This window comes from Prionailurus bengalensis, chromosome E3, assembly GCF_016509475.1.
Source record: "Prionailurus bengalensis isolate Pbe53 chromosome E3, Fcat_Pben_1.1_paternal_pri, whole genome shotgun sequence".
In the NCBI taxonomy this organism is placed as follows: domain Eukaryota; kingdom Metazoa; phylum Chordata; class Mammalia; order Carnivora; family Felidae; genus Prionailurus; species Prionailurus bengalensis.
In genome coordinates this window covers 35,013,930-35,086,018 of record NC_057357.1, presented here as the reverse complement: position 1 = coordinate 35,086,018, position 72,089 = coordinate 35,013,930, and positions in this window count along the sequence as shown.

Here is a 72,089-nt window from a genome sequence, read left to right as displayed (position 1 = left end):
CTGCTGGTGGGCAAGGCAGGACTTTAATGTCCTCTGCATCAGGAGGGGGAAACGTGTTGATCTGAAAGAAATGTCATGCCAACAGTCCGTTGTCTCCTGAGCATTTACAGAATATTGCTCTTTAAATAATCCTGGGCAGTCAAGTGACATCTTTAGGGATAAACAAGTAAAAGGGATTGCAAAGCAAACTCAACAAACAAAAGTAGGTCTTAAGAACTCTATGTATGAGATGATTATACCTGTGTTTTCAGTTCAAACTGGGAAAACTTTTACAGAATAGATTCCCAAGTGTAAACGTGAGCTTACCAATACCCACCCAGAATTTTAATACAGCTGGGCAGAAAGAAATACAACCCCCGTATAATCATGGTGGCTGGGGATGTATGTGTGGGATTCCATTTGGATGAGGCAGGCATTGTGTGGAAACTTCAGTTACAGAACTTCAGACAAACCAATGCCTCCCTCTTCTACCATTGGATTGGCCCCCCACTACTGTTTTAAAATGAAGTGCTGACCCAGTTTCAATGAACACATCTATTTATTTATAGCTGAGTGACCTTCTGTTTCCCAGGATTATGGACCTCTGGTACCTGTTAAGAATTCAGATTCTTCTGAATTTCTGGCTCAGAATGAGAAATGCCAGGGATTGGGGCTCTATTCTAATAGGGGGTCCATTTGAACGTACATACTCCTAGCACTCCGGTAGAATTTCCAGAGAAGCAGACTATGCTTCTAAAACACACGTGTCGTAGTAAAATGACTTTTAAAGAAGTAATACCCCAGAACACAACACCCAGTACCTTTCACTGTGAACCTGGCTTCAAAAGACATTGACTAACTGACACAAGATCTACCGGGACAGAAGGAAACCTTTGAAAGTAATGGTTACGTTCATGGCATCTCTTGTGGTGATGGATTCACGGGTGTGTGCTCATGTCCAAACTCATCAAGTTGTATCCATGAAATGTGTACAGCTTTTTATATGTCAATCATACCTCAATCAGATCTTTTTTTCTTATTTTTTAAAGACATTGACCTACTTTGGAACAGTGCTATACAAATAACAGAGGTGTATTATTTAAAATTCAAGTAATAATTCTAAAAATGTTGAACCGACACTTGATTGGAAAATGATGTGGCATGTTGAGAGGATACACCAAAGGAAAGCAGTGACCTTTGATCGCTCGCTTCCAGGACACAATCCATCAGGCAGTTGGGGAGAGAGGTGCAAAGATGGTCCTTCTCTTTTTTTTCCTTCACACCTCTCTCCCTGTCACACCTGCCCTCGGGAGGCTTGATGGAGGAGAAGGAGAACCCACACTCTTGGCTGCAGCTTCCTCTCTATCAATGTTTGAGACCACAGAAGAGAATAAACCCTGAGCACCTCCCACTAGGATGCACTTCCTTCCCCCTCACCATGCAACTCAACAATGTGTTTCCATGAATGAAAGACATAGGGGTAAATTCATCCTTTTATCACAGTACTGCTATTTCTATTAATGGGGACAAAGAGCCTAGTATGTTGAATAGTAGTAATGACAGAAAGGAGCTCAGAGGTCACGTGATTCAGCCTTTCAAGAGAGAATGATTTGTTCTAGGATTCAGAGTACCTAGAGACAAAATTCCCTGTCCATGGCACTCAAGTCGCAAAGAGGTGAAGGTCTTGGGATTCAGTGATCAATCCACTGGTTTACTTATTGGTGGATCTATGCATCTAATGAATACCTGCTATGACTTAGACCCTGTTCTGGTCAATGAGATTCCCCAGAGGAAGAATACATATTCTTCATCCCCAAGAAACTCACTGTATGGAGGAAGAAGAAAAGCACGTGTGCACACACACACATAACTGGCTCCTCCATGAATAAGGATTATAATAGAAATATACCCAAATTATTGCAACTTCATGAGGAGGTAACACTGATAAGATAGCAAAGAAACCTTACAGCATGTTTATAACCATAGTGTCTTCTTCCCAACTGTGTGCAGAGCCCTGATGGAGCCAGACCAAGACTTTGCAAGAGAGAAAATACCAAGTGGTCCAAACAGGGAGCTGAGGATATGGGTGGAGGCAGAATGCACCCAGCTTGGGGGTGGGGATCAGAAGAGGTGCTATTCAATCTGTTTCGGAAAGGGTCTGCAGAACTTCCTAGCAGACACAGACCCTGGGGGGGTGCCAGGCCCGGGAAGATCCCACAGCAAATAAACAGTAACGCATTCGGTTTGATTTTGTCCCTGGCTTCTTGGTGCACATGGCATTATTAAGTTTCTAAACACAAACATATTCCTTTTAAAATCCATCTTCAAAGCAGACCGGAGTTCCAGGCCCACGGAGACTTGACATATCAAAAGAAACTTGCTGACGCAAACCACAGTACAGAGCTTGATCTATCCTAATATACAATTTTAATGTTTCTCATTTTGCAGCCTTGCCAGCTACCATCTATCATCTGCTGTCACATTTAAGTTTCCTAAATTACTGCTTTTTAACTTTTGTCACTTATTCAGCAAAGAGATACATTCCAAAGGCTGGCCTCCCTCCAGCCCACCCCTGCGATTGTGTCTTAATATTAATCGTGAGAGAAGGAGAAATAGAGATCTTTGCTCTATTCCCAATAAGGCAGGCAGGGTTTGTTTTATTTTCTCCAGTTTCAAATTCAAGCACTGATTTGATTGTGTCACCTCTCAATGGTTGAGGGTGAAAAAGGAAGAAACTGGTAAGAATCTGGAGATTAGGGGGTGTTGGGAGTTGTAATTGTGGAAATAAGAGAAAGAGAGAGAGAGGAGAATAGACTCTTTAGAATATTTGTGGCCAAGGCATCAAAGGAAATAGTCCCGCCTTTCAAGATGTGGGTAAGGAGTGTGGACGTTAGGAAAGAAATGAGGGTGTCGTCAGCTGTGCGTAACTGTCTTCTGTCTCTTATTTGACCTCCTGCTGTTCAACCTGATGCTGCCTTGGTGTCAGGGGTGACTTTCTGGGCTCATTTGGCCCTCTTCAATTGAGTGGGAATGCCAGCTGGTGGACAGGTCTCTAAGACAAGCATAAGATGGGGCGAAGTGACAACCACACGCATCATAGGAGGGCATGTGCTCTCCTGTCCCCCAAACTAACTCCAGTTTCACCGTGCCACATGGTCGGCATTCCCCTTTACTCATAGAAGTATCCTGGTCTTGGGCCAGCAGGTTATATGGTCACCCAACTCATAGGTGAAATACCCTTCTCAAATAGAGCCAGCACTACAGGAAGCACTAACTGGCATTGGGCAATGTCCCAGTGTTTGCAGACACAGCCAGTCTGAGGATGAGAAGCAGTTTCTGACCAGGTTGCCTCGTGTGAACAGTTCGGCATCGTTAAACCTCAGAAGGTGCTTGATACAGGCCCAGAGCTTTTCAGAGTAGTCTTCCAGTGGTATTATGGAAAGAAACACATCTGGGGCTGTGACACAGTGCCAGTAAATGAGACTTGTCCAATGAGGAAAGTACACGAAATGATCAACTTCTGTTTTCTGTTCATTTGCTCCATTAGAGGCAGGGGGGCGCCTGGATGGTTCAGTTGGTTGAGCGCCCAGCTCTTGATTTTGGCTCAGGTCATGACTGCAGGGTCTTGGAATCGAGCTTTGCATCAAGCTCTGCACTGAGAGTAGAGTCTGCTTGGGATTCTGTCTCTCTCCCTCCTCTGCCCTCTCCCCATTCTTGTGCGCTTCCTCCTAAAATAGAACAGAACAGAAGGGAAGGGAAGGCGAGGGGAGGGGAGGGGAGGGGAGGGAATAGTGAAGACTTCTAGGTCCAGCTAAAATGAAGTAAGCACACTCCATTCTATCTCCCCTGTTACCTATAACTAAAACACTCCAAAACAGAATCAATATGTAAAAAACTATCTGAAGTCTCTGAAAAGTAAATGATCATAGGAAAATTATTTTTCTTAATTGAAAAAGAAGAGGTTTTTCCACACACCTCTCACACACATATACACAAACACAGTTTTATTTATTTGTTAATATACTTTTAAAAATGGTATCAAAATATATCTTGCTTCAGGGACTTTTTCCCCCCAAATGATGCTCCAAAGTCTAACCCATGATGATTTATTAAGCATTCGTTTTCATGGTGGCATGGCGTTCCACAAATTATTTACATATTTCCTTTTTCTAGAATTTAGGCTGTTTCTAGTTTTATTTGCTTATGTATTTCTTTTTTCAATGGATAATCCTGCCATGGACATTCATGTACTATGTTTCTGGGAGAGGACACATGATAACATTCTCCCTAGAGTGAAAATGTTAGGTGCAAGATTGCCAAATTGTGGACTATATGCAAATGTTACGAGGTAATGCCAACTTATTTTCCAAAGCGCTTGGATGAAATGTTACTCCTGTTGGAAGAGGTGAATAATCCTGCTTATGCATACCCTTTCCTACCCTGGTAACTGTTAGACTTTTTTCCCCCAATCTATTGGGTGTAAATATTATTCTCATGGAGACTTGATTTGAATGTAACTGCTTTCTAACTATTTATATATCATGGAAAAACATTAAAATTAGAATATTTAAGCCTTATTCTATAATTTACATTAAGGCTTCTCTAGTCTGGAAGTGACTGGCCCAAGAGATCCGGAGATTACAACCCCATGTGGAAATACCAAGTGTTAAGGGAATCAATATTTCATCCCCCTAGTAAAGTGTATGAAGAATAAAGTAGAGAGGGCTGTGTGGGAAAAGTGGAGAATGTCTAAAGGGCCAATTAATTACCTTCACTGGAGTGACAGCCTCCATGCACGCACAGATTATTTCAGGCCTGGGTGGAAGTTCAGAGGATCCAAATTCTTTCGAAGGAGGCCATCTTTTTCACTGTTGTCCTGCTAAGTATGGTGGAATGTACAGTTCTAAAAGACATGGGTCCTTATCGTCACTGAGGCTCTGGTTTTCCCATCCCTAGAATTCTTGTTTCATGAGAAAAATAAATATGTATTTCTCAAGGCTATTGTTAGTGGGGTCTTTTGTGGCATATAACCCAATTTATTGCAACTTGATGTAGATCTCAATATTTGTTGGGCATTTACTATTGCTCTGACACTGGATACCTGACTTAATTGGTATCATTGAATGAATGGGAAAAAAATAGTATACCTCTAATCACTCCAAAAATAGTATGCCTCCAAGCAGTGATATGTTTGAAGGAAAGATAATGGTAATTATAATATCCATCACTACTGAGAGCCTCTCAAGTGTCAGATGCTTTATACCTATTATCTTTAATATTCCAAAATCAAGCATGAGGCTACCCTAGAAAGCTCACTTGTTGCTGAGCCTCATGAGTTCTGTCTTACTTAGATCATCCAATAAATTCGTTGTGGAACTGGTGTTTGAGACAGGTAGTTAGGCGTCAAACCCCACCCTTTTCCTCCTAAGACTTTTCCATCCATCTACTCTACCATTCACCTGTCCCCTGCCTCACCTTGCCTAACCTGATGGAAAAAAATTATTCTGAGATGATGAGATGGATTATTTGAGATTATGTCTAGGAGAAATCTAGAATAAAAGAAAGATTCTGATACTAATAGTTTAAGACAAAAGCTACTGGCAAGCAAATGGCGCAGGGGTATAAAGTAACTATCTCCACAGGTGGGTGTCCATGCATTCTGGTTTCTCTGGAACAATCCTCGTTTATACCTGTTTTCCCATCCATTTAGTGGCTCTATTAACTCTCAAAAGTGTCCCAGTTGGGCCATGCAGAGTTTTCCTTAATACAGGAAACGCCAGGATGATATTCTGTCTGAACATCCAAGTACACAAAAGTCATGGTTTGCATTGAGAATGAATCTGTTCTGGGCTAATGTTTCCACTAGTTGTCATCAACACAATTCTTTGGTGTCCATTGTGAAGATAAAATGGCACCATGGATGTTGGCATGTTCCTCTGTTTTTCTGATTTTGTCAAGGAGACAACAGGGTGTTGGGGATTTTTCTTCAGCTGGAAATTACTTGAAGGTGCAAGAAACTCCTCTAAGAATTAATTGAACACTCTAATCACAAACGAAGGATTCCTCCTTTGCAGTCAGCTTCACAGAGTCTTGAAGAATTTAAGGAGTTGGAGATTTTCCAGAACAGCAGCATTTTGAGGTGCATCCAGCATGTTGATGCCTTTGATTCTGAAAGACAGCAAATACATGGGTCATTGAAAAATAGAGAAAAATCCTGGCCCATATTTTAGTCTTACCTGAAGCAGTAGAACATAATACTTAGGTTTTTTTAATTGGATGTGAGATTAGAGATAGAGAGAGAAGAGGCTATATCACCAGTTGGGTTTAAGAGGGTGGTTCCTGGGCACCACAGTGACTCAGTTGGTTAAGCATCTGGCTCTTGGTTTCAACTCAGGTCATGATCTCATGGTTTGTGGGTTCAAGCCCCACATTGGGCTCCGCAGCTGGCAGCAGGGAACTGCTTGGAATTCCCACCCTCCTCGTCATTGTCTGTCCCTCCCCCACTCGCACTGTCTCTGTCTCTCAAAATAAAAAAAGTAAACTTAAAGAAGGGGTGGTCCTGAAGTCAAATTGCTTGGGTTTGTATTTAGAGTCTCCCACTAACTGATAATGTGGTCTCACCCAAGTTATCTATCTCTTCAATGAAATTACTCAATACGAAATAGAAATTATAATAATACACAGAGATTGGAATGAAAATTCTATGATAGAACGCAGGCAAAACACTTGGGACAGGAGCTGATTTACCGTAAACACTCATCTTGCCACTGTTAACTTTAAGACAGAGGTAGCCAGAATAACACAAGTCTGATTCCAAGGATAATCTTCCAATTCTGGGGAAAGCCAGCATACATATCTTCCTCTCTCTATTCATGTACAATTAGCTGGAAATGGACATCCAGGAAACATCAAAATGCTTCTTTCAACCTCACCCACTCTTCCCCGTCACCTGTTGCCAGTCTGGTCTGAGCACCTCTATCCCCATACCTTCCTTCCAGTTCATTATGAACACACTAGCCAAAGTGGCCTTTGGAAAAGTAAATGTGGTCATGATATTTTGCTGTGTGAAGCCGTTCATTAGCTGCCCAGTGCTCTTTCATATGATCGACAAGACCACGAGTGGCCCTGCCCTCAAGCCACATCATGTGCTAACTTGCCCTTTACTATGTATAGTCACTAGATACAATGCTTCCAACTCTTTAGTCGAGCCAAGGCTTCTTCCACCAAAGGACCAAACACACGTTCCCCTTGCTGTCTCTCTGTTCTTCTCCTGTTTACATCTTCCTCATTATCCAAGTCTCAGCTTAGAAGATACTTCTTCCAGGGACTCCCCCCACCTCCCGTTATCATTCAGATTCAGGCACTTCTCCTGCCACATGGCCTCAAAGCTGAATTTCCTACACACCCATTCCTTACTTCACCTAATGCGAACTGTAGTTTCAGAAAGTATGCCACTAATTGAAAAAAATGAAATTTATTTCATCAGTAAAGAAATAAATTTCAATGAAATTTTCTCCATTAATTTTATGGGGAAAAATTATTTTGAGTTTTGCATCAATATATACAATATATACATGTAAGTTTCAGGCCTGGTTTTTAAGAACGTGCATATTCATATGTGTGTGTGTATATGTGTATATCTGTATATGTACATATGGAATAAGCAATAGTTTGCAACTAAATAGCCTGCAGGTGAAATGCAATCTAATGGAATCTAATGGAGTTTTCACTGGTCAAAGGAGAAAAAGTATTTTATAGTGTGTAGTTGTTGGGGGAGTAGTTAGAGAGAAGGGTCATCCTTTGGAAGAAGAATTCTTGTGCCTGTATCATTGTGCTGACGTTTGGGGAAATTCGTAGGTATCTTTCAGTCAAACTGTACTTTTTAAGTTATACCCCCGAAAATACATGTAAAGCAAAATAAAAGCTAAATACAAAATTGCTTTATAATGCACAGAAAGAGCACTCATGTATAGAGATGGATTATGTCAGTTGCTGCCTCTTTATCCCTCTCACCTGGTGTATGCAAAATGTTTGGGGTTTATCTGAACCTGCAGCTCAATTCACATTTGGTACACATGACATTCTGTGACCAGAAAGTCTTGGAGACAGCAACTTGACTGTCATATTTAAATATAATTTTATATAGCATACTTATTTATATGTTTTGTGTGTGAAAACCCATTACATTGGAAAAAGGTGTCATTCATCTAAGGGTAGCCTGAGTTTTCAAAATGATATCATTTCATAAATTTTAAGTATGTGCGTAACTGTATAAATTATAACTTGCCACATTAACCAGTCATTAACAGGGCAGTCCTTCCATAAGGCAATTCCATAATTCCATAAGGCAATTCCACCTAGACATACTTGTCTAAGTGTTTAATACTCTGTTTTCACCACTAGAGAATACACTCCATGAAGGGAGTCTGCTTTTGTATTCCCAGCACCTGGCACAGTGCAATGAACAGTTTCTTAGGGTGGAGTCTCATGGGACAGAGATGAGAGGAAGAAACAAGGTTGAATTGAGAGTAAGGAGTAAGCGATTTGAGGGAGAGATGGAGAAAGGGAACATCCTACACCATTTCTCTAAGAGGAAGGGATATAAAATATGTGCCAGACACATGAATTGCATGCATCGTTGTACATCTAAAGTGGCAGGTGCAGAGTTAATTGCTAGATTCCCTAGATTGAAAACTAGGGAAGATGTCACCAGATCTAGGAATAATGTCTGCCTTTTTTTCCTCTGTCCTTTACCGCCGTAACATTTCATCGTGTTGGTCATCACCAGGAGTAAAATGACTCAACAAATGGCTTGAGTAGAGCTACGTAAACTCTATAACCTGTTGTGTGTGTACATAGCCCAGAGCATGACACCACAGCTGCAAATATGCTGAATAATTTGTGAGTTTCTGAGTATCTTCTCTCCTGGTTCCAACACTTAGGACTTGGGTAGCTCCTTCTGAATGTGCTGGTTTGAATGTGCTGCTTGTCTTCCCAAGCAACAAATTCAATTAGAGTCAACAAAACCCCTCTGTGTGTGCCAAGATCGTTTTAACATGAGACAATGCTAGAGAAAAACCACAGCCTGGTGTCTCTTTGTACTGAAACAAAATGTGCAGAAACTTTTGAAAATGACCTTCTTAATGAGACATTGGAAGCAAAGTTTTATTCAAGCCCCTTTCAGATTCTTAGCTGTTTTCAATTGAGTTAAGTCTCCCCATGCCCCACCCCGACCCCCGCCAAAAGAGAAAGAAACAAGTTTGACCTATCTTGAGCCAAAGTCACACTGTTCTGGCTGTTAAGAATATGATTAGCTTCTGAAAGTGACTGATGCCCTAGGTTTTCAATCATGTTAGAATTCTGGAATAATGGAATTTCTTATGAGGTCTACAAAAAGGTCTGATAGACTTTCAACGGCAACTTCCTCCTCCTTCCTGGGAGCTGAATTCACTTCTGCCAATCAACTTCTGTTTACTGCTACGTGGATATACAGGTTTAGGGTTTGGTCTGTGTCAAACAATCTGAAAATTAGTGGCACATCCAGTACTCTTTTGAGTTCCAGTGTCAGCTGATCTTTCTTTGATAGAGCTTCCTGGGTTCCTCTAGCATTAAGATTTTAGACAAATTCAGTGTTTTTTTTTTTAAGGAAATTGGTATCAGTCTAGAATAGAAGTAAAATAGGATCACCTCATCAATATAGGAACCTAGATTTGAATCCAGGGTCCACCTCTGACAAGCTGGGTGAATTTTGCATTGCTTTACCCCCAAGTACTTTAATTTCCTTACCTGTAAAAAGAGGATTATAGATAGTAATGTCTACTAAGGCAGAGTGCATGGCAATCCAGCAGTGGTAGAAAAGAAGTTATGAACGTTATGCTTGCTATTACTATTAGTATTTTTGAGCCTTTGACACAAAACATAAAACTGAAAAACCATCTTCCAATGAAGAAACTGCCTTGGCTGACTATTCCAGCCTTCCTTGAATGGAGCAGAGTCGCCAAGTTATGAGTTTATTTTCTCTAAAGGTAGAGGCATATAGTTGATAGAGATTGAGAAACACCGCCATTAGGCGTCCAACTTATATGTGCAAGAACATTAAATGCTACACTTCTGTTTTAAACATCCTTTTTGGGATAGGCCCTATGCCTTTATCAAATGAAATTGTAATTTTGGGTTTGCATTTTAGTTGACTCCATCACCCTGTTAGCAGCTCGAAACACAGGGTAATATTAAATCTTCAAGAAGGTTTCAACCTTCAACCAAATTCCCATTTGGTTTCCAGTATGACTTAGCTTCTACCATTCAGACCTTCCCATGAATAATAACTATAGACTCTGGATAAAGTAAAAACACAACTATATTAAAACACTTGGAACATAAGAGCAGGTAGATTCTTGAAAGGGGTCACCTCTCTTGAAATGAGGAAATTACACTCGGTGAGTTTCCCAGCTTCACAGCATCTAGCAGATGGCAATCTTCCTCCTGGGCCATGTTGGGTGACTAAAAGTCCAACAGAATACCAACAAGTGTGTCTTGCCTGAAAAATCAGAGGACAGAGTTTGGGCCAGCTGCAGCCATTGAAAAGTAAGGAGGGGTCCAGAAAAAGAACATGAGAGGCAGAAGATAAGATCCAGGGTATAAACTTTGCTTGAGTATCTGACGGATGACTGAACCAGCCCTGCAGAGGGCGGATGCCACACCAACTAACAACAAGATGAGTGAACAGAAATTCCAGTAGCCTCCAAGAGGTAGAGTTTGCACTGTGATTCCAACCAGGCCAATTTTCTGCTGAAGCAACTGAATCAACATGCTTCGGAGGCATACAATAGAATTTAGAGTCACAATAATACAGTATTTGCAATATCTACACGAAAATGGAGAATGTGACTGGTTCTTAAAAAAAAAAAAAAGGAAAGGAGAGGAAAGAAAAGGAAAAGAAAAAGGCAATCCCTGGAGACCAACCTGAAGTAATATATTGGAAGTAGCAGAACTATTTTGTTAAAAATAAAATGTAAATTATTTTAAAGTACCTATTATACCTATACTCAATAATGTAAAGAAATTATGTTAGTAATGAATGAAAAGGTAAATGCCAGAAAAGACTGTGAAGTCTTAAGAAGAAACAAATTAATGTTTTCTAACTAAAAAATACAACATTTGAAATTTAAATACATGGGATGGACCTAACATTCTATTAGAGATGACCAGGAAAGAGTCTTTAAGCTTAAATATAGGTCAATAATAAAGTATCCAGTCTGAAAAAAAAAAAAAGAAAAAGAAACAAAGATGAAAGATTGAAGACTTGAACAGAGCCTTAGACTGTAGGACAACATTAAAAGATCTAACATATTGTAATTGAAGTGCCAGAAGGAGAGGAGAGAAGGAATAAGGCGTGACTTGTTTTTTGAAGAAATATGTCTACACATTTCCTAAATTTGGAGAAAGATATAAATGTACAGATTAAAGAAGTGTAGTGAAACCCATCTAGAGTAAATACAAAGAATACCACATCTTGACATCAGACACATCATAATCAAACTGTGAACAGAAAAGATAAAGAGGAGTCCTGAAAGCAGCCAGATGAAGCAACACATTACATTCAGGGAAATTACTGCTGATTTTTTATCAGAAACAATGGAGTCCAGAACGAGGGAGAGCAACATTTCCAAGGTGTTGAAAGAAAAAAGAAACTATCAATCCAGAATTCTTTAAAAAATATCCTTTAAAAATTAAGATGAGGGGCACCTGGGTGCTCAGGTGGTTAAGCATCTAACTCCTGATTTTGGCTCAGGTCATGATCTCACGGTATGTGAGTTCTAGCTCCACATCAGACTCTGCACTAAAGACACAGAGTCTGCTTGGGATTCTCTGTCTCTCTTTCTCTCCCTCTCCCCTTCCTCCTCTCTCATTCTCTCTCCCAATCTCTCTCTCTCTCTCTCTCTCCCCCTCCCTCCCAGTCTCTCTCTCTCTCTCTTTCTCTTTCTCTCTCTCTCTCTGTTTCAAAAACAAACAAATAAATAAATATTAAAAAATATTATGGGATTCAATGAAAAAAATGGGGGAAGGTGAAGGGAGACTTGCCTCCAAAGAAAAATGTGCATGATCATAGCTACTTTGGTTCTGATGAAGAGTATATCATTCACACACAGACATGATGATTTTATGATGAGCCAGAGGGTCATTTCAAAGGCAGGTCTTGAATACCTACTAAATACAAGGGACTCTGCAGGTGTTAAATAAATTATTGTATTGAGGAGGGCCCTGGCATAATCAACAGATGGCATATCCCAAAAGGATGATTCAGTATAGTTTATGAATGAACTCCTGATAAGGTGTGAGGAATCAACAAGGGGTTGGAGAAGTACCCCGAAGCTGGCAACAAGGGGAATGCCATTGTCACCCAGAGATCACCCTAGAGGCAAACAAGAAAATAGTTGCCAAGCCTGATGAGAGCTATGGCTGTAGAGTAAGCCTGTCTGGTAGAAGACATGTGCTTGGATGGAGGAATCTGCCATACCACTGAGTGCTAAACCCTACTACACCACAGTCTGGCAGGAAGGAGATTGGGGGAGAATGCTGTGATCTCTCTCTCTTCTCCCCGCATGATCTCATATCCTGCCAGGTCCTCCCATTGGTTTCACCGAACGAGGGGCCAGAAGACAAGGAAGCCCGACTTAGTGCACAGAGCCTCCTAGTGTTTTAGTGCACAGAGCAGGATAGAGTTGGATGGAACACAGTGAAGGAGAACCATTGCAGAGTGGACAAAGTCCTTCTCCTTGAGCTTTTCAATCTAATCTAAATAACAGAGCAGAGGGCCAGGTCTTTATCAGCACCTACTCAAATCGGTCCACATAGAAGAATCTCTCTTGAGCTATTCTATAAAGCCAACACTGATTCCCTAAATATGAGTATTTTCAATGCATAGTCAAACAGGGTTTGACCTTAACATCTACTCCAGCCTAGATATACTTCATCACCAAGGAAACAGGCTGAGAAAAAATGAAAATGATTTGCCTAGGGTTATATAGTTAGTTATTGTGAGAACCAGGACTGGAACCAGCTTTTCTAAATCTCCCCTTGCCAGCATTTCACTCAACACAACTCTAAACGTATAAATGTGGGCATTTTATTCTGATTGCCAGGAGAAAAAAAAAAGTCCCTTGCATCCTGGCCTTAGGTTGATTTGCCATTTCTAGTATGTTTCTTCAAGCACCAATGAAAACTGCAACACATACTTACTTCCCAGGCATGGAACATACACAAATAACTTTAGAGCTGTTTGAGTTGTTTTCTCAAAATCACTAACACAATCCTCAATAGCAACAAAGTCCTGGGTCCTTTTTAAATACCAAAAGGGTATTTTGTGGGAAAACACCTTTAGGAAGGATTCGTTCATTGAATTCTTCCCAAGACCATGTCAGGTGGGCGATATCATTCCCATTTTACAGGTGAGAAAATTGAAATGCCTAGAGATTAAGTAACTTGCCATTTGTCCTGTTAATAAAACAGAGGCTCTGCCCGAAGGTGAGCCTCTGTAATCAAAATCCTGTGCTGTTAACCATTCTATCACCTTGAGGGTAGGTGAACTGAAGCTATGCCTGACCTTGATGGCTGGTGACATATTAGCACGGGGCTGATGGAGTGGGAGCCAATTCATAATTTATCCCAGAAAAAAAAAATGCTCCCTCTATCTTGCTGCTGACAACTAAGCCCTTTAGCAGCATCAAGGGGAATTACGTTGGAAGAAAAATGGCATGTCTGTGAATACTACATTATCTTCGGGTCCACCAAATTGATTTTTATTTTCAGAGATAAAATATTTCCAGGACTTCTGTCTGGATTGGCAGGATGCCAGGGACAGTTGAACTTTTCCACCAACCCTTTTGGGTTACTTAGTTCAAGCCTTCCAGTTTCAGAGCCTCCTCAGGGAAGGCTTGTTGATGTGGAAAGAACATAGAACTTTTAGAACCTAATCATGGATTTGAAGAATGTGACTTCTGCATTGCTGGGGGATGAGGCCCCACAAGGGAGAAATAAAACATAAGGAGGGTTTCCGACTTTCATCAGGAAGAACTAGGGATTCCGATTTCCCCTGGACCCTTCTTGACAGGATGAATCCAGCCTTTTCTCTCCTCTCTGTACCTTGACAGTAAATACTCATAAAACAAATAAGTGTGGCAACAATAGCCATCATTTATTGAATATATTTTATGTGTCAGGTGCTGTTCGAAGTGTGTTACGTGGATTGTCTTGTTTAATCTTGGCAGCAAATGAAGCTGATACCATTATTAGCCACTTTTCCCAGCTAAGGAAACTAGTAATTTAGAAAGGTTTAATCATAATACCAAGCAGCTTGTTGCTAACGTTGAGATTCAAAATAAGATCCGGTTTGACTTCAGAGGTTGTTTTCAACCCTGGTTGCACATGAGTCACCTATAGAAAATTTAAAATACAGCAGTACTTAAAGTCACAAATCTAATATAGTTGATCTAGGATGAGCACTGGGCATCTTTTTTTTTTTTTTTAACTCAAGTAATGCTGATGTGTATCCAGAGAAACCACAACATGAAACCTTATGGACACTTCATATAGGCAAGCAAAACTTACTAAGACAGGTGACCTAATAATGGTGTCTACCTTCGTAATAATTGACGTGGACAGGACTTAAATTCCTCCACCTAGGAAGACTTGTTAGATTGTAACTGAGGTTAATTTTAGTCTTCAACTTATGCAGGAAGTAGTAATATTTTATCTCACTTGCTCCAGAATATTCATAACCATCCAGCCATCCTTCAGACAGCATAAAGATCATCCCAGATCATGGGTCACTGATAAAATACAGCATACCAACCCCACCTTAAGCCTGAGAACATCTTCATCATTAGAACAAGGAGAGACGACCGAAAATCTAACCAGTAGCTCTATAAAGTCACTAATCTGACTTTTTAAAAATTTTTTTTTTGAGAGAGAGAAAGAGAGAATATGGGTGTGCAAGTGGGGGAAAGGCAGAGGGAGAGGGAGAGAGAATCCCAAGCAGCCTCCACAGTGTCAGTGCAGAGACCGACGACAGGCTTGATCCCACAACCCTGAGATCATGACCTAAGCTGAAATCAAGAGTTGGATGCTTAACTGACTGATCCACCCAGGTACTCCTTCGCTAATCCGACTTTTAACAAGACTCATCAGAGGAACAGAATAATTTTCATTTTAAGCATTCTTGTTAGAAAAGGTGTTGGTTTCCACAGGGCAATGGACATGTCTGCAAGATGACTCAATCACCCACCTTTAATCAGTTGAGTGAAAAAGGTCTACTTCATTATGTAAGGACAATCGAGGAAAAGTGACAGTTCTATAGATCCTTACGAATGATAGTTTGTTCAAAGGGACTATTCATTGTCCATTTTTATAACCAGCATGGCTTTCAAGGGATTTCAATTCATGGAGAGCATGTCTTGAGTAAGGCAGATTTAAATCTAAATAAAGGAAATCTAAATGACAAGATAAGTGGTCTGGTTGTCTATTCATTGGGCATCCCATGGCCTCAGAAAGCCAGAATAGAAAAATTGAGTTGGAAAAAAAAAAGAGGTTAGAGTGGGAGAGAGCCAAAGCATAAGAGACTCTTAAAAACTGAGAACAAACTGAGGGTTGATGGGGGGTAGAAGGGAGGGGAGGGTGGGTGATGGGTAGTGAACAGGGCACCTTTTGGGATGAGCACTGGGTGTTGTATGGAAACCAATTTGACAATAAATTTCATATATTGAAAAAAGAAAAAAAAGAAAAATTGAGTTGGTTTCAACTTTTTAATATTTACAAAATGTAATTGGTTGGAAAATGAATACTCTAAGTAAGCAGAATTATCTAACTAGTCCTTCCTTCATTTAAAAGAAAAGTATGTGATACTTCATGAATAAAGTCTATCATGGAACAGTAACACAGTAACATATAAGCAGTAACAAAATGTGTAACAGTGCACCAATCAACACAAAAGGAAGAATGTCACCACTGCTTTTCCAGGCTTCCTTGTGTAACCTACCTTGGATACATCCCCTGCACAGAGCCTAAAGATAACTAACCATCTCCTGAATTTTGTGATTACCCTTCCTCAGGTTTTCTATAAAGTTGTACCAGGTAATGCTTATTCAGTGTGTCACTTCTCAAGTTTGGGAGCCTTACATAAGTGAAATTATGCTGTACCTAATCTTTTAATATTTGTTTCTGTTTTACTTTTTGCTCAAACAAGCTGTGATATGTATAGGTAGTATTTATTTTACCTCTGTGTGATATTTCAGCGTATAAATATGCCACAATTTATTTACCTGTTCACCTATTGTTGGATTTGTTGGATATTTCCAGGGTTTCTTTTTTTTTTTTTCTTAGTTTATTTGTTTTGAGAGAGCGTGTGCATGCACACACATGTGAGTGGGGGAGGGGCAGAGAGCAAGGGAGAGAGAGAATCCTAAGCAGGCTCCGTGCTGTCAGTGCAGAGCCCGACGCAGGGCTCGATCCCACAAACTGCAAGATCATGCTCTGAGCCGAAACCAAGAGTCGGACACTTAACTGACTGAGCCAGCCAGGCATATTTTCAAACTTTTAAGGGGCGCCTGGGTGGCTCAGTCGGTTGAGCTTCCGACTCTGGCTCAGGTCATGATCTCACCGTCCGTGAGTTCGAGCCCCGCGTCGGGCTCTGGGCTGACGGCTCAGAGCCTGGAGCCTGTTTCGGATTCTGTGTCTCCCTCTCTCTCTGACCCTCCCCCGTTCATGCTCTGTTTCTGTCTCAAAAATAAATAAACATTAAAATAATTTATTTAAATTTTAAACATTTTAAGATTGTCAAAGTGACCAATAGAAATATTTCACTGTGGCTTTAGTTTGCATTTAAATTTTTCAATTACCATTGAAGATGAACTTCTTTTCTTATTTTAGTATCCCTGTGTCCTTTCCCTTCTGGGAATGATGATTCGAGGATTTTTTCCATTTTATTTATTGGTTGTTTGGTATTTCTTACTAAGTCTGGGGGAGTTTTTAGTATATGCTGTTACTAACATTTTGCTGGGTTTATGTGTTGCTGAAAACTTCTTCCAACTTGGAATTTGTTTCAGGTCTTACGTGTTGGCTTTGTGTTTTTATGAACAAAATTCTAAATTTGGACATAGTCAAATTTACCGACTTCTCTGTGGCTTTGGTTTTGTGTCTTGATTAAGAAATTCTACTTTACTCAGATGTTATAAAGACGAGCTTTATTTTTCACACACCAGCTTTAAAATGCAGTCTTTCATATTTAAATATTAAGCTCTCTTGAGAAAATGAAAAGGTGAAGAATCCCCCCTCTCTCCCTAGCTTTCTCTCTTTCTCATTCTCCCAGTAGATAATCTGTTGGGCTGACGTGGTTTATTAAAAAGACCCCCTCTTTTTCACTGATGTAAAAGTGAAAATGCCGTTCTCCATCAGACATGAAGTTTTCAAATCCACGTTTGTCTCTAGACAGACGCTTTGTTTTCTTTATTCTGATCCATTGCTCTGTGCATCTCTGTCCTATATGCCCACACCCTCCTAATTATTATATACTTTCATAGTAAATCTAGGCTTGCCAATTATTATTCGCCATTTTATTTTCTTTATGAGTGTCCTGGCTATTTTTGGCCCCCTCATTCTTCCATATACATTTTACGATCAGGTATTTAGTTCCATAAAAGACACAATAGGGACTTTACTGGCTAATGAATTATATCTTTTGACCAATTTGGGGGATAATTGGCATTTTTTGGCATTAGTAAGGTTTTGGAACATGGGGTATGTTTCCATTTACTTAAGCCTTATTTTAAGAGCTTCTTCAAGAGCTTCAAATTTTCCCCCAAAAGGTCTTGTCCATATTGAGTTAGACCTATTCTTTGGAGCTTTGCCTATTCTATATTTTTCCATTCCTTATTTTTTTCTTTTCCTGTCTGTGATGGATCAAGCTTCCCACCCTCCCTGCCTCCATTTTCTTGTTTGTCCTTTACCAGTTTGTAAGTTAGATTCCTTATTTTGAAGGTTTTAGTGGTTACTCCAGAAATTTAAGCAGCCATACTTAATAGAGTCAAAGTTTATCTCTCTCCTTAAGTTCCTGCTGAAGATTATACGCAACTTAGAATGTTTTAACTTGAATCATCCTCCTCACAATACACCGTCTTGTTAGTTTGTCCACTCTTTCGGGTCCTGTGTATAACCCTACAAAAGCAAGTTATTTGCATGATTTTACAGGGACCGATAGTGTTCACAATGTTGACCATTTTCTTTGATCATCTTTCCATCTTTTAGACCTCAGCTCCAAGATCAAGTGAGTTACGAAGACAGAAAACGCTGTCATTTTTGCTTCCTTTATTTGTTCATTTGTTTTACAAACGCATATTCAGAACCTACTGGGATAGGCAACACTTTCTCCCCTAGCCTGTGTTCTAATAGAGGGCAAGACAATAATCCAATCATCACACAAGCACAGCATTATAAACGGGGACAAGCGCTCCGATGGGATGACACGTGGGGTTATGGGCATCATGAGCAGGCCGGGGGGGGGGGGGGGGAGGGGGGTCCCCTGGTCTGCGGTTCATGAGAAGCCTGGTGGAGTTGAAAACCAGGAGGGGTACCCTAAGGGAAGGAGAAGTAGGCTGCAGAAAAATAGGGACAGCAGAGGAGAAGTTGGGTGTCATTTCCAACAGAGCAAATAACCTGAAAAAACCCCGGTGAGGAAAGCACAGCTCAGGGTATCTGGGGGCGTACAGATGGCCCCAGGGTGGCACCACATGGGAACAGGCCAGGGCCACATGGGAAAGGAGGTGGTAATCATAGGCCAAACCGTGGTCTGTAATCTCCACGCTTTCCTTTCTGCTTTCCACGGTCCTCCTGTTACCGAGAGGGCACTTGGCATTCAGAAATGTTAAGGGTCCTGTCCGAGTTCCAGCGGCTAGCACCGTCATGACCCAACTGGGATGGGAACCTGCTTGTCCGATTTGTGAAGCTGATCCCCTTCCTGTTGCCCCTCTCAGGCGAAGCGAATGAGACCGCATCCGGGGGGACTATTTGTTGTCACTGAGCCAAGAAGGAACCTGATAGAAAACCTTTACGTTCTTTTTCTTGTCGGATTTTTGGTTTTGTTTTTAAGCACCATGGACCTGGCAGGGGTGGGCGGACGTCTTGCAGTTTCCTCGGCCCTCCTGCTAGGTGGTTTCTCATGCCCATCCCACCGTGTCCCTCAACTCGTTTACACTCTCCAGTCAGTCAACCCTGGTTACCCGAGATGCATAGTATCACTCTCCTTCCCAATCAGAACTAGTAGGCAAATAGCCCCCGCCCCTCAGCAGTGAGTGTTTCCAGCAGAGAGAGACAAAATTAATATATTAGTGAGGCAGCCAATGAAATCCACAGAACGATGTAGCTCACTACAGCTGCGAGGCATCTGAGAAAGAAGACAAAAATGCCCAGAGGCCTGCCATTTACATTTTCCGGTCACTATTACGAAAGCTATCTCGGAATCAGGTAACCCTTCAGTCGTCACCTCTGTATCTGCATTTTTTAAATTCATCGGCGATGATCTTTCTTATAAAATTAGTGTCATCATCACACATGATACAAAAACATAAAAACTTGAAGAGGAAGGACATGTCTCTTATCGAGCACAAGATCTGTGAACTGCTCACTGAATTTCCTTTCAGTCAGTTGTCTAGGTATGGGGAGTCATCTGTCCCCTGTGTACAACTTTGAACTCTTGTTTTTGTGTCACTCAGCGTCATAGAATCACTACAAGGCACGGAAGTCTGTAATAAACAACAGTTACATGATATTGCGTGATTTTTTTTTTCAGACTTTTGAAATCACCCTCGGGACGTACCCTCAAGCAAGGGCACACGGAACCCTCTTCCTAAGGTTGGGAAGGTAGGTGTTTCCCAGTGGTTTGTTCTGAGTAAGGTTGACATCAGGCACTCTGGCACGTTATTAATTCCATTTTATTTCTTTTATCTTCATAATTCAAAAAGTTTTCACCTGATCAGAGTTAAGAGTTGAGAAATCAAATCCCTGCCGTATCATTTTGTAGCCAGGTGGCAGACCTTTGTGGGGGCATTAAGATCCCCATCTTTGTTTTTTTTTAATGTTTATTTATTTTTGAGAGAGAGGAAGAGACAGAGACAGAGACAGAGCATGAGTAGGGGAGGCACAGAGAGAGAGAGGGAGACACAGATTCGCAAGCAGGCTCCAGGCTCTGAGCTGTCAGCACAGAGCCTGACGTGGGGCTCGAACCCATGAACCGTGAGATCGTGACCTGAGCTGAAGTCAGACATTTCACTGACTGAGCCACCCAGGCGCCCCAAGACCCCCGTCTTTGAAAGGGAGCAAGGCAGCCCACCATCACAGGATTGCTGGGTAAATCATTCCATGCCTGAGGAAGCACTCTTTCTAGGTGAATGTGAATACATATGAAAGGCGTTATAAAGACTTTATCCAAAAGACAGATAATCCTTATGCCTGTGGGGCTGTGCTAAATATTACAGAAGGAATTGGAAGTAAAAAAAAAGTTAATTCTGTCTGAATAGGTGCTATATTAATAATAATAAGTGATAATTCTAGATTGCCAGATTTAGGGTAATTATTTTAATTATATGTTTCACCATCTGGATGACAGTCCTGGGTGTTTAAACAAGTTTTCAATTAGTATTTTGAGGAAATGCCAAGAAAATTTTTCTCCGAGCATTAAATTTCTTTCTCTTCTTTCATAACAATTTCCGCTCACTGTCCCTTTTAATTTTAGGTTTTGAAAAAAAGACCCGGGACCTCTGGCAGCGGGAATCCAGTGACAAAGGCAGTAAAGACAACAGTGTGGGCATGAACCCCGGCTCTGACACCTACAAAGGTAAGAGTTTGACCTCTCGGTGCTTCCGTTTCTTTATGTATCTAACTGGAAAGGATTCGTGCACTGTCCGTCCAGCACACAATGTCACAGAGTACATCCAATTCTGGCATGGTGCCTGGCCCCCAGGAGAAGTTCTGTACAGATCCTTTTCCCGTATGAGCAGTAGCTCGCAGAGCTATTCTGGGCAGCACATCTAATGGCCTGGTAGCCTCATACCCACCCTGCAAACAGCAGACCCGAGGTGTCCTTCTTTTCCAGGGGACCAGAGACCTTAAGAAATGTACCCCCTGTCACTCAGCCTCAAGGGGCTCCAAGCTGGAGCCAGCTGTTGGGGTGAGGAGTCTCACCTTTTTCCTTACTGAACGATGGGGTCTCCCACTTGATAGTAACGATCTTCCTAACCTCGGGTTTGCTGAAAGATGATGCAAAACAGATCACAAAGGACTCACAAGAGTTTACAATCTTGTGTAAGGCGTGGGCGTGGCACTACCCTAGGTGTTATTTCACTGACTCTTCCAAGTATGTACATTTTAGGTTCTATTCTTCTCGCGTGTCACCCACAGAAAGGGTTTCACACCCTGAACCCCCTGACTCCTAGTCAGTACCCTTTGTTACAAGTGCTTAAGGCAAATCAGCAATGAGGGTCGCATAGAAAGGGTGGAGCCCTGAAATCCAAATATGAATGTATCGCCTAACGTCACCTGCCTTCGGGGCATCACAGGAGGTGCCCGCTGGTAGCATCTGGCAAAGAGCAAAGATCAGCTTGTGAGATAGGGGCAATGAAGATATTTTAAGGTGCTTGGGAAAGGGTTTTCTCTACGTATCGACCTAAGTTGGAAATGCAAAGCCTCTCCACACACCAGGGAGGGAAAGATCTTTGCCTCTCTCTGGATAGCGAGTGATTTGCAATCTGAAAGTGAAGTTGGACTGGTAAGGGAGAGGGAGATAACAAGGAAAAAAATATTCAATTTGAAGTTGCCTTCAAGGAAAAATGTCACCCGGAAAATGATTTTATCAGGTTTGAAATGCAAATGCAATAAAATCCCTGACATGTTTGGATTGGGAAAATAATATATTTCAGGATTGGGTGAAGAGCGGATTTCAGTGAGGGGGAAGTTGTGGGTACATTCGACTGGCTACAGTTAGGACTTAAAAATCACCATCGCAGAAACATAAAACTAGAATTCTAACGCCCGGTTGTGACTGGGTAGCCACAAGATATGCGGCCTCGGTCAACCCTTTTTCTCTGACCTTAGGCCCATTTTTCTATCATATAGCCAGGAAGATCTCAGAGCAGTGTCGTCTATATTTTGTTGTATCCCCCTGTGGTGGACATCTCTTGGGGATCTGGTCACCCCACAGTCCCTGTTTGCTAACCTTTCTGCCACCTTCCGGGGAGGCCTTCTGTTGTCACATGTCTACAAAATGACCTTGGTGACCATCCATCACTCCCATAGAGTTGACTGTCTCAGGAGTCAAACCTCACCCAACGGAAGTCAATAAAATTGCCAATCCTTGATATTTCAAACAGGGGGTCCAACAGGGCTGAGGAGCTCTGGAGCTAAATATGGTTTCCAAGACAGCAAAATACAACAGATATGCAGGAACAGAGAAATGTGAGAAAGAGGAGACATCCCAGGGAGCCCTACAGAAATGGAGAGGCAACCCTAGCTAGCAATGTGCTTTTGGTTCCAGGTCGGAGTCCCTTGGGGCCAGGTTATCTCCATGTCCTTAAATATTTCCTGTGGTTTCCTTCTCTGTACCTGTATCAGCTTACGTGAGAAAGGTCTTGACCGACATATTGCCACCCTGTCTTATCCAGAATGGCGCCTCAATGCATTTGGGTGGATAAGTACAGGAACAGCATTTTGACATTTACTGCTAATCTTGAATATATACTTTTCGATCTTCATACTCCTGTATTTCTAATAGATCCAAATAGCTATTCCTGGCTGCCTTTCTTATATTTAATAGTGCAGATGAGTTTTTACATAGAGCCCCCATGTAAATCCTGTGTAGATCCGAGGATGAATACTTTGGTGTCACTACTCCTAAAGAGTAAGTGGTGTCACTCCACATTTGGAAGTCACCAGCCAGTCATTGAGTCTCATGGGCAACCGTTTCATGACCCAAGACCTACAGCTGCCAAGTGCAAGAGTCAGGACTCTGCTCTTTTTTAAATCTGATGTTAACACTTGAGTGATGTGCCATTCTCTGTTAAACATAATGCCCAATGAGCCCTGAGATACATCTGCAGGTACAAGGTAGGTAGCGTAGAGGGATTTTCACAGACACTACGTTTGTGGTGTGGCATACCAAAAGACCATGTGACACAAGCAAGGCAACAAAGGAGAACAAAAAGGCCTTGATGCTATTGCACGTGTAGCTAGAGACGGCACTTTTTAGGAGAAGGAGGCAGAACACTGGACTTGCTCAGGACCAGGGAAGCGGGCTTGGGAGAGCACTGGGAGCTCATCAGGTAAAACAGTCCAGGGGAATGAGAACGTTATTTTTGAGAGGAGAGACTCTGAGGAATAATCTTGCCTTCTTCAACGTCAGAACTTCTGCTTAGTGGGAGAGGAGAGGACAGTGAGTCCCTGGGCCTGCTCCTGCACCTGTGGGGAGGAGCTCAGGGAAGACAGAGCCAGGAGCCACATCAGAGTGACGCTCACATAGTCAGAAGCTGGGGACCACGTTCCCTGTATCTGTGCTAGGTTTGTGTCCATTTTTCTTTACACCGACTCTCTTAGTAAATAGAAATGAGTGCATTTTAAAAAGTTACCTCCTCCCATGGTAAGCAGAAAATAGGTACTGCTCACCATAAATATGAGTAAAGAATAAAAACCATTAGGGGCACCAGGGTGGCTCAGTTGGTTAAGCATCCGACTTCAGCTCAGGTCATGATCTCGCAGCTCATGAGTTCCAGCCCCACATAGGGCTCTATGCTGACAGCTCCGAGCCTGGAGCCTGCTTCGGATTCTGTGTGTGTGTCTCTCTTTCTGCCCTTCCCCCATGCCTTCTCTCACCTAGGCGCCCCAAATAAATAAAACATTTGGGGCACCTAGGTGGCTCAGTTGGTTAAGCATCTGACTTGAGCTCAGGTCATGATCTCTCGGCTGGTGAGTTCAAGCCCCTAATCAGGCTCTGTGCCAACAGCTCAGAGCCTAGAGCCTGCTTTGGATTATTCTGTGTCTCCCTCTCTCTCTCGGCTGCTTACTCTCTGTCTCTCAAAAATAAATAAACGTTAATAAACATAATAACAAACAAAAATAAATCAACATTAAATTTTTTTAATAGATGAAACATTAAAAAAAGAATAAAAACAAATAAGACAAAAAGAACACGGTGTAGAACTCCAGATGGCCTGAAGGCCACTGCCTCTTCATCCAAAAGGAAGATTGGAGGACCACCTGAGTGGCTCCGTCAGTTGAACTTCTGACTCTGCATTTCAGCTCTGGTCATGATCCCAGGATTGTGGGATCACGGGATCTGTGCTAAGCATCGAGCCTGCTTGAGACTGTCTCTCTCTCTCCCTCTGCCCCTCTCCCCCACTCACTCTGTCTAAAATAAAATTTAAAAAAAATTTTTTTAAAGGAAGATGGGAAAGTGTTAGAGAGAGAGGGGTCAAGACAGAGAGGATGGGGATCTCCTGCTGGTGGGTGACGCCATTCAAGAGATCTCGGAAGGCGAGAAGCCTCACTCTCTGCGAGTTAACGTCTCCAGCTACAGTCTCTTCAGAGGTGCCTCCCGCGCCTTGGGAAACGCTGACCAGGATGGTCAGCGACGGGTCATTTAGCAACTAGGGAGCTTCTAGACAAAGTATTCCAAAGGGACCAGGGTCAGCAGGCACGTTGGTGAGAAGTTACCTGGCTACCAGGTAGCTGGAAGGCTTCCCGCTCAGGGAAGTGACTGTTCCACGATGTGCTCACGTGTGCTTGCTGTGGGGAACCCGGACCTTGCCACCAGCGGGTCCCACGACTGAGGTCCCCACACTCCCCTCCACGGGGCTGCTCCTTGACGTCTGTGCGTGCGTCACGCACCACAGTGGAACCCCCTGTTCTCCAAGACAGATGCGCGCAGGGCCGTTTGTGATTTGGCTGGCAGGCGTACGGATCTGGCTGCGAGGCCCTCACGGCAGCTCCTCATTTCTCAGTGTCACCGTGGGTGTTGCACAACGTGCATTGTTTCATTTTCCTAGCGACACGGTAATGATTTCCTACTGATGGAGTGGGAAACGGAGCCAACGCGCGTCTGCTCCAGGGGGAGGGAGGCACCTGCGTGCCGGATCCCAGACGGGCGGGGCAGCAAGGGTGGGGGCTCTCTGGCCTTCTCAGGAATCTTCTGCGCAAAAATCCAGGGTGCACGAGGACTGGGCGCCTGTCTTGGATGGAGATGGGCCACGCCCAACAGAGCGCAAAACAGCGTGGTCTTTGCAGGCAGCAGTAACTGAGCTCTACCCCAGCTGTGATGGAAACTCCGGTGAACACATGATTGAATCTCTTCAAGTCTCAGTTTCTGCATAAATCAAATGAGGTTAATAAAATAACAATTCAGAGACCCTGATGAGGAACAACTGACGTAATCGAAAGTAAGAGCGCATAAAACATCTGTTTTGTTCTTCCTTCTCCTCTGAACCTACTGGGGCTGCGAGACGCGAGGGTGGGCAGGAGTGAGCCCTGAGCTTGCCTTCCTCTGCCCACCCACCTGCCACCATTCCCGAGGAAGATGAAGCTGGTAATTATGAGAAGGCGCTTCGTGTGCACTTGGGGGCAACTGAGGCAGACAAAGAAACCAGCTCTTTTCCCTACATGTGCTGCAGCTCACATCCGTTCGCTCAGCAGATACGTCAATAGAGCAAGTGCTCTGTGCCAGGCCCGGTGGTAGGTCCTGCGGATTTGGGGGTGGAAAAAATCAGCACCGCGCTTGTGCTCACTGAGCTATAATCTACTCACGTTGACTTCGCAGAAACACATCTGATGAGTGTTTAGAAAAGTGACAAATACCATGGGCGTCTGTTACATGGAGAGCCTACAGAAGTCTGCAGCGTCAGGAAATATTTCTGGGAGTGAGTGATTTTTTAATCCAAGCCCCAAATAATGAATTCACTCAGCTCGGTGGTGAGACAGGAGAAACCTCAATCACCGGAGGTACTAGAAGTAAGTCCAGCATATCTAGGGGGCCCTCAAAGAGTAGCCAGATTTTCATTTTGCTAATTAATTACATCTTTTAAAGCAGCTACTGAATATCATCACTTCATGGAAGAAAGAGCGTTTTAACACCAGGAAAATAAGGAGACACCATCAGATCAATGTCAGCCCTCTAAACTGAATAAATTCAGTGTTATAAAAAAATCTCCTTCATTTTGCTTACTTGCGCTTAAAAATTTGTCAGTGACCCTTGGAGCTTTCCAACAGATGTAGAGAAAGAGCAAATTCATTCTTACTAAATGGAGCTTTTGGCCCCGAATTGACAGCTTATTTACTACTAGCAAGGTGTCCCAAAAGCTGGATTAATATCAAAGACTTACATTTGTTCATTCACGGGTTCATTCATTCCTTCGTTCAACAGTCTTCCTTAAAATATCGACCGATCCTTCGATCTTTCTCCATCAGACTGTAGAGTTGGGACTGAGTATAATCTGAGTCGAGCCTGCCTAGATTTCGTCACAGCTGTCATTAGACTCAAATGGTTTCAAGAATAGGATCAGGGCTCTGCTTTCTTTTTTTTTTTTTTTTTTTTTTTTTATTTTTTTTTTTTCTGAAATTTATTGACAAATTGGTTTCCATACAACACCCAGTGCTCATCCCAAAAGGTGCCCTCCTCAATACCCATCACCCACCCTCCCCTCCCTCCCACCCCCCATCAACCCTCAGTTTGTTCTCAGTTTTTAACAGTCTCTTATGCTTTGGCTCTCTCCCATTCTAACCTCTTTTTTTTTTTTTTTCCTTCCCCTCCCCCATGGGTTCCTGTTAAGTTTCTCAGGATCCACATAAGAGTGAGACCATATGGTATCTGTCTTTCTCTGTATGGCTTATTTCACTTAGCATCACACTCTCCAGTTCCATCCACGTTGCTACAAAAGGCCATATTTCATTTTTTCTCATTGCCATGTAATATTCCATTGTGTATATAAACCACAATTTCTTTATCCATTCATCAGTTGATGGACATTTAGGCTCTTTCCATAATTTGGCTATTGTTGAGAGTGCTGCTATGAACATTGGTGTACAAGTGGCCCTATGCATCAGTGCTCCTGTATCCCTTGGATAAATTCCTAGCAGTGCTATTGCTGGGTCATAGGGTAGGTCTATTTTTAATTTTCTGAGGAACCTCCACACTGCTTTCCAGAGCGGCTGCACCAGTTTGCATTCCCACCAACAGTGCAAGAGGGTTCCCGTTTCTCCACATCCTCTCCAGCATCTATAGTCTCCTGATTTGTTCATTTTGGCCACTCTGACTGGCGTGAGGTGATACCTGAGTGTGGTTTTGATTTGTATTTCCCTGATAAGGAGCGACGCTGAACATCTTTTCATGTGCCTGTTGGCCATCCGGATGTCTTCTTTAGAGAAGTGTCTATTCATGTTTTCTGCCCATTTCTTCACTGGGTTATTTGTTTTTCGGGTGTGGAGTTTGGTGAGCTCTTTATAGATTTTGGATACTAGCCCTTTGTCCGATATGTCATTTGCGAATATCTTTTCCCATTCCGTTGGTTGCCTTTTAGTTTTGTTGGTTGTTTCCTTTGCTGTGCAGAAGCTTTTTATCTTCATAAGGTCCCAGTAATTCACTTTTGCTTTTAATTCCCTTGCCTTTGGGGATGTGTCGAGTAAGAGATTGCTACGGCTGAGGTCAGAGAGGTCTTTTCCTGCTTTCTCCTCTAAGGTTTTGATGGTTTCCTGTCTCACATTTAGGTCCTTTATCCATTTTGAGTTTATTTTTGTGAATGGTGTGAGAAAGTGGTCTAGTTTCAACCTTCTGCATGTTGCTGTCCAGTTCTCCCAGCACCATTTGTTAAAGAGGCTGTCTTTTTTCCATTGGATGTTCTTTCCTGCTTTGTCAAAGATGAGTTGGCCATACGTTTGTGGGTCTAGTTCTGGGGTTTCTATTCTATTCCATTGGTCTATGTGTCTGTTTTGGTGCCAATACCATGCCGTCTTGATGATGACAGCTTTGTAGTAGAGGCTAAAGTCTGGGATTGTGATGCCTCCTGCTTTGGTCTTCTTCTTCAAAATTCCTTTGGCTATTCGGGGCCTTTTGTGGTTCCATATGAATTTTAGGATTGCTTGTTCTAGTTTCGAGAAGAATGCTGGTGCAATTTTGATTGGGATTGCATTGAATGTGTAGATAGCTTTGGGTAGTATTGACATTTTGACAATATTTATTTTTCCAATCCATGAGCAGGGAATGTCTTTCCATTTCTTTAAATCTTCTTCAATTTCCTTCAGAAGCTTTCTATAGTTTTCAGCATACAGATCCTTTACATCTTTGGTTAGATTTATTCCTAGGTATTTTATGCTTCTTGGTGCAATTGTGAATGGGATCAGTTTCTTTATTTGTCTTTCTGTTGCTTCATTGTTAGTGTATAAGAATGCAACTGATTTCTGTACATTGATTTTGTATCCTGCAACTTTGCTGAATTCCTGTATCAGTTCTAGCAGACTTTTGGTGGAGTCTATCGGATTTTCCATGTATAATATCATGTCATCTGCAAAAAGCGAAAGCTTGACTTCATCTTTGCCAATTTGGATGCCTTTGATTTCCTTTTGTTGTCTGATTGCTGATGCTAGAACTTCCAGCACTATGTTAAACAGCAGCGGTGAGAGTGGGCATCCTTGTCGTGTTCCTGATCTCAGGGAAAAAGCTTTCAGTTTTTCCCCGTTGAGGATGATGTTAGCTGTGGGCTTTTCATAAATGGCTTTTATGATCTCAACAGGGCTTGGCATCTGAGCACCGGCCAGACTCCAGAGATGTCATTGTCTTATGAGACCAGCCACCAGCTCTGCGGGGCACTGAGGAATTCTCTCTGTTGTGACCCCCACCTGGCTTTCTGTGCCTCAGGCCGTTTCTCCCCACCATGCTGCCCAGCCCCCCACCCCCACCCCATGTGCACTGGGGACTATGTCTCAGCTCTCTGCTCTGCCCCGGCCTTTCACCAGCCACTGCCAAACACCTGGTCTGTGCTTCAGGGTTTCGTCGTCTCTTCCAACCTTTAGTGAGGCTTTGCCAGCTCTCTGAAAAGGATCATCCAGACACCTCAGGCCTCCTTGAGGCCCTTCTACCCCGACCTCAGCCTTCAACACACAGCCTCAGTGCACTGAGTGAAGCCCCCCAAAGTAGAGTCCCAGGTGGGCGCAGACCTGCCCTTTGCCGGAGCTCCAGTGTATTCTAACCCATCCCGCCAGACCACAGTTCTGTTAAAAATTGGGCTGATTGCTCCTTTCCATCAACAATGGACAGTGAGTTATCTCTGTCTCCTCCCTTGCCTGGGAATAAAAGAAGTCACAGGTTTCTTCTCTCCTGTGAATAGCTCAGGTCTTTCTGGATTTTAGTTTATTTAGGGCTCTTTCCAGCTCTAGATCTCTCTCTCCTGTCTTTCCTCCTCCTTTTCTTTCTTCTCTTCCCCATCGCTGTCTCCCTGTCTCTGTCTCTTTCCCTCCGTGTACAGAAAACATAGTTAATAAAGCCAAATTCCACATACTTCTCAAGGACATTTTTCTATCCCTCCCCCTGAGGTAATAATGAATTCTTTTGTATACATGGTCCGTATTTTATATACTTTGTCTAACCATAAAAATATAAAGAGTTGTGGAATGTTATTTAGATAAATTGCATATACCCTGCATATCATTCTGAAATTGACTTTGTTCACTCAAGAGTCTGTTTTTAAGATCTGTCCTTGCTAATACACACAGATATAGTTCTTTGATTTCATCTACTATTTGGTATTCCATCCTATGAATATGCCACTAAATATTTACCTGTTACCCCCCTCGTAGACATATGGGTTGTTCTTTTCTAAGGGTTGAGGATATAAACACAGGGAAAAAAGGGGTGGGGGTGGGGGAATAAAGCTAGGTAATTCGAGCACCTGTTTTGCACTAGACATTATTCCGGGATTGTGGACATAAGGAAAGATACAATACATTTACAGTCTAGTGGGAGAGACAGGGAGGTAAGCAATAATTGAATTTGCATTTTAGGAAGATTAATCTCGCAGTATGTAGGGCATATGGGAAGAAATAGTTGGAGACAAGGGAAAAAAATAGAAATGGTTTGTAATGATGGCAGAGATCCAGATTAAAGCAGTGGTAGTGAATGGCAATAAATAATACGGACATGGATGGGATCAACGTGGCCAAAACAAAGGGAGGGAAGCAGAGGTGGGGTATGTGCCCAAACCTGTCTCCCCCAAAGCTTCTGCTGGCTCACCAATGCAAACCAAACCACACCACATGCTTTCCTGACAGACAAAGAACCACTGTGTAGAGAGAACAGATGTTGGGGATAAAATAGTGCATAGCCCTCAGTGCCTGCTCTTAACAAGCTCAGCGGACTTGAGAAGTCCAGTGAGAGAGGCAAACACTTTATAATACAGGACAAAACCATACTGTCTACTAATGTGTCCAATCCCAGCATTAAATGGGCAGAAAGGATGAGTGACTGAGTCTGACAGTGAAGGTGAAGGGGTATTTCCAAGGGATAATGTCATTCCGGCTGAGACGGAAAAGAAAAACGAAAGACGTAGGTTCAATCACATTCTGAACAATTTGCATCACTTCGTGATTAGGACAGACAACTGTGTCATATTTTCCACCTGCCAGGCACAGCCTTAAGTTTATTCCATCCTCATAACCGCCCCTAAAGGTAGGTGGTACTGTTACTCTTGTCCCCATTTTCTGGAGGAGTGAAGTGAGCCACAGAGAGGATACCATACTTGCCCAAAGTCACACACCTGGTCAGTATCAGAGCAAGGGAGGAAGTCAACCCTAACACTGTGGCTCAGAGACTATGTTCTCAGTCCCTGCTCTAAACCCCCACTCACTGGGATTACCCCTAGTTTTACACAGATGTAGACAGTGGCCCATAGTCCAGTTCTGGATTCACTAGGATTTTCTGCCCAAAAGTTCCAGGTAGGAAGAGCCAGAGTGTGAGGAAACGGGGCTGGGGTTGACCAGGGAGGGTGTAGGGGAGTATCTTAAAGAGGGCAGATAGGGTGGGTATGCCATGGCCTCCCTGAGAAACAGAGGCTAGGTAGGATGGTAAGCAGGGGAGAGACTACCTGGAAACAACATTAAAATGTTGGCACTGGCCAGCCTGCATGTGATGCTCCTGGTCCCTGTTCTCCAATCCCACCTTGATGCAGGTGACTGTCAGCCGTGTTCATTTCTCTTGTGTCTGAGCCTCCATATCCAAATGGTTTCTGAACTTTTTCATCTAGATAATTTCCAGGCAACCCTTTTGTAGAGCAGACACTGTATGAACGTCAAGTGTCTTCATTCCTTCTCTCTTCACACACTGGGTGAGCATCTACCATTTCCAAGACTGTGTGTTTCATTACGCTGCAGCAGGTATGAAGGTGTGCGGTTGGTAGCTACCCACGTGGGTGGCCTGTGAATTCCCTTCTCCTAGAGCTGGCAGTCCCCAGGGGAAAACGACACCGAAAACATTTACCCTGAACCCACTTGGGCATGGGTTTGGGTTTTGCAATGGGAGAGGTCTTGAGAAGTTGCTCTTTGATGTCAAGAGGTTGGTGTTGGGATAGATCTTTTCATGTGATGCTCAAATAGGAAGAAAGCTCAAAAACTAATTTTGTGCTTTGGTTTCCATCTTTGTGTTCAGAACCCTGTAGTCTTCCCAGAGTTTCTGAATAGATAGCTAGTCTCGCCCGACAAAGTAGATCTTTGAACATGTTAAAATATGATTACAATCACCATGATTCATGAAATGTAACTTAAAAATAGCTAAGAGTTAGGGGCGCGTGGGTGGCTCAGTCGGTTGAGTGTCTGACTTCGGCTCAGGTTATGATCTCACAGTCTGTGGGTTCGAGCCCCGCGTCGGGCTCTGTGCTGACAGCTCAGAGCCTGGAGCCTGCTTTGGATTCTGTGTCTCCCTTTCTCTCTGCCCCTCCCCTGCTCATGCCCTGTCTCTTTCTGTCTCAAAAATAAATAAAAACATTAAAAAAATTTTTTTTAATAAAAAATAGCTAAGAGTTACATAGCATTTTGTATTCTCCAGCGATTTTTAAAAAAATTTTGTTTTCTTAGGTAATTTCTACTTCCAATGTGGGGCTCGAACTCACGACCCCAAGATCAAGAGTCACATGCTCCATTGACTGAGCCAGCCAGGCACCTCTCCAGTGATTTTTCTAAGTACTCTCCAAATAGAAACCCATTTTGTTTTTATAACCATCTTTGGAGGGCAGTGCTATTTATTATCCTACTTTATAGATGAGGGAATTGAGACACAGAGAAGTTATGTAGTTGGTGCAAAGCCACATAGCTAGTAAGTGCAGACCTCAGAACTGTGCCCCTACCTACATAGAAGTTACATTTTCTTTATTTTTCAGTAACTATTTTTTTTAATTATCTGAGTGTTTGAGAAAAATGTTTTGGGGGTGCCTGGGTGGCTCAATTGAATAAACATCCAACCTTGGCTTAGGTCATGATATCATGGTTCATGAGTTCGAGCTCAGAGCCTGGAGCCTATTTCAGATTCTGTGTCTCCCTCTCTCTCTGCCCCTCCCCTGCTTGTATGCTGTGTGTGTCTCTCTCTCAAAACTAAACATTAAAAAATATTTTTTTAAAAAAGAAAAAAAAATGTTTCGGTCTTAAACTAAAGCTGTCACATTCAAAAGGATTGGTTTCTACGGGTTTAGATGAGTCTCATTTTATAGACAACTACATTTAGAGAGGAAGTGACTTGCCAAGGGACACACAGTAAGATAGTAACAGAACCTGCATTAGCTCAGAGGCAGTGCAGAAAAATGCTAAGTATAGACTTTGAGACAGAGACAGCTAGATTGAAATTCCAGGTCAGCTACTTGCTAGTTCTGTAGGCTGGAACATGTTCATTTCCCTCTGTCTCAGTTTCCCCACCTATAAAATGGGAAGGACATTATATCAACCTCACAGGGTTGTTATAGGATCAATTAAGGCAACGCATGTAAGTTGCCTAGCACGGCGTCTACACATTGTGTGCCTGGATTGTTACAGGCATTATTGTTGCAGCGATTATATTATTTCAATCCACCCAGATCTCCTCACTGAAGTCCAGTGGTCTCTCCAATGTATTGCTTAATACTTCAGGTCAAACACCCTGCTGGTGTGAAAGTGTGCCCCTCCGCCATTGTCATTGGTAGAAGCACTGACTGCAGGCCAATAAAATTGGCTCAACGACTCAGTACTGTATTTGAAATCATCAAGCTCTGTGAAAGAGAACACAGTGTTCTTGTTCTGTCAATAATCAAGGACTCGTGTTTTCAGCTGTCAAATCCTTCAGAAGATTCTGGCTTTCCTGCAGATTTGTTGTGTTTTGTTCTTATTCATTTATTTTCCTGATAGTCAGCAAAAGTCATCTAGAATAAAATGCCAATGCACTGGTTCTAGGATGGGAATTTAGATATCACCTAAAGATCTTCTTCACTGTCACATGTCCAGATGTAGAGTGGAAGGAAGGAAGTTAGGAAGGAAGTTAGGAAGGAAGGAAGTTAAGAATGGAAGGAAGTTAGGAAGGAAGGAAGGGAGGAAGGAAGTTAGGAACAAAGGAAGGAAATTAGGAAGTTAAGAAAGGAAGGAAGGAAGTTAGGAAGGAAGGAAGTTAAGAAAGGAAGTTAGGAAGGAAGGAAGTTAGGATGGAAGGAAGGAAGGAACAAATGAACAAAGGAAGGAAGTTAGGAGGCAAAGGAAGGAAGTTAGGAAGTTAAGAAAGGAAGGAAGTTAGGAAGTTAGGAAAAAAGGAAAGGAGTTAGGAAGTTAAGAAAGGAAGGAAGTTAGGAAGTTAAGAAAGGAAGGAAGTTAGGAAGTTAGGATGTTAAAGAAGGAAGGAAGTTGGGAACAAAGGAAGGAAATTAGGAAAAAAGGAGGGAAGTTAGCAAGAAAGGAAGGAAGTTAGGAAATTAGGAAGGAAGGAAGTTAGGATGTTAGGAAGGAAGGAAGTTAGGAAGTTGAAGGAAGTTGGGAAGTTAGGATGTTAAGGAAGGAAGGAAGGAAGTTGGGAACAAAGGAAGGAAGTTAGGAAAAAAGGAAGAAAGTTAACAAGAAAGGAAGGAAGTTAGGAAATTAGGAAGGAAGGAAGTTAGGAAGGAAGTTAGGATGTTAGGAAGGAAGGAAGCTAGGAAGTTAGGAAAAAAGGAAGGCAGTTAGGAAGTTAGGAAGAAAAGAAGTCAGGATGTTAGAAAAGAAGGACGGACGGACGGAAGGAAGGAAGGAAGGAAGGAAGGAAGGAAGGAAGGGGGTGAAAAGAAAGAAAAACACAAATAAAAAGAAATGCCAGTGCTGTCTGTGTCATGGCTGAGAGAGGACTAATCACAGGGTTTCATATCCTACTATGAAGAAAACTTAGTTTGGAATCCTAATGACATCACCCTGGTCCAAAGAGGCCCATTGTTCTTCAAACAAGAGTGAAAGCACATCTGACCTCATGTCTGAGCCTCAGAACCCACAGGGTGGAATTACACTCATCTGTTCATCTATGGGCAAAGGGACTTCAATATTCTCCATCGATTTCTGAGTTTTTTAAAACAATTTCCTACCCGCTTCAATATTTGTCACATTTTCTCCTCGGCTTCTTTCTATCATTTTTGCTGCTCTTTCCTTCTTGGGCTTATGAAGACATCCATCCTGCTCAAGGAGATCATCAATAAAAATCCTTCTGCTTGATGCTGTGATTAGCCAAGAACAATGCTCTCCCTTACCCCAGTTTTTGCCAAGTCGACATCACATGCGTTTTTGCCTTCCTTTACCACTAGCATTTCAGATGTTGGGCAGTGATTTTCAAATGATAAATGATTAAGTCTTCCTATAATGAGAGAATTCTGGGAGAAATGTTCACCAGGCACTCCAGACTTTTATCAGCAAATACCCCTATCACAATGAGCAGGTCAAATCAATGGTTCTTCGTAAGCCACTTGGGCAGGATGCTGGGATTTTAAAGAGCCACTTATGGATATGGAATAGCATGGGTGAAAGTCAGTAATGGGTATAGTGTCTTGCCTGCTAACTCTTTTTCTTCTGGTTATGAGATAATCTTTTTTTTCCTTTGCCAAATTTCCCATCCTGGCCAATCTGTCACCTTAACCAATTTAAATGGCCATGTTGACCGCAGCTAATCGAACAGAACATACTCCCTTTCTGGGACAACCATTGATCTAGGACCATGGATGTGACCAAAGAAGGGACAGTCAGGAATTGACCGTCCTAAGGCCATTAGGAAAGAGAGGATCTGTCTTCTTCTAAGACTGTGAGGTCTATGTAAATCTGGAAATGTGCACTCACTTAGAGTGTGGTTGAGAAATACATCAACAAAGAGAAAAAATCCATCTAAGAGATGGCAGAAAGACAGAGACAGAGTGAGAGAGGGAGAGTGCAAATGACATCACTGGAGCCCTTGAAATAAGTTACACCTAAATCCATTTCTCTCCGAGGAACTTGTAGTTGCATGAATCAATAAAATAACCTTACTCCCACTCCACTGCCCCCTTTGTTGTTGCTGCCTGGTGTAGTTATAGCTGGCAACTAAGAATCTGAACTGATGAATATCATCCCTTTCCAAAATTTCAGCCCCAGCAGAACTTCCCAGACGTTTGTGTCCATGTATGGTCAGGTACCTTCCCCAAAGCTCACTGCAGAGGCAGAGACAGGCTGAAGCTGCCTCTGTTCTCAAATGTCAAGGGCTCATAGCTTAGGTTACGAAGCATGGAAGGAAGGTCACTGGCCTATCGGGGGTGGGGGGGTTTGAGGGGGGAGTCTAACCCTCACTCTGCCACCAACCTGTGATGCGTTATTCCATATGTTCTGTACCTCTGTGGGCCTCTGTCTCACTCCAGGCCATCCTTTGCCTGTAAATAGATTGTAATAGTGGGGACTATAATTAATCAGTATTATTTCAAAACTTGGCTTTTTCGTGTAAGATGTGAGTGACATTGGAACAAAAAACCCCCCACATTTCAGATTCTTCATCTACAAAAATAAAGAAAATAGTAGTTACTGTCTCATAGAAAATGAAAAAATTCATATATTTAGTATGATGTCTAGCATGGCATGAATCTTAGGACGTATAAGCTAATGTCATTTGCTAGGACCTGGAGGGATCAATAAGTAACCGAGATTTAGCAGAAGTTTTATGTATAAGCCCTGCCTTTGTGTGTGTGTGTGTGTGTGTGTGTGTGTGTGAGAGAGAGAGAGAGAGAGAGAGAGAGAGACAGAGAGACAGAGAGACAAAGAGACAGAGACACAGAGATAGACAGTTGGCACCCATCTACTGTGTTCATAATGCAGATTTAATGCTGAATTCCACCTGACACAATCATTGAACCATCTTTCCATCGATCAGGTCTTTCTTTCATTTTCTCTTTCTTCTTTTCCCCCTTCTTTTTTATTCAACAATTTATTGAACACATACAGTGTACCAAGCATTTTACTGAAACTGAGGCATAAAATAGCAAAACCATACACTGATCTTTCCCTCTTAATATTTAATGTGGGCTCAGTGATGATTTGCCCTGGAGCCACCCAACCAGGCTCTGTCACAGGGAATTCAGGACGAGCTCTGCTCTGCTGCTTATCTGTGTTGGAATACTCCCCCCGCCCCTTCCAGGATTTTCTAGAAAAAAAAATAGGAGGTAGCAGACTTTGTATGAGCTAGAGCTGGTGGACAGTGGATTCTGATGTATGCATTTTTAAGCCTTGGCCATTGGGAATGTGGAAGCAATTGGCAGCTGCCTCTGGGGGTAGCCGCATACTTTGTTTACCTGAGAAAATTAAAATAGATACAGCCAGAAAGGTATCACTTCATTTGTCCCAGATCTCGCACTACAAGCCACATCGGCTGTGCCCGGATCTCACTGTGACAAGGGTGAGTTATAAACCAAGGGCCGCACTGGTTCCTCATTCCTCTCCCCTTTATGCCTTCCTGCACTCCCAGGTGCCCATGATGGAGATGTGATTGCAATTGCACAGAAGGAAATATTTTAAGACCTGCCAAAAACCTTTGGCTCAGAACTCGCTTTTCCAAGCAACCTGTCTGAGCATGGTGACTGCGGTGAATTATTGAGGCCTTTGAGGGTTCACCAGGAGGAGCATGTCACCGGGAAGGTGGGGCCGGAGGCTGCAGCTGGAATCTGGTTCCCTTCCCCCCTTCAGACACCAGCTGGGCTACGGATTTAGTATCTCCTCTGGGAGCTGTCTCCTGGGTCTACGCGGGAAAGGGGGTAGGATGGCACTAGGCAGGGCGCAGCCGAGGATTTGAGACACCACATTTATCTTTGACGGTGAGAAGCAAGACATGAGCAGATGACTATCCGGATACATCTGGCTTCAAGTCTCAGGAGCAGGGTTTTATAATTAAAACATGTGAGGTCCAGCTTTAAATAACACATCCAGATACACCTTCCTTTTCACATGGAAACAGTCACAATGGCCACCCCCGCTTCCAAGCCCATCACAGGGACGCATGCAGTGAATTCTCCAACAGTCCTGTGAGGTAGCTGCTCTTTTTTGTATCTCCAGACCTGATTGGGGAAACTGAGGCACACATAGAGGAAATTTGCCCAAAGTCATGTATCTGGAAAGGGTAGAGCCAGGATTCAAACCAAAGTGGCTGCACTACATCGCCTCTTGCTGGTAGTGATGAGGAAGCTGAAGAAGGTGATGAGGATTTCCTGTGCAAAGAGCTTGGTCTGCCTTATTTCCTTTGTTCTGCCTCAACACCACAAGCGCATGATTTGGGCCCCTTTTCACAGTTGTGCATGATGAGAATAAGAGAAGATAAATGATTGTCACATAGTCACAGTTAGAAGAAATCAAACCAAGACTCAAAATATCCATTCACCTCCAATGTCCGTGGCTTCTGAAATCCGCGGCAGTGACTTCAGGTGAGCCCCCGTCAGGTGACACAGAAAGGTCCAGACTCCCCAAATCCTCAAGTTCCCAAATGTCACCAGAGCAACATTCAAGATTCATCATGAATGCAGTAAAACATGGCTGAAGAGAAGCAAGGTAATCCTGTAGGAAAAGGAGTCTGTAAACACAAAACTGAATTCCACGTGAAGCTCGTTTCTGTCCAAGAATCATCTCTTGCTTAAATCTCTGCCATTTCTTGGCCTTTCCATCCCCAGCACGATCAGTGGGCTTTCCTGTGGGGGCTAACTCTTTCACAAAGTCACAAGTTGTGGTCACTTCCCAGGAGCTCCGAATATGTGATGACAGGGTGGGAACAACAGCTATGTGTGTGTATGGAGGATTCTTAGCATTGCTAGCTACCCCAGGCACTCATCCCTACAGTCTGTGCTCAATGAAGGATAGATTAAGAGCACATGTGCCCTTGAGGTTGCCTATAAACAGAGAAATCACAGACTTCCCATCTGTGAATAATGGTAATGATAATATTAGTTCTCATTTAGTAAAAAACTAGGGCCAGGTCCCCACCTAATGTTTACCAATCAGAGACCAGCAGAAGAAACTACAGAAATCCATACAGTGGGGCATGCTATCTTCATGGATTGCTATGGAGTGACCACCAGGATACAGTTCAAGTTTTAAAAATCTAAAATAGAATTGTTTAGAGCATGATGTTACCTTTAGGAGAAGGGGAGTATGAGTATGTAGTAGCTTATCTAAAAAACCCTGTCAGGGTTTCTAAAAATCTGAAATAGAGAAAGAAAAAAAGGAGAAACAATGTGAAGAAACAGGGTAGAATCGTGACTTTTCTGATGACAGATTGTATAGATTTTACTCTGAAGCCATGCCCATATTTTCCATAATCACAAGAGAAATTGGTATTTTTAAAAGTAGTTTCTAAAACATAACCAGTGAGTCTCATTTTACATAAAGTTGATAATATACACATAGGGAAACTATCTTGTGACTTTAAAATAAGGACTTACTGGGACAGCTGGGTGCCTCAGTCAGTTGGGAGTCTGACGTTGGCTCAAGTCATGGTCTCAAGGTTCATGAGTTCCAGCCCCGCATCAGGCTCTGTGCTGGCAGCTCAGAGCCCAGAGCCTGCTTGGGATTCTCTGACTCCCTCTCTCTCTGTCCTTCCCCTGGTCATGTTCGTTTGTTCATTCTCTCTCTCTCTCTCATTCTCTCTCTCTCTCTCTCTCTCTCTCTCTCTCTCTCTCTCTCTGTCTCAAAAAAAACCCAATAAATAAACATTAAAAAAAATTTTTTTAAATAAGGACTTTGACTCTGCATCTCCAATGAGATATACTCTGCCATCTACAGGGACTGGGGGAAGTCATTTTAAGAAATCATGTTGTTCACAGTTGTGCTGCTGTTGTTACTCTGGGTCTGTTGTGCGAATGGTATGAGATGAATGCAAATGAGTACAAATATGTTGGTGCTATTGGGAACCAGGATTTTTGCCATGAAAGGAAGAAAATAAACATTATTAAGGTTATTCCTGGATTTAATTTGTAGATATATTTTTTCCCAGGAGAATCTTTCTTTTTGTAAGCACATCATATAGCTATCAACTCTGGTTTCTTTGGCCCACCCACTTCCTGACAAATTCTCATCCATCGAACTCTCAGTTCACTGGATGAAAACATTACTAAATTCATTAAGTATAAAATATAGTTGAATTAAAGAAGTAATGATGTGTCCAAAGGCAAAAATCTGTGGAAGAACTTCATGAATTAACCCTGAATGATGAAGATGTATCTTGGTTATGTTTCTGAAACAACCATACCTTCAATACCAAAGTGAAGACTACTGTAGAGCTTTGGCATCAGGTCGACCTGGCATCCAACATTTAAGGGTAGTATGATTTTAGGGGCACTTGGGTGGCTCAGTTGGTTAAGTGTCTGACTTTTGATTTTGGCTCAGGATGTGATCTCAAGGTTCATGGGATTGAGCCCTATGTCGGCCTCTGTGCTGTCAGCACAGAGCCTTCTTATTACTCTCTCTCTCTCTGCCCATCCCTCACTCTCTCCCTTTCTGTCAAAATAAAATATAAACATTAAAAAAAAAAAAAACAGGGAGAGCAGCATGATCTTAAGCAAGTTGCCCAGTAGTCTAGAGCATACATTCCTATGGTGGTAAAATGTAATTAATTGTACCTTTTTCTTAGAGTAGTGGTGAAAAGTAAGTGAAATAAGTAAAATCCGGAGTCTGACACAGATATCATAGGCGCTCAACATATGATAATGAGGCTGTGGCTCAGAGCCTGCAGCCAACTCGTATACTACCAGTGCCCTGGACTTTTACAACTCAGCTAGCTTCACCTTTATCACTTTCCCAAATGGAACAGGTTTGCTAAGTACATCATAGGTATTTGAGGAAGAAGAAAGTAAATGTTGAAAAACAACTTCACTTCCGGGGCACCAGGCTGGCTCAGTTGGAAGAGCATGCAACCCTTGATCTCAGGGTTATGAGTTCAAACCCCATGTTGGGTGTAGAGATTACTTAAAAATAATGTCATAAGAGAGGAAAAAGAATTTCACTTTGAGTTGTGATTGTCATCAGAGGAATTTACCAAATATATCCCATTTTTACCTTCCTTTGAACACCTAGTAGAATTTCATTTCTTGAGGACTATGCCACTGAACAGGATTAAGTGATTAGTTCTGTTCTCTGAATAGTCAGCAAAAGCACATTTGTGAATGTCTCATCCACACTGGAGATTTTATTTTTATGTTTATATGTTTAAATTTTTCACACTGGGATTTTAACTGCCAGTGGAAGATTCTCCAGAAGTCTCTCATAGCACAGCAGCCATCGGGGATGTTCTAGATGACAATTATTCCATCAGCCTATATTCCCAACTAACTAGAATAATCAAAATTCTCATCTTGACTTGTAGTGGATACATAATGAGGGTAATAAATAAAAATGTTTTCTTTTCTTAAGCTACTAAGATGAAGGGAATGCTTGTTACTGCATCAAATCCAGCTCATCCTGACTGATCATAAAATCAATCAGATTTTAACCATTGGATTTTCTACAATTCATTCAATTAAGCCCTTTTTTGCCTTAAGGGGAATTTTTATTTTTTTTAAATTTTTTAATGTTTATTTGTTTTTGAGTGAGTGAGAGAGAGAGAGAGAGAGAGAGAGAGAGAGAGAGACAGTGTGCAAGCAGGGGAGGAGCAGAGACAGAGAGAGGGAGACACAGAATCTGAAGCAGGCTCCAGGCTGTGAGCCATCAGCACAGAGACCAACGTGGGGCTCAAACCCATGAACCATGAGATCATGACCTGAGCCGAAGTCAGACACTTAACTGACTGAGCCATCCAGGCACCCCTTAAGGAGACTTTTTAAAGTAGTTACCCCCCAAAAAATTTTGGATCCAGTGACCAGCATTTTTTATATAAGTTGGATCATCTTATTCCAGATGCTGTTTTATGTCACAGCATAGATGAGTGGATCACAGAAATGCAGTCAAGTCCCTGTCTCCTCCATGGGCTATCCTCATTGCCCACCCCTCTTCTTCATAAGCATTTCAGTCACTCTGGGCTTCTTCCTGCTCTTTCGACAAACTGGACTCATCCTTGGAGACTTTTCTTGGTCCCTCTAGGCCAATATCTGAAACATATTGTCTTCAAGTAATGAAATAGGGGGCTCCTTGTCATTATTCAACCTCTGCTCATATGTCACTTCCTCTGATAGGTCCTTCCCAGTCAGCCCAGGAACTAGCATTTCACCCTGTTTTATGTCATTAATAGCACATAATACTAATTGCTTTTGTACTATACATGTATGCAGCTTGCTAATTATCTGTATTTCTTTCTTAACAAAGCCTGTGTTTCTCACTGCTAGAAAAAGACTGTGCCCAGAACAAGGATGATAGACCGAAGATGCTCCATAAATATTTATTTAATAAATAGAGATGATAATGTGAGATGTTTCTTCTTTCCTACTATTGCTCGAGAGTATATCACTATCCCTCCTACCTTTGACTGAGGACTTTGGGTATATTCTACTGAAAACACAGAACCATTTGAGAGATCATTGTTGTACCTAAACACTCGACGTTCTGCCTCTCCTCATAGTCTAAGACAGTACTAGAGGCTGTACTTTCTGACGAATATCCTCTTTCTCCTTTCCTTCCTGATGGTTCTGAGATTTCCTTTTCATCAGGGAACACATGTGTGCCTCTCTGCCCATTTTATCCTGACTTTATCAGTCACCAAAAAACTCTCATAGGAATTCTGTTGTGTGGGTAATTTAAGCTTTGTGAATTTTGAAACTTTGCTTCACTTATTCCTCTAACATGTACTTTTGTCCCCTGGCAATATCGGGCTTCCTCTTATCTTCCTTTGAATGGCAACTTGCCTGGCCTTGCTAATTGCCCCCAGCCACGCCTGTGGAGGGGAGTAGACAGAAATATTCATGCCAAAATAGTGTTTTTTGAATGCTGAAGCAAGTACACTTAAGCAATGGAAGACTTAACATTTGAAAAAGATGTTTAATAGCCCCAGCTTTTCGTCCCATTGCTTAACTAAATGGTAACAGGGCAATTCCATTTGGATGCTGTGAACCTGGGAAATAGAGGGAGCCAATCACTTCGGAATATAAATGGCACACAGGAAACCCTGCAAGGTAGTGAGCTGATCCATCAGGCATCTGTCTTCCAATGTGGCTTCTGCAATATTCAACGGAAGTTTGCCTATTTCCTCTCTCTTCTTAGAGAGGTCAAGTAAATGGTGGGACTCAACATAGACAGTCTCTTTTGAAAAGGCAATAATTTTATTATTCAGGAAATATTCCAGGTTATGGACAGAGTGTGCAGAGAAAGGAACGGCTCACGTTTGCAATAATCCTACACATTTGTCTCTAATTTGATTTATAGGAATATATACACATATTCCTATTGAAAAAAATATTTGAAGCACTTGTTTATCAAGGCACCATCATTTTCCAAAACCAATTCTATTTCTTCCCAGGGGTTGATTTTATAAGTGTGTGTGTGTGTGTGTGTGTGTGTGTGTGTGTGTGTGTGTGAGAGAGAGAGAGAGAGAGAGAGAGAGAGAGAGAGATAAAATGATAGATTAAACTACAGAGTGATTTTTGAAGTAAATAAAATAGAATAGTAAGGAGGAGGATGATGGTAATGATATTTATTTAGGGCTTCTCTCAATGTCGGACAGTGTTTGAAGTGCTTTGTCTAGAGTATATTTATTTTCCCACTTCATTCTCAAAAATAACCCTATGCAGTAGGTGCCATTTTAAAAGTGAAGAAACTGAGCACCAAGAGATTATGTAGCTTATTCAAGGCCACTCTGCTGATGAAGACGTAGGGATGGGCCTGAGCAGTCTTGCTAGAAACAAACCTCTTTACCGGGAATTTATACGTAGTTGAGATCATAGGTTCTGCAAAACTGTTGCATCGTAGCTTGATTTCCTTTACCTCTATAACCAACCTGTGTTCCTTAATGTTATTATAAACATCATGTTTTTGAACTGTGTGCCTTTCCATTGAACACATGTGTCAGAGCCACCTGAATCATCCTCTGGTGTTGAACATCATACTCTTGAATTGGCTTCTAGCAAAACCTGGACCCTCAGAAATTGTATGTGCTTCTTTTTTTTTTTTTCTTCAGAAGTGGAATCATTCCTTTTATACATTTCTGCACAGAGTCCATGACCCAGAAAACAAAATCATAATGGATGTGTTTCTTTATTTATTCTTTAAAGGTTAATTTCTATGTACATATTTAGCAATTATTTCCTGACGGTGATCAAAGCACTGGGCAGAGGCAGGAATCAGACGCAGTCTTCCTCCAGGGCCTGAAGCGATGTATGTTCACACTTAGATTTGATTCTGATATTCTGTGAGCCTCAGGGCTGCTCTGGTTGCACTGGCCTGTGGTTATCTGTCCTTTTCTAAATTATCTGGAGTCGAGGCCACACACAGCTCAGCCCGTCACTATCTTTTAATTAGTCCCAATATATTAATTCTCATCTCCCTATCTATATCATGCATTCCTTAAAGGCAAGGAGCGTGCCTTCCACATTTCTGGCATCTCTTCCCAGCATTTTGTCCAGGGTGGGGCACAGATCAATTGCCCGATGGAGGTTTTTCGAGCTTTTTTTTCAATAGGCCTGGTGCAGAGAAGAGAATCTGGGAGATATGAATCTGAGCCCCTACAATTCTACTTATTAGCTCTGTGACTATAAGAAAGTCACTTTACCTGCTGAGTCTTCATTTTTCTCACCTGGAAAAAAAAAGGAAAGCCAGTCTCTATCTCTGATGATCGCTTGATAATTAGAGATCACATGCTGTTAACGTGTCTGTCACATAGGAGGCCGTTTGTACTTTTCATGTCATTTCTTTCTGAGTGGCCTCACCACCCATTGCCTGGACCAAGTCAAGAGGCATGAAGAAGTGTTTCGCTGCCTGCAGCCCCCAAATGGCCCCTTCCCTGCGCTGCGCTGGATTCAGAGAGTGGTTTTCCCCCATGTCTTCCCCATGTCTGCCATCTGCACAGCCAAATGTTCGACTGTGAGCTTCCCGCCTGCACCCCCGCTAAGCAGGTGGGGCTGACTCCTGCCTCCTCTGTGCTTTGCATGCGCAATCTGATTGTGTGTGACAGGCTGCTCACGATGGAGGAAAAAAACCCATGAATTGGATTAAATGCTCTTTGTTTAGACTTTATTAGCCAAAGAGCCTGCTGCAAAATTAATTGGAGAATAAACTGTAATCTCACGCTGAGGCAGAGAGACTCAACCCCCTGAAACACGGTCTTGCATGCATGTAGGATGTAGGGATTGGGGGTGGGTATTCCTAATTTACTGGTAGTCTTTGCGGAAGAGACAGGGGGAGACGAGAGCAAAAGAGGACCATAAAGATGTCCTTTCCACCCAGACCTTCATCTGTCCACTTGATACTTACCAAATCAGATCGCTTTGGCAGGTTGCTTGATCTAAGATTCGGTTTCCTCATTTGGGGATGAATATTGGGTCATGATAAAGAGTAAATCAAAATAAAAACATTTAAAGAATTTAGCACAAATCCTTTTGTGAGGGTAAGCACTGCATACATAAATTCTTCTTCTTCTTGAAACTTAGAACATGCACAGAAGTTCTCAGAGGGCCAAGCCTTCTCAAGTTGGGCTTTTGAGATGGCTGTCTGATACTTTACGATAATAGAATCCCAGTAACTTCTGGAAACTCCTAGTTGTCCTCCTGTTTCACCTCAGTTAGCCCAGAAAGAACTGCCTTGTTTGGAGAGAAACAGGAATCCAATGGCAGTAGAGAAAGGTTTAAGTGGGCTGGTCTCAGCCATATTCATGATGATGCGGAACCCACAACTACCCCTTATTGTTAAGATTATCCTAGTAAAAAGGCAAGTTCAAGCAAGGACACTTGTTTTATTCACCCCTTTGTCCCAGGTTATCCAAATCTTTCTTAGCTTTTTAAAAAAGAACTGTACTAAGAAAAAAAAAAACAACAAAGAACTTCTGCGCTGTAAAGAAGTCTGATCTGTCTCATGGGGCTGAGATGGGTAGCCATGAACCCCTCCCTATTTTGAAATATCTCCCCAGCTCGTTTCCCTGATGCTTGAAATTCCTGCTCCTGACAGCTGTCCTTCTTCCTCAACACAGTAGATATGTAGCAAGCGTATGTTGAATAAATGAATAAATCCCAGATGTTCCCTGTGCTGACACCATCCACTGTGCCCAGCTACAATCTCCCTTGGGTCCACATTTATAGTTATGTTGGCTTTCTTTTGGATAGTGTTTGCATGGCATATCCTTTCCATACCTTGATTTCTAACATCAATTTATCTTCACATCTGAGAAGTACTTTTGTAAAGAAGAATGTATCTACACATCTGTATCTGTCTATATTCGATTCTGACAATCTTTGTCTTTTATTTGATTAATTCATCTATTTATATTTAATGTATAATATTTTTAGATGTAACTTTACTACTTTACTGTTTTCTCTATTTGTCCCAATTATCCTCTGTCCCTTTTCTTACTTTTACTTGACATCTATTAGAGTATTTTTGTTATGTCATGTCCCCTTCTCCTGATATAATAACTTTGCATACTTTTAGTCTTCTTTTAATATCTAGAGTTTTCAGCATGTGTCTTTGCCCATAGTCAAATGAGAGATACTTGCTCTCACTCCTTTCCTGATGCTAGAACTTTGGTATACTTTAACTCCATTTATTTCCTCTTGCCTTTTGTCATATACTTGTTATGTATCTATACATGTATTTTAAATCACCTAAGGGAATATTATCATTCTTTGTAGTCAGTAGATACACATTTTATACATGTATCTGTTCACATATATTCAAATTTTTCATTGGTTTTCCTTCTCTTCTGTACTTCCATGCTTCCATCTAGAAATGATTTTTCCTGGGCCTAAAGAACCCTTGTTAAGTATTTCTTTTAGTGTAGGTCTGCTACAAATTATATCAGGATTTGTTTTCCTGGAAACATCCTTATTTTTGCCTTCACTTTTCAAATATATTTTTTTGTTTTACAGGAAACTGTTGACAGTTACTTTTACTCCGTGTTTATATTCTGGTTTCCATGTTTTCCTGAGAATCAGCTGCCATCTTGATTATCATTATTCTGAAGATAATGTGTTTGTTTTCTCTGTTTGCTTTAATGATTTTGTCTTTGGTTTTCAAAACTTTTACCAAAAGGTCACCCAGTGTGGGTTTCTTTGTGTGAATCTCACTTGAGTTGGTAATGTTTCTTGAATCTGTGGCTTGATGTCTTTCATCAGTTTTAAAAAATTACCAGTTCTTGTTTCTTCACGTATTGCTTCTGTCCCCTTCTGTCTCTCATCCAATTCTGATATCCCAGGCGCATGTTTGTTAGATCAAAACACTGTGTACCATATGCCACTTTTATGCTTTTTATTCCTCCTTTTTCCTCTTTGAACTTTTGTCTGGATGCTTTATACTGATTTATCTTCCAATTCATTAATTCTCTCTCTGTATATGACTGCTTTGTGAGTTACACATTATTGCAATGTGAATTTGATTTTTTTCTTAGTCTTAGTTTCTTTGTATTTGTTATCTTTCTAAATTTTCTATCGCATCATTCATTTCTTGACGAACTAACTATAGTTGTTTTCCAGTCGGTGTTAGATGTCCTGTGGATCACTCTGACTCTGTTTCTGTTGTTTATTTTTTCTGTGGGTCTCATGTCATGGTAAACATGGTAATTTTTGGATGAATACCATACATGTATTTTAAATCTTGTAGAGGCTCTGGATGCTGTTGTCTTTCTTCTTGAAGTATATATTTACCTTATAGCAGGAAGTTCAGGTAGGGGTAGATCGTCAAAATGATCAAAAGTCAAGGTGTTTCTTTATTTTAATTTTTTTACGTTTGTTTGCTTGTTTGTTTGAGAAAGACAGCGAGAGGAGAGGGGCAGTGGGAGAGGAAGAGAGAGAATCCCAAGCAGGCTCCGCACTGTCAGCACAGAGCCCAACGTGGGGCTTGATCCCCTAAACCGTGAGATCATGACCCGAGCCAAAATCAGAAGTCAGACACTTAACCACCTGAGCCACCCAGGCGCCCCAAGAATCAAGATGTTTCAAAGTATGTTTGAACCATGGAAGAACATTTCTGTTTCATTTCTTCTCCACTCCTGGGGCATAATCCTCTGCTGCCCAGTGGAATGCTTGCCACGTTTACTAGAGCTTCTCCCTCTAATCAGTCCTGAACCCCAAACCCTACTTCTTCTGAACTTTTGGTTAGCTTCTCAGCCTCCCATCCATGACTTTCTGCCTGGTGTTTCAGTCTCTCATCCTGTCTCCCGTCTTACAAATCAATGAATAATTTGAGGGGAACGCTAGCTTAGACTATCAGCCTCCATTCCTAGACTTACCTTCTTTCTTGGATCTTCTCCACTTGGGTCCTGGTTGTCTGGGTAATTCTGAACCTTGTATTTGCTTTTCTGTTTAGCCTCCATGGTGCTGTGAAACTGACAAAAGCTTTGGTCACCTTCTCTGACTCTTAGCAGCCACTTTCTGCTCAGGCTCTCATACTTCCTGGACTGACCTCAGTAAGTTTCCCTGGCTTTAGGACCTTGCCTCTACTAAGTCACAGCTTCTGTGATAACTACCAAATACCTTGTATTAGAATACGCTCTTGTCAGTTTTTCCTGGTGGGAGTGTTGATCTAGTAGAATGCGGTTTATCAGAACTATAAATGGATATTTGGGTCTACATTTCAAGCTGTAGAATTTTCTAGAATTCAGAACGTCTTGACTGTGTCTCCAAGTGGAGTCTGAGAAATGGGAAGATAATGTGCTGGGGTTTCACTTGGGAATCCCTCAGGTGAAGCCCCATTTGGTTGCAGTGATAGCAATGCAGAGGAAGCCTCTGGCTTGCAAGAATGCCGTCTGGCTTCCTGGTGGTCCTGCACCACACTGTTTCCTCTTCAGAGAGAACTCCTTGCTCCATATGCTCCCTGAGACAAGAAGTCCTGTCCAGGACCTCTTTGCAGAAGCAGGCGCCATTTCCCACACGGATAATTTGGGAGTTTTGTCTCTTCAGGCTTTACTCCGAGACATTCAAGGTTAGCTCTCCCATCCGTTTTGAAGCTGTGCCTTTGGAAGGCACGGTGCTGGCTTCTGAGAGTCCAGAGGGGATCCCTCCCTCAAGGCCCGTTTCCCGTCTTTTGGATGGAGACACTTCTCAGGTTCCTTCTACCCCTCCATCTCTGTGTTTGAGACCTTCCATCCCCTCATTTCCACAGGCAGTGTGGCTGAGTTCTGTTGCTTAAATCCAGACCTAGCCCTCCACCCCTGACATGTCGTCTCTCACCCTGGGTAACTGCAGACCTGTGTTTCTCTGGCTTAGTCTCTCCCCACCCCCCACCCCCACCCCACGCCAAGTCATAGCGGCTTCTCTGCAACACTTCCAAAATGCACACTTGGGCAGGCTGGTGGCCCTGTGAAAGGGTGGTAACATAATACACGACACTCTTGTACTTTGTTCCTGGAAGTACACACAGCAGCCCCTCTGAAGAACAATCTGTGAACATCTACCACTAAGAAATGCACATGCTCTTGACTCTGAAATTCCAATTCCACTAAATTACCTTTCGGTATCCGCGTCAAGTGTATCCACTGCAACACCTTTCACTGTAAAAACTGGAAAAAACCTAAATGATCATTAGCTGGCACTGTTTAAATAAATTATGCTGACTCCAGCAGGAATGCTTTGTGGTTTTAAAAAAAAAAAAAAAGCATAAGGTGAACGATTAAGTTCTTTTATGGATCAATTTGCCGAGATATCTTTTTAAGTAAAAAAATAAAAATGCAAGTTATAGGGCAGCATAAATAGGCCAATCCTTTATATGTTGAAAAAGAAAGTGACGGGAAAATATATTATACACTTCTTCATTAACGTCTCGTTTTTCTTTCCACACTAAAATGTGACCTCTGTGAGTACAAAGACTTTCTGTCTTTTTCCCGATTTTGCTCCTGGGATCTAGACGTGATAAGTGTTCAGTACATGTTTGTTGTTCAGTGTGTCAGAGAAAGGGCCTGGGTGAGGGGGTCCAGTGGGTACGGGGAGAGAAAGACTTGCTTTTCACTGTTCAGCCTACAAATCCCAGCATGGAGAAGCTCCTGTCAGCCTCACCCCCCATCACCCCACCCCTATGCTCTAACCAGCAGCCACCCTCACCTGCTCACTGTGCCCTGAACACACAGGGTGCATCCACGAGGGACACATCTACTCACTGTGTTCCCTCTGCCTTGGGCAACCTCCTCAGCACTTCCACTAAACTCACACTTTGCCAGCTTCAATCACACACTCCGTCCTCTCAGCTGCAAACTTATCTGTTCCTATGTCTGGGCTAAAGACATTTCTTTAGCACTTCTTAAGTTATCTAGATGTTAACTATGGCCCTCTTCCCAAAAGCTGCAATATTCTACCCAACAGAGACCAACTCCTACTTAACTGCACATAAGGGCCCAAGAACGGTGCTCAGCAAATAGTAGGTGCCAATCAACGTGTAAGAATGCATGAGTCTCGGGGCGCCTGGGTGGCTCAGTCGGTTAAGCGTCTGGCTCTTGGTTTTGGCTTCACGTCATGATCTCACCATTTGTGACTCATGCGTCAGGCTCTGTGCTGACCATGCAGAGCCTGCTTGAGATTCTCTTGGTCCCCCCCCTCTCTCTCTGCCCCTCCCCACCTATCTCTTTCTCTCTCTCTCTCTCTCTCTCTCTCTCTCTCTCAAAATAAATAAGTAAACTTAAAAAAATTTAAAAAAAAAAGGAATGCATGAGTTTCATAAAAGCTCCAACACGGAAACAGCCCAATGTCCATCAACTCACGAATGGGTAAATAAAATGTGGTATATCCATACAGTGGAATGTTATTTGTCCATAAAAAGAAACAAAGTATCGATACACAGTGCAATATGGATGAACCTTGAAATCATTATGCTAAGTGAAAAAAAGCTAGCACAAAGAACAACATATTATATGATTTCATTTACATGAAAAGCCTGGAAGAGGGAAATACATAGATACAGAAAGCAGACTGGTGAGTTCCTGGGGCTGGGAAGGATGCAGGGGCTAGGACAGGGGTGCAGGGAGACAGCTAAGGAGGGGTGCAGTTCCCTTTCAGGAACGAAAATGTCCTAAAAATGGACTGTAGTGAGTGATAGATGTACCACTCTGTAAATATACCAAAAGCCATTGAATCATACATTTCAAATGGGTGTATTGCCTGCTGTATGAATTATATGTCAATAAAGATGCTTTAAAAACTGGAAAAGAATGAATGAGTGAAGAAGTGAATTATGAACGAGGTTAATACAGGGTTAATGAGGCATCTCAACAGGTAAAAAGCCTCTCTCACCTGACTCCCTAAACCTGCCAGGAGGATCCCTCCTAAATTATTGAGTTATTTATACAGTAAATATCATCGAGTCTATGTGCCCTTACCATGCAAGCTACTGGGGATACAGAAGTGAATTAAGCAGAAACATTCTCTAGCATTACAGAGCTAAGTGCTTGAGGTGATGGCCTGATATTTAACAAAGTGTTACCCAAAAGGTTTATTATTATTATTATTATTATTATTATTGCAACTGTGTTAAAAGCTACAAAGGAAAAACACATGAAGCACCAGCAGAGAATAAGAGAATATTGCTTTCCAGTCTGGACGAGGCCCCCATGGTCAGGTAGTTTTCATGCCTAAAAGCACAACTGTGTCTGGGCATTTTCTGATAACATTGCCTGACCTGGCCTCCATCATTAACTGAGCTTTGAATAAAGGAACAGGGAGCCCAGGCGTCACCTGCCCTGTCCCTGCTGGGATGGACGGCCCTATCTGGGGCACTGAGGAACACCCAGGAACTTGGCCCTGATGCAGTTCTTTGCAGCAAACCCCACGTCTGCCTTCCGATGCCCAGCCACGTGGATAGATACCTTTAATGACACCAGTCCTGTGGGACACGTCCAGGCCTTCGCTGATGCATTTCATTTCCTTCTGCTGTGGGACGTGATGCCGGGTGATATAACTCAGCAGAAGATTTCCCCAGGAGGGCTTTCGAAAAGTAGACCTCCAACTTCGCTAACACAGCAGGAATTGACTGAGCTGGGCCCACTATGCCTCCTTTCTTAGAGCTGTGATTCACAGCTCCAGGAACGCCTGAAAATCTCACGGGGCCAGTTTGGGGCTGAAACTCCTGTATTCCTGGTTGTCTCCAGGATAGATTCCGGGCCCTATGGTTGTGTCCACAGCCTTCTGAATCTGGCCCCACCATGCCACCAGCCTGGTCCCTCCGTGCCCTACTCAGCATCGTCATCCTCACCACTCGCATGAATGTAGGACCAGATGCTACACCTGCACTTAACCCCGTGTGGGAATCATCTCACCTCACCCCTGCCTCCACAACCCTCCGAGGCCGGGGAAATGCCTACCCGCATGGCACAGCTGAAAGGCCAAAGCCGAGATAACTTCTCCCAGTCTTTTAGCTAATAAGCAGTAACACCCAGTTTTCAGCCCAAGTTTTATGACTAGGATGCTTCTCGCTTCACTATTTTCCGTGAGCAAAACCAAATTACTTGCAATTCCCCCGGTGTGCAATTTTCCCCTGCCTCCAGGCAGGGTTGCATCTGGTTTCTGTAGGTTGGAGCGCTTGGACAGGTTTGGTAAGCCTTCTTTAACAAAGAAAAAAAAAAGCGCTAATAGAAATTTAGGGATTCATGCAAACACTTCTTTTGAATAATGAAGAGATTACGAAGTTCAAGCTTTAAAATGCTGAAAATCACCACAACGTTTTCAAAAACCCAGAAAAATAACACTGTTTCTATAATTTTTTTGACATGTAGGTCCATGATATGATTTACCTACATTTTCCTGTGTGTTTGTACTTATCAGTCCCTTCTTCATATGCCTCAAATTTGGGGATGTCATTTTCTACAACGAGAATGGAAAGATAATTCAGCCTCTCCTCAAAGGCAGAGATTGGAAACTTGAGGCCAGCTGCTACTTTTGTAAATGAACTTTTAGTGGGGGACACAGTCACAACTATTTTTTTTTTATCTGTTGTCTATAGCCTCTTATTTGTCACAAGGAGACAGATTGAATACTTGCAATAGAGAATATAGAACTATAGTCTAAATTATGTGCCATCTGGCCCTTTAAAATTAAAAAAAAAAAGTCAACTGTGCCCTAGGGCAATGGTCTCAGAAGGGGAGCATTTAACTTAGTTTCATTTACTTCCCCCCTTGCATACTTTGTTGCCTCTGGGCCAGAAATATTCTCCACTCTAGATTCTTCCATTAAGATGTAGCTCAGATGTGTCCTCCCTCAGAAAGCAGCCCTCCCCACCAGCCCACACCAAGAGCTGCCCCTCTCTGCTCCCACACTCCCGGTTAAACCCCCCTCCATTTGTTGTGGGGGAAAAAATGATTGCTCTGAGCTTCCCTCCCATTCAAGGTTGGGAACATGATGGTGTGGTTTGACCAGGGTTGAGTGTCCCAAGACTGAGGGTCCACAGTGACTTGGAATAACAGACACTATTAGCTACCTGCCTCATACCCATTCTCCCTCTGTTACTTAGTAGCAAAAGTTTATTTTATTCAGATTGTTGTTCTGTGAAGTCCAAACACTTGCATTTGTCAACGTCATTTATAGTTCTAGTCAATGAGATGTAAGTGGAAGTGTTGTTTGGGATTTTGAAAAGAGGCTACTACTAAGAATTTCCTTAGAGTTAATTGCCTTTTCTGTCATCACTGCGTTTCACCTTTTGACTTCTTATAATATGGATGCAATGGCTGGAACCTCAGCAGCCATATTAGACTGTGAGGAGAATGTGTGACTAAAAATCAGTGTTAGGGTTAGTGAAATAGAAACATAAAAGGTACCCTCTGTCCCAGCCGCTCCTGTGGAGGCACCAAGAGAGTGCTTAACTATCTACCTTCAGACCACTCATGAATAAATAATGAATAAATTCTTGTGTGTTCAAGCCATTGTAAATGAATCTCTACTCCTCGGAGCCCAGTGCAACTCCTTAGTGGTACAGGGGCAATTTCTCAGATTATTTCATCAAATAATTGATTAGGGCAAGAAACACTTTGGAACTATTGAACACAAAGACCATTAACATTGTGTCCTGTAATTTTGCAAATTCATGATAATTGACAACATTGCAATCAGAAGCCAAACACATTATGCTACAAGAGAGGTTATCTTAGGGTATGTTTTCATCAAGGTGAAGCTGGCTGGTACTGACTGACAATCTAACATATGTGTATTTAAGTTAAAAAAGAAAAAAAAAGGATTTATTGATTCCTGTAGCTGGGAAGAATGGAAATGGGCCCAAGGCATCAGATGATTCATTACCTATTATCTAAGTTTCTCACTCCCTCTTCCAATGGCTTTTTCCATGTGACTGGGAAGCAGCGAAGGAGAGCCAAAATCAGTGAAGGCTTACAACACACTCATTTAGAGCCTAGAGGAAAGATTACTTTTCTCTTCTAGAAATCCATGGAGAGAGATTTCAGGGAAGATCTCTGACTGGCCAGTTAAAATCACATGCCCACTTCTTACAGTAATTAGTATTGTCAGAGAAGAGTGCAGGCATTGGCCAGTCTGGGTCACATGCCAGCCCCTATGGTCAGGGAAAAGAATAGGATGATTTGAAGCTCTTCTGGAATCATATAGGAGACGTAGTCGAGTGGATAATGATAAATGAAGATGCCTTTCAAGGGTGTGATACACAGGGTGGGACCTCTCAGAATCACAGCACTACCCACAAGGTGTCTGTCTTCTTCAGCCGACAGTTAACTCTTTGAGAACAGAGGCCAGGACCGTTTCATGTACAACGTCTCTGGCATGTGAAAGACGCCCTATAAATGAACACTCCACGAATGGGGTGTTTACATCTTCATTGGTAAACGCTTAGTTTGGGTATTTTGTAACAACAGAAATAATACCCATTTGTAGAATGCTTCCCATGCCAGGATTTAATCCTTAAAACAAACTCCAGTTGCTGGGGTGCCTGGGTGGCTCAGTTGGTTAAGCATCCAACTTTGGCTCAGGTCATGATCTCACAGTTTGTGAGTTCAAGCCTCACATAGGGTTCTGTGCTGACAGCTCTGGGCCTGGAGCCTGCTCGGGATTCTGTGATTCCCTCTATGTCCCTTCCCCGCTCACGCTCTGTCTCTCAAAAATAAATAAATATTAAAAAAAAAACTCCAGTTGCTAGTGAGGAAAGTAGGGTTTAGAGTCACCCAAGGATGCTTCTAAACCACACTGAATGCCAAGTGCATTCCTGTCTGAATACAAAATTCGTGTTCTTTCATGGCAGCATACTGCTTCTAAAAGCATCCCAGGTGGGACATCTTATCACAGATCCAGGATTGTTTTTGTTTGTTCTTCTCAAGTCCTATTAGCAATCTACCCATAAGAATCACCTCGTGTGCTTATGCTGATTCCTGGGCCTCCTTCTTGGTGATTTCAATGGGAATATTGTGCAGTAGGACCTCTTAAACTGATTAAACTGTATCCTAGTTATTACTATGAACTATTGCAAGCAAGCAAAACTCACAGAAAAAAACAACACAAGCATTTATCACCAAGCCTAAAAATAAACACATCACGGACACGTATAAAGTCCCTGCCATCCCCCTCTCTGCCAGTTGTGAACTTTCACCCTCCCCACGGGCAAGCAGCCTGTATCCTGCTTTTCATGTGCACTTTTTCCATCTATGTTTGCATGCTGTTACTACATCCTAGGATGCCCATAGGTAATTTTGGTATCACTCTGCATATTTTAATGCTGTATACATTACTTAACTACACATTCTCTTCCACAGTTTTCTTGGATGCGTCAATTGCGTATTTTGGGATGTAGCCGTATGGAATATAGTACCGATTCCTTAGTTTTCGCTGCTGTGTGATATTCCAGTGTTTGGACTGACCACACTTACTCAGTCAGCTTGTCACGGATGGCCATTAGGATGCTTCCAAGTTTTCACCTTTACAGAGGTTCAGTGAACAGTTTGGACAGATCCCCTTGTGTTCATGCTGGATAGCGTCTTTCGGTTCCATTCCAGGTCACAGGGAATAGCGAATCTGTATTTTTTCAAAACTGCTCCGTTGATGACACTGGGCAGAAAAACAAAGGAATTGCTGGGTCTGTGCCAAGCACAGTATGTTCTTCCCAAACTCTAACGTGCAAACGGATTTCCTGGGGACCTTGTTGAAATGCAGATTCTGATTCAGTAAATGTGGGGTGGGGTGTGAGATTCTGAATTTCTCTCCAGCTCCCAGGGGATGCTCACGCTGGTGTCCCACAGACTACTCTTTGACTATAAAGTTCTAGCAAAATATAAATAAAAGCGTATTCCTTTAACAAACTCAATTAGGTACTTACTATGGGTTAAGGGCAAAATATGTGAGGAGTAGGAACTATAAACAGGAGTGTCTTTTTTGTCTGAGATAGCCCCATTTTTTACCTAGTATTTCCACGTCTTTGGTGACAAATGTCATGATTGTCCCTATCTGAGGCAGTTTCTGTGTCCTGTGCTCTGAGGAGAGAAGCTTAAGGAATCAGTAGCTTTCTGAAAGGGAAAGTCTATCCCGTGAAAGACGTTTGCACATCAGAACTAGATTCCCCTTCAGCATCTTTTTCAGAGCAAAGTTAGAAGCTCTACATGCTATTCTCACCAAGGTACACCCGTCAGCTCCAAACAGTGAGTGAGCAAGAAGGAAATCTGGAAGATTTAGCTGTTTCACAAATTTTCCTCCTTCAGAATTCTAAGATATCATTGAATTGCTTGATGTTATCCTGAATGAGACCATCCTGTGGAGTTGCAAACACTAAGCCCATGCAGAGGCAGTAATGGTTATAGGCTCATGAATGTCACTGAAGGCACGGTCATTTGGATTGTTATTATCATATTGGTTAAAGAGTTTTGGAGACACTATAGAAATCGGGGATCTATGTTCTCATTCTTTCGAGAGAGTGCTTGCTGCCTTGTGTACGGATGAAACAAGCAGTTGGCCTGGAGTCCAAAGCTTCCGTGAGCAATGTGGCTTCCATGAGCAGTGTGGCTTCCGGGGGCAATGTGGCTTCTGTGGACAATGTGGCTTCCGTGAGCAGTGTGGCTTCCGGGGGCAATGTGGCTTCTGTGGACAATGTGGCTTCCATGAGCAGTGTGGCTTCCGGGGGCAATGTGGCTTCCGTGGGCAATGTGGCTTCCATGAGCAGTGTGGCTTCCGTGGCAATGTGGCTTCCGTGAGCATTGTGGCTTCCGGGGGCAATGTGGCATCCATGAGCCGTGTGGCTTCCGTGGCAATGTGGCTTTTGTGGCAATGTGGCTTCCATGAGCAGTGTGGCTTTAGGAAAGCCAGTCGCCTTGCTGCACTCTTAATTCAGTGGTACCTAGAATAGGAAACCATTTCTTTTTTCTGGAAAAGACCTCAGAAAAACCATGTTACAGATGAAGATTTGTACAGCTGGAAATAGACATGAATTTCTCAGCATCACACGGCCACTGTGTGTTTATATAGAGTTTTGCCCAAAATCAAGAGTGCACACATGCTTCCGAAAACACCTAGTCTTAAAGATTGAACTTGCCATAAATACATCTTAGCTTTTACAGTTCCATCTGACCTTTACAAACTTAGAAAAATGTGAAACATTGTAATTAGATCATATTGGATTATCCATAGGCTAAGAATTAGTCATTTTATGTTTTCAGGTGGCTGAATTCAAATGCCACATTTATAGAAGTGCCATAGCTCCCAAGCATCTTTATGCAATAATTATTGACTTCTTGTTTATAAGCAGGCCTGAAAGTAATGTCTCCTTTTAATTAGTTTCCTGATGACTTTCTTTTTTCTTTTTTAATTAAACAATGCCACAGACAAACTTTTGAAACTAAAGGCACTTTAATGGATATGATCTGTCTGCCTTTCTTCTCCTGACTGTATTCATTATAGGCAAATCAATGAAAATTGATAAACTCGTGATGGAAAAAAGGAATGTATTTGTATTCATTACAGGGGATTGGAGATAATAATAAAATGGAATGTTGTTATAGTGAGATATAAACCCAACCTACGGAATTGTTCAATATGAGAATAGCTAGATACATTTCATTACCATGATAGGAAGCAGCTCAGGAGCGGAAGCCAATAATTTTAAAAGTCTTGAGCACAGGGTTATGCTGACTATACAGTTCAATACGTTAATTGACAATAAATCCTGCTTGCCTCTAAAAGGCACTTGACTAGTCATTTTCAAGATGGTCATGATTTTTTATGATGCGGAACTTTTAATTTACAGGGATGATAAAAATAGATTTACTTTCACCCACTTGTATTTGATTTAATTACCTAATCAACTATAAATCAACTACTAGTGAAAAAGTAATTTAACATAGATGATATTTAGCTGTCATAGTTTTGGGTTACTGCTAGGATGGTTTGGTGAACGGAGAGGAAACAGACTATGGCCGGTGAATCTTCTATACTTTATCCGAAGTCCAAAGGAAGTGTGCAGAGTTGAAACTAGATGGGTTGGCTGCACTGTGAAAACACTCTGTTTTCATTTTACCTACTTAGCTCTTGACCGTGTATACCTTGCAGGGGTGTGATGCTGTCTTATAGTGGGAAAAATTGGGACTTGATTATTTTTTCAGCATTCTTCAGCTCTTATATGCTATCATGTTACCGCTAGTTCGATGGAAACCTAAGATGTTAGTTAAGATAGACCATGGGAAACAGAGGCTCGGCTCAGCAGAACCTGCTAAGTTAAATGTCTCATTGGTAGGTGCCAGTTATTTATGGCTCAAGAAGAAAGGCATGGCTTCCTGAGATAATTGGAGGCTCTGAGGCCCTGGTGTCAGACACCCTGCTAGAACATGTCTCTCCAGGCTTGGTCAGCCAACTCAGACACTCCCCTTTTCTATTTGTCTTTCCAGGAAATCAAAGTCGGTAGCCCTTTTGTGACCATATGCCAATTACTACCTACTTATTCCTAAAGGCAAATCTCATCTTGTCACTTGGCTGCTCAAAATTCTTCACTGGTTTCCCACTGTGCTCAAGATAAAGTGTAAGCTTTTGACAGGGCATCACAACACTTTGAACTCTTTGTCAGTAATCCCTTATACTATGTTTCAAAAATTATGAAGGTCTTTCAATTCCTGCAAAATTATGATTTATTGACTTGCTTGCTGCATGGATGAATGGATAGATGAGTGTGTAGGTAGATAGATGGATGGGCGGATGGATGGATGGATGGATGGATGGATGGATGGATGGATAGATGGATAAATGGATAGGTGGGTGGGTGGTTGGATGGATGGATGGATGGATGGATGGATGGATGGATGGATGGATCAATTAATCAATTAACTTTCCTTGCTATATCTAGGAGTATTTAGCCCTAGTCCCTGAAATATCTTCTGTTGTTCTAATTCATTCTTCTCCTTTCTATATCTCAGAAATGTCAGTGTAATTGAATCAGACTTACTTGCCAGGTACTGAAGTGGTTATGCCTTTTGGTGAAGTTCAATCTTACTCATGGTTCTAACCTGTCATCTTGGGTCAGTCTCTGGGGGCCTTGAGGTCCTGATGGCAACACCATTTTCCCTGATTCGTGTTACACTCAATTGTCTGATAATAGGATATAGGATTTTTAGCTTTTTTCTGTTTTCTTTGGAGTCAAACCTTAATACCTACCTGCACTAACTACAGATGGGCACAATGTGTGGCTCAAATATAAGACCAAGATGAGTGATAGGTTTTAAACTGAGTCAGTCAATAGATTTTCAACTTCTAATGTGAGACTTTACCTCAGGTTTGGGGATAATCTCCAGTGTTAATTTCTCCCAAACCTCATATTGGTTTTTCCGTAATACAAATGCCTTATACAAAAAACAGTTAATACTTTTTGAAGCTATATAACAGATTCAATAGGTTCATTATTCTATCACATTTGGATGGATGCATGGAATTTATTCTTTTATTTGGTTGAGCTCTATATATTAAAATGAGCAAAGACCTGAAACACATGATACCTAAAATATATGTGTGTGTTTATATCTATTATTGAAAGGAAGATATAATAGCCCAATTATATTTCAATGCATAAATATTACCCACAATGCAATTATTTTCATTTCTATATGCCCTAACCTAGTCCAAGAGCATAGACCTATAGTTTAGCAGGATGGCATTAATATCGCCCATGTCGTTTGGTGTTATGCCTTGTTCATTTCATAGTTGATCAAAAACATTTTACATATTTCCACCCAGTTTTCATAATGATAATTTTTAATATTTGCAAAATATCCTATCACAGTGATAAAACATCATTTAGTCCCTCATTCCCCTATGGATGGACATTTTTATTGTTTGTGTCTTTTTGTTGTCATTGGAGATAATGCTGCAAAGACTAATAAAAGATGTGCATATAGAAAGTCTGATTAAAATTTCTCATCAGTTCTTCCCCTCTCCAAAGAGTATCTGATTATCTCAGAGCTCATTATGTCCTTAATTTCTATTTTCATTTTCGTTTTTCAGTTGCCATACCTATTGGTCGCCTCTCTTAATATTTTGTAGCCTTCCTTTCTTCAGCTTTCTCCTTAAGAAGCATATTAAATGCGGGGCACCTGGGTGGCTCAGTCGGTTGAGCGTCTGACTTCGGCTCAGGTCATGATCTCACGGTCCGTGAGTTCGAGTCCCGTGTTGGTTTCTGTGCTGACAGCTCGGAGCCTGGAGCTTGCCTCTGATCCTGTGTCTTACCCCTCCCCCACTCTCACTTTGTCTCACTCTGTCTCTCAAAAATAAATAAGTAAATAAATAAATAATTTTTTAAAAGAAACGTATTAAATGCTGTTTGCACAATAACACAGACCTAGACCAACCTGCCTTCACTTGCTTCATCCACCACTCGGTAGCTATAAGAACTCAGACAGGTGATTGAGTATTCCCAACCTTCCGTGTTTTCATCTGCAAAACAATAACAATACCTAAATTATAGGTTTATTATAGAGCAAACTTTAAGATAACTTTTACTGTTACTCTTAATATTTTTGATGCCATTTTGTTCAGCTAGCTTTTAAAAGGTTGAACCCAAAGAGAGTAGGATTAGGTCTGAAAATCATCATGGAGAGTATTTGTTGGTTTGGTATATTTCTCTGTTCTTTGTCTTTCTGCTTTCCATTTAAATAACCATAAAGAAACAGACAGTTATAAGGTGTCTATGCCTAACTAGCCTAATCTTCTTTCTTGAAGATTCTTCCCATGCTCTTATATAATATTCATAAAAAAATTATTAAAATAAATAGGAGCACTGCACCTCCAGTGAACTGGCATTCCACATTTTTCATAACCATGGTGATCCATTGAGATGGGGTTGAAGTTTTACTATGGTGAATAGTAGCATTGTGGTCAATAACTTTGAATATAAAGCATTTTCTTAAAATCGTTGTTATTTCCTTAGGAGGAATTCTTACAATTGGACTAACAGTATCAGACAATATAAACACTTTTAAATGTGATTCATTTTGAAAGTACTATGTTTTTCTAAACTACTGTGCTAATTCTTTATACCTGCTAACCCCTCTTAAGTTTAGTAACATGGTTCTAGGGGGGGAAAAAAGAATAGAGAGCTTCAAAGAAATGAACTCAGCTGGTTCAATAATATAAGATTCGTGTTCTGGGAAATGTCATACATGTTTCCTCTTATACTTTGTTGTATCAGACTATGTTGGCATATAAAGTAACCAAATAAATATTGTTTTCATAGTAAAAAAAAAAAACCCTGTAGCTTCTACCTAACAACATAGGAGACTTGTAAATCAACCTAGTGAGTGATATTACGATGGAGGAAAAACAAAAAGGGCATTCACTTTACTAAAAAACTCCATGAACTGGACTAAATACAATAAATCTTGATCAGGTTCAGTATGATTTTGTCTTGCTCTGTGCGTCTCACAAATGTCAGCCAAGGAGTCGATGGTTTCAAATGATATTCTGTGTGTAAACTTTTGGATTCATGAAAATGTTGGTTGTGGTTGTTGTCACTAAGAGTGGTTTCCCTTCACTCTTAGTGGTGAAGTTTTTCTAGACTAGCATGTCCAAGTGTGGGACTGCCTAAGCTTAGCGCTGCCCCAACTTTCTGTCTGTGTCTCTCTGTCTCTGTCCCTATCTCTCTGTCTCTCTGTCCACTACCCAGGCAGCATATCACTCCTACTCCGTCAAATGTTCACCTTTGCAAATGAGTAGCTAACGGGTTTTGGCATCACTGGAGGTGCCAGCACAAACGGGGCTGTTGGATCACAGGCTGGCCTGGTGTTCTGTAATCATGCATATGGGATCCTCAAATCCAGCCCCTGAGCCATGTCCTCATTTCCCCAATTCTTTCCTGGAGCATAGAGTGTTTAGAAATACAGCTCTATTTTAAACCCTCCGATTCACCACTTTATCTGGCTGTATCCTCTCCTCTTGGAATTGATAACATGTTGAGTCTGAGTCATAATGGTAACTTCCTCATGAACATCTGATGTTGTGAAATTAACAAAGATGAGAACTCCCCAACAGTTGAAGCCAAGAAATGAATTATAAAAATGTACTTCAGTCACAATACCAGAGAGAATCCGGTTATGAATTAGTAACAGATGGGAAAATACTATTCACTTCCAGTTTTACATAAATGTCTATAATGCTTGTTCTGATCATAAGTTTTTATTTCTTTCAGAGCTTCATTATGGTTCTAGCAAGATTCACCATTTAAAAAAATAATAAAAAGCATGGGTTAGGGAGATGCTATTTTTCTTTTTCTTCCTTCTCCTCTTCTTAAGTAAAAAAATAATAATAATTCAGGTGAAAGAAAGACATCATTTCATTGCTTACTTTTTGCTTTGCAAAACAAATTATTATGCATTCCCCTAAACCACTTAGTCAAGGGCGGTTATTTTATTTTGTTTTATTTTATTTTATTTTATTTTATTTTATTTATTTTATTTTATTTTTGGTTAGTATCTATGATATGAAAGGGAAATGTTCATTAATGGAGACTCTGTCCCTCTTTCTTATCCATGCTACCACTGCTCTTGGGCAACCTTAGGAAGTAAGAATCTTTAGCGTTTGCAGCAAACTTTTGATCTCAAAACTGTCTCCATCAATGCTGTGCCTTAATCGTGGGATCAGATCCCTGTTCACATATGTATTCTTCTCATAAGCAACAATGGTTAATTCACAGCTCAAGAAAGAAGATAAAGACTCTTCCGTCTGTGGTTTGGTAACCCCCTGGTCTTTTGTCCAGCTGCATTCACTCTCCTTCAGCCCAGAAACCCACCTGACTGAGACTTTCTGGCTGTCCTCTGCAGTAGGGATGACCAGAACTTTCCAAGCTGAAGGCATTCTCCAAGCTGGTAAACTTCTACTGATTCTTCAAGAATGAGCTCAACTATCACCTCTTCCATGATGTCCTCCTAATGTTCCCAGCCACTGAGCATTCCCTCCTCTCTGCTCTTAAAGTACCAAATGTTTTCGTTTTTGAGAGCACCATTCACCCTTTGCTAAAATTGTCAATTTGAATTCCCATCTCTTCTACTCAAGCAGTGTGTGTTTTGGGGGCTCGAGGTGAGTGTGGTGGGACGGAAGCTGACGCACACCAATACAGAATAAATGGTAGATCTTGTTTGCAAGGCAGGATTCTTGAAACTGTGTCTGAGAACAATTCCAAGTTCAGAAATTATGTTCCCCTCATATCTTTTTCCTTCAAACTAAGCTGCTTACTCCCCATAGCCAGTCTTCCTTCCTAAAGGCAACACTTTATTTGTGAAAATGCTTCTTTAAAAAACGGGGGATATTGGCATTATTTTAGAGAGACTTTCTAAAGAACCATAACAAGTCTATTTGAATCTTTTATTTGGTATTAACTAGATATTTTATCATAAGTGAGCAGGGAGTTTCTGGTTCACTAGTCTTTATTGCTTTCTTGAATGCATTTCAACTTTTCCATATAATCCTCAATCCTTTTTCCCTTCAAATGTTAACTCCTTCGCTCTGTTCCTTGTCACTCCTCCCGTTAATGTCCCTGAGCATTCGCTGTTGGATTGTCATCTTGAATATGGATATGCTTGGAACTCATGGTGAATTTTCTCTCTCAGATAGGACTGTAAGAACATGAGCATTTCATCCTGTTTTCATCTTAGCCCAAAATACTTGTTCCAAGATATCTTTCCCATTGATTCTGAGTGACTGAGGGAGCCCTGTTCTCTAGCAATGGGATCTGTTTTAGGTGTCTGTCTGGAGGAGATCTCATCCCTGATCTTGTCAAAAGTAAGTAAATGTTCTTGAAGTCCCTTTTGAATTCCTACAGCAGGACACAGCAAATGTTTGCCACAATTTTATGACTGGTTTTCTTGCCTCTTTCTTGGCCTACTTTCTTCCATGTGTTCACACTTCTTCCTCAGTCTCCTCTTCTGTTACCTTCTCAGCTTCAACCATAAAGGACTTTTTTGAACCTGTCTGTGCATGTTCATATATCCTGTCTTTTCTGAATGGAATGACCTTTCTCCCCACCTATACCCAGAAAACCCCCTTTAGCATTCAGAGGGAAACCTCACTGTACCACAAAGCCTGACTTCTCACAGCACTTTTTTCCTGTCCTGAGAGAATCTATTGAGATGTGCGTCTGGTCTTTGTTCTCTCTGCTCTAGAAAGAGCCAATAAATGAGGTACACTTTTTCTTCTCCATCACAAGATGGCAGCTGAGACTTTCTATTCTGAATTTTGGCTCCCAGCCTGCATGCAGGTGGGATCAGGGGGGACAGACGGCCTTGATTTTCCACCATGTGCGCTTTCCAGAAAACACTGGCTTCAGTCTCTGTGAGAAGAGCATCAGTGTGTAGAAGTTGACCACGGGGACTTCACGCAAAGGGATGGCAGAGCTGGAAAAAGATGCTCCTGATCACAGAAATACCTGGGCGGGGTTTGTGGTAAAGCAAAGCCTGGTTTGGGAAATGTCGGAGTAGGAAAGAAACAGGATCAGAAGATGGGCCAGCTCTAAGTTGGAATACAAGCAGAGGGAAGGCAGGTGGGAAGACAGAAAACAGAATTGGACATAGAAGAGGTGGGCAGGCCCAGATCCACCTGTAGAGCTTCTGAGGTCCAAATCAACATCTATGTCTGCTCAGTGATACAGTTTCTCTAGATCCAAAAAGCAATGGGTCAGAAATTTTCCATTTTCTGAGCACTTAAGCTGTGCCCAGAACAGTGTTAGATAATTTAACCACATCATTTCATTGAAACACCAAGTCATAGTGTAAAGGATGCATCATTGCCCACCTTTCCCAGAAAAGGATGCCAAGACTCACATATTAAAGAATCAGTATCGGAGTTCAATATCCGTGTGTCTGACTGCAAAGATGTTCTTTCTAGTCTACCAGGTGATCTCTCCTTTTGAAGCCAGGGCTCTGGGCCTCTCATTTGGCCATAGGTGGGCCTTGCCCTAATGGGACCCAAACTCTACCTCACTCTGGGAGAAAGAACCCAGGGGACATTGAGCCCATCTCACTTTGGTGCCTCCAAATGGAGTTCTTCAAGCCTACTCCAGTCTCGACCCCTAATGAGACTCCCTCATTCCTAAGGAAAGGAGTGGAGGATTTAGAAGCTTAACTGCTACCCTGGGAGTTTTCAAAACTCTCTCAGCCATTTCCTTCTCCCCACGATGGGCAGGAAAGGCACATTGGCACTCATACACAGAAGACTTCCACCTCCCTTGTGAGGTTCAGTCTTTGACTAACCTTGTTGAGCCTCTTTTGTCATCATTATTGTTTTCTTTTATAGCACCCACTGGAACTTAAGACTCATTGTAAGAATCAGCCCAGTCAGAGGGTTCCAGAGGGGACCATTGGGGTTTTATGGAGACTTTTCCATCTGCTAAATAACCTTGACAAGAGACTCTAGTTATTGACTTCCTGACTCATCGCTCCACCTCCCCAGCCACCTGGTTGGGAATTTATGCTCTCTGACATCAAATGTCTCCTGAGGATCTTGCACCATTGTTGACATAAAGCACGCATTTAATGATGGAATAAATTGACTTGGAGTTTCTGATGGGTTTGTTACTTCATCATATCCATACGCCCAAGTTTGGAGTGTGTGCCCCCCAACCCTACCCATTTTGTGCTTGCCCCTCTTTTCCCTTAAATGCACATACATTAAAGACGTCCACATTGCCTTCTTTTAAGTGCTTGAGAAATTGGCATGTGGTTCCAAGGTCTAGCTCTTAAATCCCTCATCATCCGTTAAGCTCCTCTTGATTACTCTGTGAATCACGATGGTTTAAGGACACCATGCCTTAAAAAATAGATTGATAAAAGTGTAGATTTAAAGACTTTTCTGGGATTTGTGTTGTTCTGTAGGTGATTCTGGAGAGAAAATTGTAAGTGTAAATCTTCACCCTCCTAGGGCTCACTCTGGAACTTGTGAGTGTAAGAACACCTGGTCATAAACCCACCATTTCCAGCCAGAAGGGTCAGAGTTGCAAGAAATATGGGTTTAGGAGGAGTGTTTGCAAGCAACCAAAAGGATAATTAGTTTGGGCCGGGCACAGGAAACATGTGACATTCGGCAAGACTGTGCTGGCCTGGAATGGCAATGTGAACAGAAGTGAATAGCGAAAATGTTGCAACTTCTGTCACAACAGACACCATGATGATGTTTTACATAAATTAGACCATTGATTTCTTGCAGAATGTCCACGAATGGGTGTCTGATACCAATTTTACAGTTCCCAAGACCAGATCTCATACAGTTTTATATGTCTTTGATTTTTTTTTTTTTAGATCCAGAATGTGAAAGTTGACTTCTAACTTTGTAGATGCCAGGAGGTTGGCTTGAGTTCAACCCTCAGTTGACTAGGATTCAAGCTTGCCTCGTGGTGATTCTGCCATTCAGGCTGTCTGATGATCTTGATGTTAGCCCAGCAAGCATCAAGAGCCCATAATACAGGGGTCCTAGAACCAACAGGTCTGGATTTGAATCCTGGCTCTTTTTCTCCCTCTGGAGAATGAGAAGCATAGTGTTTAGTTTCTGAAGTTTTATGGGGAATTACAGTGCACTAATATAAAATAGATGCTCAGTATATGTTGGATGCCCCTTCTTACAGCTTAGTGTCAAATGTCCACTGCCTCCTATAAAGCAAATTGTCTCATCCGTCACCATCTAAACCTCCACAGACATTTATCCATCCTATCGTGTAGAACCTGGCATTTTCTCCCTCACATTATGCATAGAAGTGGGCTAAGTACAATGCACACAGTAGGGACTCATCACTGAATGTGTTAGGCTGCTCCAGAGAAATAGAACCAATAAGAGATATATATACACAGAGAGAAACAGACACAGAAAGAAAGATTAATCATAAGGAATTGGCTCACATGAATATGGAGGTCGATAAGCCTCCAGGTCTGCAGGGTGAGTCAGCAAGCTGGAAACCCAGGAGATCCAGTAGTGTTTTCCAGCTCAAGCAGTAGCAGGCTCCACATCCTGGAAGAGCTGATGGTTCAGTCTCAGTCTGAGAGCCGGAAAGGACCATTGCCCCAGCTCGGTCATGCAGGCTGCAGGAGCACCCCCTTGTTCACTGGAAGCTCTTTTATTCTATTCAGGTCTTCACCTGGTTGGGTAAGGCCCACCCACACTAGGGAGAGCAATCTGCTTTACTCCATCTATTGATTCAAATGTTAATCTCTCCAGAACACCCTTGTGGGAAGACTCAGAATAATCTCTAACCAAATATCCAGGCACCCCGTGACCCAAGTCAAGTTTCCATAAACTTAACCAAAACACTGAGTACATGAACTTCTGCATTGACCCCTTCTCTAAAAGCAGACTGATCTTTCTCCCGCTTGTGTATCACTCAGGCTGTATTGATTGCTCTTAGCTGCCTCCAGCACAATTTCCTCAGCTGGTACTTCTAGCATACAGGTGCTAAAGTTCTTATTAGCACTCTGGGGTTATTCACACAGTATCAGGAGCCCCCCCCCCATCCCCTTTGGTTGGCTAGCCGGGCTTGCCTCATCTGCTTCAAGTCCCTCTTGTGCCTCGTTCTAAGCCTGGGCACCTCCAATCCACTCTCCTCTCTCCTTTTCTACACAGCCTCCAAACCCCATACATTTTTTGTTTAACGTTTTCCTCAAAGCTAATCAGGGTCTTTAGGTTGCAGCTCAGTATGAATAGGGGGGATTTCCAAGTTTCAACAGTCAGAGGACCCCTCTGTTCCACCCTCCCACCTCACACGATTCCATAACATTCCACAGACTGTGCTTTTCCATACAGTTTAATAAACACTAGCAGATCATTTCCTCAACAAGGTAGCTTTATAAGAGTTCCTGATGTTTATAAAGCTGAAAGACAGTGTAAATATGGTAATGGAAAAAATAAACAAACTGCACATTGTGAGGGTTTCTCAGCCTTAGCTTGACTGACATGGGGAACTGGAAAACTCTCTATTGTGGGGGCCGTCATGTGCACTCTATGATGTTTAATGGCATCCCTCGTCTCTACCCACTTCCGTCAATAGCACCCCTCCCCAGTTGTGATGATTGAAAATACCCTCCAACTTCACCAAATGTCCCTTGGAAAACAGTTGCCGCAGGGGAGAGCCACGGCTTTATGACACAGGTAAATAGCAGAATCCATATTTGAGCTCCCTTATTTAATTCTGGAGCTCAAATTGTGTATCACCGTGGTATTGATTACTGATTCTGGGTCCTTATAAATCCAAATTCCTCTCTCTTCAACTTTAAACCCACCAATAATACTGACCCCTCCCATCCCCTTCAGATGACCAAAAATGTTTCCACACATTGCCAGTCATTCCGTGGGGTAGGGACCATGAAACAACCTTGCCCTTCATTGCAATTGCTGCTGTAGAGAATATGTAAAGTCTTGCTTCTGGTCTCGGGGTAACTGTAGGAGGGAGCATCACGCAGGATAGATCACCTGATTTGGAGAAGGCATATGGTATTATCTGACACATGATACCCCCGTAACCCTCGTAAGAATCATAAAGAAGTTTCAGATTTAGGCACCGTTCCAACTTCCCCGAGGTCACCCAGCTAAGAAACAGCGGAGCCCAGATTAGCATTTCAGTCTTCTGGGACTCCTCTTCTGCATCTTGGAGAAGCCAGAATTAGAAGACAAGGTGAAACACCAAAGAAAGGGAGGAAGACATAGGACGCGGGGGTGGGGTCAGAACAAGGGCATCTCGTCCAAGGGCTCTCTCCCTGGGTAAGGCAGCAAAGGGGAAGATGTGCTGAGTACTGGTGGCCAGAAATGGCTGTGTATTTTTAAGGCAATCACCAGGTCACTAGGTGTGGCTGTTACATCCAGAAGGACAGTTCCTCGTGGGTTCTGAATCCGTCCCAAGATCGGCGGTCTCAACCGTGGAGCCAGGTGTGTGCTCGATTCTTCCAGCGTTGCCGAGCCACAGAAAGCTGAGGCTGCATTCCCTGTCTGCCTCCTCATCGCTGATTTTATGGGATCAACCACAGTGACGAATGGCCCTGCATTTGGATGGCTGTCCCAGCTCTGGTCACAGCTGAAACTCCCTGCGACTGTTGACATATGTGCCCTCTGAGAGCTCTAGTGCAATTGGCCATCTGTCCGGGAGGCCAGAGCCGTCCTCAGCACTGAAATTAGTCATTGCAGGAGCCAGTCCTTCTCCAACAGACACCTGGAGCCACGGGTCTCAGACACGGCCTCACCAGCCACCAAATGGCTCTGGGAAGGTCCCCAGTTCAACAGCAGAGAGAGGGAGGGGGTCACGCAAAATGGATGGGCGCTCACAGCCATCACCTCCGCTAGACCCTGGGAGGAGTGCGTGTCTAGCAAAGGGGCAAGGGTATGTTGCAAGGATTCAGCCACATTTGGGTTTGAATCTTAGCTCTCCCTGCAGCAGAATGGTCAATTTTGAGCACGTTATTTTTCTTAGAGAACAAGTGACTTTTCCTAGAGATTCAGTTTCTGCAATGGGAAAATGACACCAGCCACTCTCGATTCTTCCTCCTCAGACCATTATGGGAGTAAGTGCTATGAAAATCAGCTTTGCCAATTAGACAGTGATGCGTCGGGTGAAGGCTGTTTCCTCGGTGCCGTTGGCCACGGCCCCTGCACAACATGGATTCGATTATTTATGGAGGAGAATGAGAGGGGAGAGCCAGATGTTGTGGCTCAAGCTCATTTTTTGGAGAGAGGCAAAAAAAAAAAAAAAGAAAAGAAAAAAAAAAGAAAAGCATTAATTACCAGCCTCAGAAGTGTTGAGAGAGACAAAAGCAAAAAAGAGTCCCGTGAAGAGCCTTCGCTTTTAATTGAAGAGGTAACTCATTATCAAGGAAACTTTAAACAGGATGAAACAATGCATAATAATAAATCTGCCCCTGCCCCCCTCCACCCGCTCAGATGGCTGTGTCTCCCCCTCACAGAAAATCAGAGTGGCTACTCTCTCATGTCCTTCAGGCAAGAGTCACAGTACATACAAGGGGAGCATTTTACAAAAGGAATCTTTACTTTGCTTTACAAAATTTTTTTAAAAAGTTTATTGATTTACTTTGAGAGAGAGCCTGTGCACAAACTGGGGAAGGGCAGCGAGAGAGGGAGAGACAGAATCCCCAGCAGGTTCTGCACTGTCAGCACAGAGCCCGATGTGGGGCTGGAACTCACTAACCATGAGCTCATGACCTGAGCCGAAATCAAGAGTCAGAGGCTTAACCCACTATGCCACCCCAGCACCCCTACTCTGCTTTTGATCACTGAATGTATCTTGCTGCATATCAGAATACCCGTATCTGTCTCCTCCTTTGCCTGGCTGTGCAATATTTCACCAGATGGATATGCCATCACTTAACCAGTTTTCACTTCTGGACAACAAATACTTTACTAGTGTAAACGAGGCTGCGAAACAAACACGTTGCAAAAATCATTCTTCGTGCACATGTAGGTCAGTCATTAGACCTGCCGGTGTGTAAGTGACAGCATCCATATGTTTATTTTGATTTGCTAAAGCAACCAGCCCTCTACCAGCAATGCTTACATGGACCCACTTGCCCTCAGTAGCAGCCATGCGGTGCATTCACACACCTCACCTTCCCCTTTGAATACGTGTGTGTGTTTATTTAGTTGATGCTATGTACCTTTTTTGGTGGATGATGTGGAGAAAAATTAGCCATGAAACCTAATTTATTTTTTTTTAATTTTTTTTTAACGTTTATTTATTTTTGAGACAGAGAGAGACAGAGCATGAATGGGGGATGGGCAGAGAGAGAGGGAGACACAGAATAGGAAGCAGGCTCCAGGCTCTGAGGCATCAGCCCAGAGCCTGACGCGGGGCTCGAACCCACTGACTGTGAGATCGTGACTGAGCTGAAGTCAGACGCTTAACCGACTGAGCCACCCAGGCACCCCTAAACCTAATTTAGATAAGAATAATTCTGGGAGCTCCCAGGTAGCTCAGTCATTTAAGCATCCAACTCCTGATTTCGGCTCAGGTCATGATCTCACAGATTGTGGGTTCGAGCCCCCCCATCAGGCTCTGCGCTGCATCAGCACAGAGCCTGCTTGGGATTCTCTCTCCCTCTCTTTCTGCTCCTACCCCCATTCATGCTTGCCCACTCTCGATCTCTATATCAAACTAACTAAATAAAAACTTTTAAAAATTAAAAAATTAAAAAAAATAATTTTGAGTTCCAGCAGATACAGGGCTACAGAGTTACCGCTCCCATCTCAAATGCACCCCTACAATCACGTCCGCCAGAAGCCTCCAAAGAGGCGGCTGCCTCGCAATGAGGACTCCTGTGTCTTCATTTCTGTGACTAACCCCCAGGGAGGGAGGGAGGTATCTCTGCTCCCTCCCTGGAGAGATGGAGGTCAGAAGAGAAAGCCGCAGAGGCCTCTTTGGCTCACATACCCAAGGACCCTCTTCTCTGGCACCACCTCAGAAAGAATCCAAAGGTCCGTCACCAACCACAGCAGCAGGGCCTCCCAGAAAGCCTACTTGAGCCCAGAGGGGAAGCTGTTCGCTACAGGTGCTCCAATGAAAACGAGATAAACAGTGAACTCTCTGAAGGTAATTCATCTAGCCCTCGCTCCCTGCCTTTCCTGTGCGCAGGCAATCCTGCGTTTGCCACAAGCAGAGAAGAAAGGCTCAAGATAGGTAGCAATCCCTTCGAGGCTGCCCCAGGTCAACTTTATCAAAATGATAAAATGTTTTGGGTCCCGGCAGCCCCCCTGGGCTGGCTCCGGGTTGGGCTTCCGGAGGCATTAAGGGGTGAAGGAGGTGAGCACACCTCTTCCTGCTGCACCCCAGTGGTATTGCCTGTGTCGCTGCTGATAGCAGTTTTATCAAGATAAATCTAGTGCTGCTCAGGAAGGATATTAATAAATTATCTAGTAATGAAAAATGTGAGAGGAACCATACTCTTACATCAGGCTTGTGATGATTACTTTGATAGATGCACTGGCAAGATTTCCTCGACAAGGCAGAAATGAGAAACATGACACATGGACCTTTAAGGGTGACCTCAGAGGAAAACAGAAGTTGCTGAATGATAC